The sequence below is a fragment of the Numenius arquata genome, chromosome 21 (assembly GCF_964106895.1).
Source record: "Numenius arquata chromosome 21, bNumArq3.hap1.1, whole genome shotgun sequence".
Classification (NCBI taxonomy): Eukaryota; Metazoa; Chordata; class Aves; order Charadriiformes; family Scolopacidae; genus Numenius; species Numenius arquata.
Genome location: NC_133596.1, coordinates 5,868,650 through 5,931,019, shown reverse-complemented (window position 1 = coordinate 5,931,019; position 62,370 = coordinate 5,868,650). Strand labels below are relative to the sequence as shown.

Genomic DNA, 62,370 nt, shown 5'->3' with positions numbered 1-62,370 from the left:
AATATCCCATTAGTAATTAATACGTCCTGGCCCTGCAGAGTGGTTTCTTACGAGGTTTGGCTGGACCAGGCACTTCCCTGCCCCTCAAAGCGGCTCCTGGGGTCAGAGGCGGATGCGAGCGCTCCCCCACCCACACTGCGTCGCCTCCGATTTCCTTCTCCCTGGGGCTCTCGTTAGCCTGCCCCCCACCTCCCCGTGCATTCACCCCATCGCTGTGCCCCTGTTTCTCCTGCATCAGGGATGTGCTTTAAACCCCCATCCCCGCTCAGGGTCCCCTCATCCTTGGCAGCTCCCCCCAAAATGTCAATGACCCCCTCAACCTCAAGCATCAGCCCCGGCTACGGTGAGACCGGCGCAGGGTCCCCAGCAGCACGGCATGGGCACCGGGGCAACCTGGCAGCGATGCCACGAGGGTGGCACGGGCTCTGCAAACTGCCTGGCCAGCTCTCCCCTTCCCACAAAAGCCCAGCGGGGCATAGAGTTGGTAGCCCCGGCAATGCGTCACGAGAAAACGGCAGCCCACGGCCCTGGAAAATGCTCTTCCGCAGAATACCCCAACGCCCACGCCACCAAGATTTCTCTCCACCAAAACCTGGCCCCTAAACCCTCTTTCCAGGCTCTGCCCAGCAGTTTTGGGGGGCTCTTTGGGGGCCCCGGTGTGGTTTCTGCGGGCGTCGGGTGCCAACGGCAGGGCTGGGAGCCCCGCGCCGCCGGGAGCCAGCCCAGGTGTCTCTGCCCCCAGCACCCAAAACCAGCGGCCGCTTTGGCAAACGCCGAGCGGGAGCTCTTATCTGGCAGCGAGACGGTGCAGCTGCGGGGGTCCCCGTCCCCACCGTGCCCTGCAGCGAGCCGGGTCCCCAAGGGGGCTGGCTGAGCCCCGGGAGCCACTGGCCCCATTTTCTCCTTGGTTTCCTACCCAGGAGCCATCGCAGGGCAGTATTTTCACAAGCACACACAAAAATCCACCTCTCTCCATGATGCTGGGAAGAGCACGGCAGCAGGGGCTTCATTTGAGTGGGTACCCCCATGGGCAGCTGGAAGAGACTCACAGGGGGTCCCCAGGGGGGGCGTGGGTTCCCCAGGGTGCTGCCAGCCCCCAGTGCCACCAGCCCCGGCCACCAGAAGCTGCTGCCAGCCAAACCTCCCCCCCCAGTCTGCACTGCCAGGGCTGGTTAGACCAGGAGCCCCCTCCCTTGAGGATGTCGTGGCATCCACGGCAGCAACATGGTGGCCATCCCCACAGTGCCACCTCGGGGTGCCCACAGCCACGGTGGCCGACGGAAGCAGCCAAGGGGCAAGTTTGGCGAGGAGAGCGCGGATGACCAAGCCCCCCCACGCCACAAAATGCTGCTTTGGGGACTCAAATGCTAAAAACCACCCTGATGCCTTCAGCTTCTGGTGACACCTATTTGGGAACGTTTTTTGGCACCCAAGAAGAGTGGGTCTGCCCAAGAAGGGGCTCCGTCAAGGCTCTCCGTCATTGAGAGCCGGAGAGGGACTCTTTGTCAGGAGGTGTAGTGACAGGACAAGGGGTAATGGTTTTAAATTGGAAGAGGGGAGATTTAGATTAGATATTAGGAGGAAATTCTTTCCTGTGAGGGTGGTGAGGCACTGGAACAGGTTGCCCAGGGAAGTTGTGGATGCCCCATCCCTGGAAGTGTTTAAGGCCAGGCTGGATGGGGCTTTGAGCAACCTGCTCTAGTGGAGGTGTCCCTGCCCATGGCAGGGGGGGTCAGAACTCAATGATCTTTAAGGTCCCTTCCAACTCTAAGCATTCGGTGCTTCTATGGTGCCCCAAGGCAGGCAGGAGGAGCGGGCAATGCCCCAGTGATGCCCACCCTGAGCACAACCCCAACCCCGCAGAGAAGCCCCCGCTCCCCCAGACCTGCCCGCAGCCCTTAAAAAATGCCTTTACCGAAGGCGAGCGGTGCCAGGAGGTGTTTTTTCCTCCCTGCACGAAGCCGAGGTGGGGAGGGAGGTGCTGCTATTGTGCCTTTTTTTTTTCTGTTGTTGTTGGTTTTTTTGTGTTTTTTGGTGTTTTTTTTTTTTCCTCTCTTATGTACTCAAGCCGCAGCGTAATTTCCACCCAGCAGCCGTTTCACCTGCGCGGTGTGCGAGGGCCACGCCGGTGACACAGGGGCGTTTGAAGTCAGGGTTTTTTTGCCACTGCATCTGTGCAACCGAATTTCTCATACCAAGGCTGCCTGGGAGGGAGGGAGAGAGGGAGGGATGTGTAGGCGCCCCGTGTCCCGCCGTGTCCCCACGAGGGGGTGTCTGTGTGGGTGCACGGGTGTGCACACGCACGTCCTTGCACGGCCACCTATATGCACCCCCCCGCCACGGCTCTGCTCGGGAACATGTCTGGACCCCCCCTGGCTCTTCACGGAGGATTTGCCCCAGGGCTGGTCCTTCCACACACGCTTCTTCGGCCGGGTCCGGTTGGTTTGGTCACCAGCGTGGGCGGGCGTGAGGAGGGCCGAAGGCTGGGCTGACCCCGCTCCCTGCTGCTCTTCGAGGCTTTCCGGGGTGCCCCGGATGTCCCCGAGCCAGCTGTGACCCAGCTGGACAGTCCAGCCCCACGCCGGCAGCATGAAGGACCGTGGCCCCCAAGCTGCCATCGCAGGGGAGAGGTTTTGGCGCTGAGACAGCCCCGAAACTGGGTGTATCTCAGTGTCTGAACCCCCCAAACTGGGCAGTGGACCCCGATGGACCGGCGCTAAACTGGCCTTGGGGACAAAACTCCCGCTTTGCCCTAGAAATGGGGGCTGGGGGAGAGCCCTGCGAGGCGGCCAGTGCTCCCACCCCGGGCAGGCCCCCCAGGCAGGCAGAGGGTATGAGGGAAGCACCTTTCCCCCCAACTGGGAGGCCACAGAGGAATGGGGAGCACATCCCTGCTCCCCCCATCCCTCGCCCCGGCACCAGCGCTCACGTCCCCCCGCAGCGACAAGTCCAAACCCCCATTTCCATCCCTCTGAGGGGCAACCTTGGAGAGGACAACGGGACCCCCACACCCTCTGCAGGCACCCGGGTGGTCCCCAGCTCCCATCCGGAGGGTGAGAACCCTCTCCCCCGCCAGGTCCCCATTACCTGTTGGCAGCGAGGTGAGGACCAGCGGCTCTCAGACTCCCATGGCCCCACAGCAGGAGAAGTCGCCGTCCCCTCTCACATCCTCTCCATCCCCGGCAGGAGGGTGACGACCCTCTGGGGAGCAGAGACGAGCCCCCCGCGCACGGGCGCGCGCTCCCCGCCGCCGCCGCTCGCTCTTGCTCGCCGCCTGCCCTGGCTTCCTGCCTCATGAGCAAACTCTAGAGAAACTGGTTCGCAGCTCGCGCACAACCGCAAGAGCTAGTGACAAACCCCGATGGCTTCCTGCCATCCCCGGCACTGAGGGTCCCTGCTCTGGGTGCCCCCGGCCACCAGCCCCCACGGACCAGGTGGGCAAAGGGATAGGTAAGGGGATGCTGAGCCCCTTCGCTGGTGGGGGAGTGGGGTCCCGCAGGCTGAGAGATGTGCTGCAAGTGATGGGCAGGGGTTTGTCACCCGCTGCCTGGGCAGTCCTGGCCACCTGAGCCCCCACCCCAGTCCCCTGTGCTGTCCCCTCTCTAGTGCTCGGTGTGGGCAGGATGGCGGTGCCACGCACCAGCTGCCCCTGACCCCAGCGGACCCTACACAGGTTGTGGGACCCATCCTGCTCCCCACAGCCCCCGCTTTGGCTGTCACCACCGGGTCACCCCAGATCCCAGCACCCCCAGAGCGGTGGTGACAGTGGCTGAAGCCGAGGGGACGCGTTGTGCCCTGACCAGGCCACCAGCCCTGTGTTGTTTTTTTTTTTCTTTGGAGATGGCTCCGAGCAGAGCAACCACAACACCATTGTCTTGGCTTTTGCGATCAAACATGAAGCCGCAGGTACCTGCTGGCTGCTCTGCGGAGGCACAGGCAGGAAGCCCAGCTGCGCCGGGGGGTGCTGCGGCAGCCGGGGGGGGGGCGGGGGGGTACCACAGTGGTAGCACCAGGCACAGCATCCACCCTGGCAGAGACATTTCTCTGGGGCAGCCGTGCAGCCCCCATCCCATCGTGCTCGCCAACGCCACGGGAGCCCCAGGGGTGGTGGGGAGCACTGCCAGGCCCTGGGGTGTGCTGCAGCCTCGGGGTGCACGTCGGGCTCTCCCCGTGTCCTGCTGCTACCCTGGGAAGGAGAAGCAGCCCCCCAAATTAGCCCTGGGTCACCCCACAGCTTTCCCGGATCACCCCAATTCTTCTCTGGCGTTGCTCGGAAAAAGCCTTCTGTGAAAGTCACATCCCCAAGCGGCAGCTTCTTTTGTGAAGGGTTTGGTGTTAATGGAGGAAGGGGGAAAGAAAAAAAAAAAAACCCAAAAGCAACACCCTGTGGTGAGGGCAGTTGCCAGCCCCTGCTGGCACCACCCCCGGGGTCCCTCCTGCACCCCGGCTCTGCGCCGCAGGGGGTCAGAGGATGAGCCAGGATGGGGGGCACGGGGGCTGCCGAAGCCTGAGCGTGGCCCCTGACACCTCCCGGCCTCAAGCCTCAAAAACAACCCCTCCATTCGCAGCCGCTTCGGTGACAAGCGTTTCCTGACACGGCGCAGCCTGGGCACCCACCCGCTGCCAGGGGTGCCCAGGGAGAGCCTGGCAACAAGGTCCTCGAAGCAGAGACACCATCTCCCCGGCACGGCACCATCCTGCAGCGAGATGCCACCCGCGCCACGAGCCAGAGCCCCCGGGAGCGGCCAGGGAAGGAGCGATGGCAGCACCATCTCTCCTGCCACCCCCGTGTCTCCCGCGGCAAAGGGCCAGGAACCACATCTGGAGGCGCAGGCAGGTGCCTGGGTACGCACAAGAAAAAAGGAAAAAAACATCATCTCTCACCTTCACCTCCTTTTATTCCTCCTCAAAAGGCTGCTCCCCACCTTTTCCGCTGTGGCTGACCCCACCTTCCTTAGGGACAGGGCACTGGATGCCCAAAAACACCCTGCGCCCGATGGAGATGGTGGCATTTCCCATGCCACCGTGGCAGGGGTGGCAGCACCACAGCTCAGCTCTGCTCGCCCTGAGGGACCTCAACCCCAGCGGCAGCAGCTCCGCAGTCCCGGAGGCATTTTGGGAGGAATTCTTGAGCCCTACCAGGTCCGGGTGCACCCATGGGTGCCCGCGGGGTCCCACCCCGCTCAGCAGAGGGAGAACCGTCGGGAGTTGATGTTCATGCGGGTGACGCCGATGTGCTTGAGCGGCATGGAGAGCAGGAAGGCGGCCTTGGGCGGGATGTTGCAGAGCAGGTCTGAGTCTTCCTCGCAGCCCTCCAGGCCGAAGGTAGCGTCGTCCAGCATCTCCTTGTGCTGGTGGCAGGCCTGCTCCACCTTCAGCTGGTGCAGCTGCCCCCGCAGGCGCATCAGCTGCTGCGCCAGGCGCTGGTCCGCAGCCTGCATCTCCTGCTGCGCGGGGAGACGGGCATCAGGGGGGACGGAGCAGGACCGGCCACAGGCTCAGCTGCCCGGGCAGCAGGGCTGGGGCTTGGCCAGGGCACAACCCCCCCCCGCCGGGGACCACACGTATACGTGGCCCTGGGATCAGCACAGAGCCCCCTCCTCACCCTACCCGGTCCTGGGGTGGGCACAGGGTCTGTGCCGGGGTCAGCTCAGGTGCCCCTGGGGTTGCAGCCGCGTGGCTGTTGCTGCCTCTGCCACCACATGAAAGCCACCGCAGCGGTGCCACACCGACAAAATCCCTCGCAGCCCTGCCACCAGCAGAGCAGGCAGGAGGGGGTGACAAGCGCAGACCCTGACAGAGCCATAACCCCCGTCCCTTATCTTGGTGGCCAAATGCCTCTGCAGGTGGCCTGGGATGGCCAAATCCCAGCACTGTGCAGGGGGGACACGGCCAGAGCTGTGGCAGCGCAGAGCCACACGTCTCTTCCAAAAATCCACGTACACCAGCCGTGGTGGGCAAAGGAGCAAAGCGCTGCGGTGGGAGCACCCTGGCCCCAGCACATCCCGTCGCTGCTGCGTGGGGTCGGGCTCCAAGCACCCGGAGGAGTCCCGTGCCCCCACCCCTGCCTTGGGGTTCAGCCCTTTGCCCGCCCCCCCCCAGCCTCCTGCCCCAAATCCCACCGGCACCTACTCACCAGCTCCGTCCTGAGCCATTCCAGAGCCTCCTCCACGGAGGCAAAGCCGCAGATGCTGCTGTCCTGCTCATCCTCTGGGTTCCCAGAGCTCTGCTCTGCCCCCCACGTCCCCCCGGGGGTCCGGCTGCCCCAGGGCTGTCCCCTCACCCGGGCTTCCCACTCCAGGTAGGAAGGTCTCCTCGTCTGCAGCTTCAGCTTGGCCGTCAGCGCCTTCACGCTGTCCAGGTTCTCCTCCTCCCAGCTGGGCTCCTCTTCACCCAGCTCCTTGAACTTCAGCTGGCCAAGGGGCATGGTGGCACCCCTAAAAACCCTGGGTGACCTCTCGCCCCTGGAAGACCCCCCCGTGCAAAGGGAGCCCCTGCACCCACAAGGTGAGGAGCACCCTGGCCACAGACAGACACCCCCCCCGGCTGCTCCTGAGTCCCGGCTGTTTATTCACCCCCAGAACAAGGAAGGTTGGGGATTCCAAGGACAAGTCTAACGGGCAGGAACTTTCCTTATCCTGAGGAGTGCAAAGGAGGGGTTTTTATTGGTTTTATTCGGTGCCAGTTCGGGGTTGGGTGGGTGTGTTTTTTTTAATTTTTGGTTGTTGTTGGGGTTTTTTTTGTTTGTTTTGGGGTTTTTTGGTTTTGGTTTTTTTTTTCTTCCCTTTTCTTTTTTAGCATTATTGTCTCCAGCTGGGAGGAGACTCCCTGTTCCCCGGGAGGAAGCCTTCACCGGGACGTACTGGCAAGGAGGAGCGGGGATGATTTATCCCCGGCCGCCGCCGCCCTCCCGCACCCGCCCGGGGCCGGGGGAGGGGGGGGGGGGGGACGGGGACGACGACAAAAAAAAGCCTAAGGAAGGAAAAAGAAAACGGGGGGGGGACGGACGGACACACGACACACGGGTCGAGGAGCCGGGGGGCAGCTGGGGTCCCGCATCCCGGACGGGCCTTTAAGGTGGAACCGGGGCAGGATCCGGCCGCTGCGCCCCCCCCCCCGCGCCCCGCTCCCCGCTCCCGCCCGGCGGAGCCGCCCCGGGGCCGGGCCACCTTAAACCCGACATCCGCCGGGCGCCGAACCCTGCGCCGAGTCCCCCGCCGGCATGCGGGGCTGTGCGGGGCATCGCTTGCACCCCGAGGTCCCTGCTTGCACCCCAAGATCCCTGCTTGCACGCTGAGGTCCCCTGCTTGTGTGCAACATCCCCTGCTTGCACCCCGAGATCCTTCCTTGCACCCCAGCGTCCCCTGCTTTCACCCTGAGGTCCCTGCTTGCACCCCGCAGTCTCCCACTTGCACCCCGAGATCCTTCCCTGCACCCCAACGTCCCCAGCTTGCACCCCGAGATCCTTGCTTGCACCCCAACAGTCCCCTGCTTGCACCCTGAGATCCCTGCTTGCACCCCAAAGCCCCCCACTACCACCCAGAGGTCCCCGCCTGCCGCCGAGCCCCACAGGTAAGCACAGGGGTGGCTGGGGCAGGCGGTGCTCCCACTGCCCACCCTCCTCTTCCTCACTCAGGGCGCTTGGCAGCAGCTCAGGCTCCATCCCCCGGGCCCGGGGGTGGCCGGGGGTGGCAGCAGAGTCCCTGGGAGCCGGGGTCAGGCTGGTGCCGGGGGTCTGGCAGCGGTTGACGCAGCACTGTACAGCCCCAGCGCGGGCGGGAAAGGACACGGAGCTGCTCCCTGGGAGGCAGCAGTTCCATTTTCACCAGCCACCAAAAATAATCCCCCTCCTGCAGCTCAACCAGCACTGGGCTCGGAGTCTGGGCACCCCCAGGGGTCCCGGAACCAGCTCAACCCCTCCCCCGGCCCTGTGCCTCAGTTTCCCCATTTGCAATGACAGCGTTGCCGGGGGAGGAAATAAGTCACGCTGCCCCGCGTTTTGCAGTGAGGAAGCCCCATATGCTATAGGTGACAATGTAAACATGAAGAAGGGGGGGTTGATGCCATCGGGCCCCGCGTGACGCAGAGGGAAGAGGGGGTTTCCAGGCTGGGCCCTGCTGCTGCTGCAGCAGGATTTCCCCTTTCTCCCTCCAGCCCGGAGGAAGCCGCCGGCAGCAGGTCCCTGTGCCGGGGTTCGGCAGCCGCCGGCACCGCCATGGAGTTCTCCGAGCTGATCAAGACGGCGACGGTGGAGAACGTGCTGCTGTCGTGCGCGGGGCTGCCGGCGGTGAAGGGCACCCTGTGCATCACCAGCCACCACTTGCTCCTCTCCTCCTGCCCCGGGGGGGACGCCCAGCCCGGCACTGTGGAGCTCTGGCTGCTCATCCGCAACGTGGATGCCGTGGAGAAGAGGTGGGTCTCTCCCCACGGCCGGCCCCACGCTCCCTTCCAGCGGTGTCACCCCTGCTTTTGCTGGAGGACATTCCCCGCTGCTCTCCCGGTGTCCCGCGGCAGAGCACGGCCACCCCACGGCACTGCCCGCCGAGCCTCGTCCCTCCTCTTCCTCACGCCCCATGCCAGGGATGCTCATGGCACCGGGCATTGACCTCCTCTTCTCCTCCCTGCCTCAGAGTGCAGAATTTAGGCTGGTACCAGCCCCCCCGGACTAACGACTCCCCATGGGACACCAGGTTTGGCTTTTAACGCTCTCTTGGCTCTGTTAACCCCCCCTGGCAGCGCCTGGCTTCGTGCTGACCGCTGCGGCACCCCCCTGGCCCCGGCCAGGGCAGGGAGATGGTGGAAATCCCGGCTTCAGGCAGGCCACCGGGGATCCAGCAATTCGGCACCCACACCGGCACAGCCCTCCCGCTTCGCCCCTCTGGGCTCTCCCGGGGGGAGAAGGCAGCTCTGTCTGTGTGTCTGTCTGTGCCCACGGACCTACAGCCAGCCCTGACCCCCTTCCTGCCTCCCCCAGGCTCATCGGCTCCTCCGGCACCATCACGCTCCGGTGCAAAGACCTGAAGGTGCTGCAGCTGGAGATCCCGGGCATGGAGGAGTGTCTCAACATCTCCAGCTCCATCGAGGTGAGCTCCCCGGGAGGCCGAGCCGTGCCGGGCTGCAAAGGGTGGGCAGGAGAAAGCGGCCGCCTGCAGTGTTTGCTCTCAGTCTGTCATTAACGTGGGTAAACACGCAGCTCCTGGACAGCCTTGGCACCGGGTGCCCGTGGAGCTGGTGGTGCCAGCGCTGACCTGCCCCATCCTCGCTTATGGCTGGGATGTGGCCAGGAACAGGGAACGGGGTTTGCAGAGCCCTGGGGACGCTGCTTAACCAACTTGATCTCTTTCTATGGCCATGTGACCCACCTTCTCGATGCGGGGAAGGCTGTGGACATTGTCTACCTGGACTTTGGTAAGGCTTTTGACACCGTCCCCCACAGCGTTCTCCTGGAGAAGCTGGCGAATCATGGCATAGACAAGTGTACTCTTCACTGGGTAAAAAACTGGCTGGATGGCCGTGCCCAGAGAGTTGTAATTAATGGGGTGAAATCCAGTTGGCGGCTGGTCACCAGTGGTGTCCCTCAGGGCTCAGTTTTGGGGCCAGTCTTGTTTAATATCTTTACTGATGATCTAGATAAGAGGATTGAGTGCACCCTCAGTAAGTTTGCAGATGACACCAAACTAGGTGGGAGTGTTGATCTGCTTGAGGGTCAGCAGGCTCTACAGAGGGATTTGGACAGGTTGGATCAATGGGCCAAGGTCAATGGGATGAGTTTTAATAAGGCCAAGTGCCGGGTCCTGCATTTCGGTCACAACAACCCCAGGCAACGCTGCAGGCTTGGGGAAGAGTGGCTGGAAAGCTGCCCAGCAGAAAAGGACCTGGGGGTGTTGGTGGACAGCCGGCTGAACACGAGCCAGCAGTGTGCCCAGGTGGCCAAGAAGGCCAACGGCATCCTGGCCTGTTTCAGGAACAGCGTGGCCAGCAGGAGCAGGGCAGTGATGGTGCCTCTGGACTGGGCACTGGTGAGGCCTCACCTCGAGGGCTGTGTTCAGTTCTGGGCCCCTCACTACAGGAAGGACATTGAGCTGCTGGAGCGTGTCCAGAGGAGAGCCACCAAGCTGGTGAGGGGTCTGGAGAACAAGTCATAGGAGAAGAGGCTGAGGGAACTGGGCATGTTTAGTTTGGAGAAGAGGAGGCTGAGGGGAGACCTCATTGCCCTCTACAGCTACCTGAAAGGAGGGTGTAGAGAGGTGGGTGTTGGCCTCTTCTCCCAAGGGAATAATGACAGGACCAGAGGAAATGGTCTGAAGTTGGGGCAGGGGAGGTTTAGATTAGATATTAGGAAGAATTACTTTACTGAGAAGGTGGTCAGGCACTGGAACAGCCTGCCCAGGGAGGTGGTGGAGTCGCCATCCCTGGAGGTGTTTAAGAAACGTGTAGACGTGGCTCTTCAGGGCATGCTCTAGTGCCCGAGATTGTTGGGTTGTTTTGGTTTTTGGTTTTGTTTTGTTTTTGGTGGGGTTTGGTTTGGTTTTGTGGTTGGACTCAATGATCTCAAAGGTCCCTTCCAACCAAGAAGATTCTGTGATTCTTCTGTGATTCTGTGACACGGTGGGGACATCCCCAACCCATCACCAGCTCCACCTTTGCTCCCGCTCCAGGCCCTCTCCTCGGTGGACTCCGTCATGATGATGTACCCGTTCTTCTACAGACCCCAGAGCCTGAGGCTCGAGGAAGGATGGCGCCTTTTCCCCCTCGAGCAGTACTTCCAGCAGATCGCCTCGCAGGTCAGCCTGGAAGGGAGAGACCCTGCTGGGCTGGGGGGAGAAGTGACACCCCCCCCCCCATGCCGGGCTGCCCGCTGGGGGTCCCGAGGCAGCCCCCCTGACTCTGCATCTCCCCCAGACGAGCCAGTGGCGGCTGAGCGACGTGAACCGGGATTTCACCACCTGCCCCACGTACCCTCCCGCCGTCATCGTGCCGGCGGCGGTGGACGATGAGGCCTTGCGGAAGGCGGCCCGTTTCCGGCAGGGCGGGCGATTCCCCGTCCTCAGCTATTACCACCCCCGGAACGGCACTGTGAGTCCATGTCCCCATCCTGCCCCTCGTCCCCTCTCCTGCTGCCGCCAGCCCTCGGGCAGAGGCAGCTCGAAGCCTTCCCCTCTTCCCCCCCCATCCTGTGGGGTCCCCCCCGGTGCCCCCCGGCTCTCGCTGCCCACCGTCCCCCACCCCACAGGCGATGCTCCGCAGCAGCCAGCCGCTGACGGGCCCCAACCGAAAGCGCTGCCGTGAGGACGAAATGCTGCTGGGGACGGTGCTGGACGAGGGGGAACGGGGGTTTGTCATCGACACGCGGTCAGCCCAGGCGGCGAAGCAGGCTCGGATGACTGGGGGGGGCACAGAGCCCAAGTCCTCCTACCCGCAGTGGAAGAGGCTGCACCGGCCCCTGGAACGGTGAGGAGCTGTGCTGAGGCCTGGCGCTCTCATGACATGGGTGATCACGCTGCCCTTGCCAATGGCATGGGGACTCTAACCGCCTCCCCCCCGCAAAAAAAAAGCCTCACCGAGCCCCTGATGCCGCTTTCCTCCCCTCCCAGAGGCCGCCCGCTGCAGGAGAGCTTCATTAAGCTGGTGGAAGCCTGTAACGACACCTCCATCAACATGGACCGGTGGCTGAGCCGGCTGGAGAGCAGCCGCTGGCTGAGCCACGTCAAGGCAGCCCTGAGCACGGCCTGCCTGGCCGCACAGTGCTTGGACAGGTAAGGGGGGGCTACCACCCTGTGGCCCCCATTTTTCCCCTTGCAAGGCTCTCCGTGTGGCACAAACCTTGGGCGCCACCCCAGGCTCGCTGGCATCGCCCCCACCGGCCACGCTCGCCCGCAGGGAGGAGGCCAGCGTGCTGGTGCACGGGGCGGAGGGGACGGACACCACGCTGCTGGTGACGGCGCTGGCCCAGGTCATCCTGGACCCCTCCTGCCGCACGCTGGTGGGCTTCCAGGGGCTGCTGGAGCGGGAGTGGATCCAGGTGAGACCCGTGGTCCCGAGGGGGCTGAGGACCCGAGCCCAGCTGGGCACCCCCTGCTCCCTTTCACCCGTTATTCCCCCCCTGGGGGGTCCCACAGACCGGCCACCCCTTCACCCCCGTTATTCCCCCTTGGGGGGTCCCGCAGGCCGGCCACCCCTTCCACCTCCGCTGCTCCCGCTCCGCCTACTCCCACGCCCGGCTGAAGCAGGAGGCGCCGCTTTTCCTCCTCTTCCTCGACTGCGTGTGGCAGCTGAGCCGCCAGTTCCCCTTCTCCCTGGAGTTCGGCGAGCGCCTCCTCCTCACCCTCTTCGACAACGCCTACGCCTCCGCCTACGGCACCTTCCTCTGCAACAACGAGAAAGAGAGGCGAGTGGGGGCTGAGGTTGGGGGGGGGGGGAGGTGTCACCCCAACTTCACGCTGCCGGACCGGGGGCAGAGCCAAACCCTCCAGGTCACAGCTTGGGGCAAACGTGACCCCTGGCAGGGAGTGAAACGCCCCCTCGGCTCTCCCGTAGGTGCCTGTGTAAAGTGAAGGAGAGCACGCACTCCCTCTGGGCCTGGCTGAATGAGCCCGGGGAGAAGAAAAAGTACCTGAACCCCCTCTACTCGCACAACGCCCTGGTCATCTGGCCCTCCGTGGAGCCCCAGAGCATCCAGCTCTGGCAGGGTAAGCTGGAGTCCAGGGCTCCCAAAATCCAGCTCCCAGTTGGGCCGGAGCGAGGGAAAGGGGGGAAAACTGCTTTGTGCAGGGCTACAACACAGCCCCTTCTCTCCTAGGTCTATTCTTCCGATGGATCCGTTCATCCCAGCACCTGGATGAAGCCTGGGCAGAGATCCAGCGGTTAGTGGAAGGCGACGATCCCCCCATCAAGGAGAACGCAGGGAATAGGCTGAGCCGGTCCCTCTCCGACCCCGCTGCCCGGACAGAGAACGAAAGATGAAGTGGGAGAGCGGACAAATTCCGTCCCCGCCGGTGACAAGTGACGCTGCAGCTTCCAGCGGGAAGCGCTGTGCAGGACACAGGCCCCGTGGAGCTTGGGGGACGCTGGGAAGAGTGGGGGGGACACAGACTCTATTCTGGGGGAGGAGAACGGGCAGGAGCCCCTGCTTGCGAGGGAAACCTCGCAAGCAGGGGCTCCTGCCCGTTCTCCTCCCCCAGCAGGATTTTAAGCCTCGCGTCGGCCGCTCCGAGTTGGGAGCCAGCTCGGGAAATCTACCCTTGAACCCAGTTTCGAGGAAGGAAAGAGATAGAAACCACCCCTCCAGACAGACGGGACAGCCACGGGAGCGAGGCGGAGAGGGCTGGAAGGATGAGGATTTGCAAGACGAGCGTCCTCGGGCAGGAAATAACTGTTCTGTGAGGAAAGTTGGCTCAGGGTCAGGCCAGCAAATAAACAAAAAGCGCCAGAAACGGGCGCGTGCGTGTCATGGGGGAAAAACAATGACCGGCCGCGGCGCTTCCAGCTTCTTCACGCTTCAGGGCTGGACCCGATCCAAAGCGGCGGATCCTCCCCAGGACAGCGTTAACCCGGGGTAGGCAGGGCCCCCCCCGGGAGTCAGAGCCCTGCTCTCTTGCCCACGGGAGGGGAACAAGGGATTGCCCTCGGAGCCGGGGAAAGCAAAGCGTTTGGGTTAATTTTCACTGAATTTCACTGAATTTTTAGAGTTGGAAGAGACCATAGAGATCATCTAGTCCAACTCCCCTGCTGAAGCAGGATTGCCTAGAGCATGTTAGAGCATGTTACTCAGGAACAAATTTTGGAATTTTGTTCCAAACCAAAAGGAAAAACAAAAAAACCCCACAGAGGTGCTTCTCCTCATGTTTATAAAAGATTTCTATTTATTTCCTGATGATTTTTTATTTTTTTTTTTCTCCCTTGATGTATAAATATACCCAGCAGGGCAGGAAGCAAGTAGCCCCCGGGGGCGGGCAGGCGGCCAACCTAAATCCCTCCCTCCCTCACCACCTCCTGTGAAAGCCCATCCTGCCCTTTGGAGGGGTTTCTGGTTGCCCACCTTCACCACCCCCCGCCCTCGAGTTTGCTGCTTCCCGTTGCCCCCCCTGGAGCAGACTAACGTCAGGCCTCACAAGAGCTCTGCGCAGGAGCCGATGGGTTGGAAGAGGAGAGGAAATCCTCCTTTAAGCTTCAAATTCGAACTCAAAATACTGGGGATCGAAGTAATGGATGCGGACGTAGCCATCCTCACCCCCACTGCTGTAACTGCACGGGAGGAAAGACAAGAGAAAGTCACTGATGGTGTCAGGAGCTCACAGCGTCTTAGATTTATACCCACCCCCCTCCAGAAACTACTAAAGGAGTCACAAGACCAAAAAAAAGCATCAGTGACGCAGCCAAAATGTGGGACAGGGAGTAGGTGTGAACCCCCAGCGAGCCTGGGGGGAGGCAGCAGGGCTGGAATGGGAGGATTAGGGAAGGTGCTGGCTCCATTCCCGCTGCAGAGCTCCCATAAGCCCATATCCTGAGCAAAAGGTGGGCTTGGCTTGACTTGGGGAGGCTGAGAGACCCACAGAGATCCTCACCTCTTCCCGTCGGGGTGAAAAGCAACGCTATTTATCGGACCAAAGTGACCCTTCACTCTGCCAAACTCTTCTTCAAAAGCCAAGTGGAAGAACCTGGGAGAAGGAAGATTTAAATTATCACAGGAAGTTGGGAGCCCTTGTTAGGGACACAATCAGGGTTTCCTCAAAAAAGCTCTGCCAGTTTAATGACTCCTCCAACACCACCAGGAGAAGGATGCTCTGGGAACATCACCCCCTGGGCTGTGAGGAATCCTCCAGGTGAGGACTCGACCTTGCCAGAGGAAAAGGACCAACCTGGCCTCAAATTTGCCAATCCTGGTGGAAGTCGTGGTCACATCCATGGCCTCTTGCCCACCACCAAGCACCACCTGCAAAAAAGAGAAGCCACAACACTTCAAAGTGCTGCTTACATCTTGCTCAGCCAGGAGAGGAGGGAGCCAAGCCTTGGGGAAGCCTCCTGCTGACCCAGCAGATCCCAAACACTCAGGAGCAGGCCTGACTCCAGCCCCAGAGAGGTTCCCACCTCCCAGACACACTCGCTTGGAGATCAGAGGACACAAAGCCATGTTCCCTGCACCAAACTGCAGCAAAGTTCCCCAGGCCCCATCCCACAGTCGTGTTTTTTTAGCTGGATTGGCGACACTCCGCCTTCCCAGCTACCCAGGACAAGGCAGGAGTCTCAGCAAGACCGTTACGATGAACGAGCTCATTCTTACGTGATCAAAAATGGGGGAGAGCGCGGCAGAGTTCACCGGTCGCTCTGTCCGGAACGTCTTCAAATGCTCGAGTGTCGTGCAATCAAAGAGCTAGGAGGCAAAAGGGAGAGAGTTATCCCACAAGAAGGCTGGCAGCCCAGTTAACTCACACAAATCTGGCTGCTGGCCCTCACCTGGGCTGGTGTTAGCTCTACAGTCGCACCCAAATCCCAAAAACTTTTCTCCAGAATCCCAAAATAACAGCCTAAGGTAAATCTCACCTCTATCACCTTCCGGAGGTAGCAAACTGCAGCCTCAATTTTGGCAAAATTGTTTCCAACGCCTGGCTCTTAATTTATTGTGGTGGCACCTCCCCTTTCCCACTGAACTCTCCCACCAAGCTTTGACTTTACACTTACTCAAACTCCTAAGGAGAAAACCTCTGCGACAGCCACAGCCCTGAGTGAGCAAATACCAACAGTCCACAGCATTTCCCCCGGGAAGCCTCACCTTGGCTGTGTTGTCCTTGGAGGCAGTGATGAACATGGTCATGTCCCTGGAGGTCTGGATATCGTTGATTTGCTTGGTGTGCTCCTTGATGTTTGAAAGCTGCTCCCCTGACTGAAGGGGAAAGAAGGCAGTTTCAAGGGGCTGGCGAGCGAAAGGAGCGTACACACGACTTCTCCATTAAAAACAATTTAGGAGATGTCGTTGTTAGCAGCAGAGCTGCTGGTACAAGCAGCCTTACTTATTTTTTAAACTATCCTTCCATGAAGCTGCTGGTTTGAGCCAAAAAGCCCCCCCATTCCGTCCCACGACTGCAACAGGAACACTGCGATATCCTCCCCCGGGCGCTGCTGCCCGAGGGAGATGCTGTTCCTTATCAGACTGACCTTGGCACTGAACTGGTTCAACTCTCCGCTCTCGTGTCCGGCGATGATGAACTCTCCCAGAGGGCCCCACACAGCACTAGTGATTTTAGAATCACTGCAGGGGATTTTCATGTAAGGCTCGTTGTTTTCTGCAGGAAGGAAGGAGACAGACAGACAGACACAGTGGCACCGGCTCTACCGATCAACGTTTCCCCTTATTCCCCGGTGCAGGCATTGGCCCGGATTCCTCACCGATCTGGCTGGGGTCCCGGAGGTCAAAGAAGCTCACAAAACACTGATAGCCCATCTGCTTGTCGGTGGAAAACATGATGATGTTTCCTCCAAAGTCAAAGCCACACGTCCTCACCGCCGAGCTGGTCTTCACCAGAGCGAGCTGCTTTCCTGGACACAGAGCAGAAACCGTCACTTCAGCAGGTGATTTATTGCAAGTTTAATGAAAACGAGCAGCCGAACGGCCAGGTCAGAGGGAGGATGAGAGCATCGGGCGTAGCTGACAAGCAGGTTTGGTGACCTGCAAGCTCTAACTACACGCTTTGACTACTTGGGCAGTTAAAGTGAGTAAATTCAGTAAATACTCACTAAAATATTTATATACACAAACCCTCCCCTCCCGCAGTCTGAGTTCGGATTCAGAGCTCTCTCAGAGGGGTGACCGAGCACATGTCACACTGCCACCACAAGCTCCAAGCTTAGCAGGCATCAAGTCAAACCAGAGCTGCCTCAAAGGCAGGGGGGTGGGAAGAGCAGAGTCTCACCCGTTTCACAGTCCCACAGCCGGCAGCTGTTATCCGCAGAGCCGGTGAGCACGTGTCGTGTATCCCCTAGGTCACCAGTTAAGGAATATCAGCGCCTTCTCAGCCCCAAAAAGCTACTGTCTAAATTCCCAGAGAATGTTTATACACGAGATTAAAAAGCCGTTTTACACAGAGACTGGACAAATTCCATTCCAGGACCAGCAATACTCCAGAACAGACACGGAATCCGAGTGCTCCCATTACAAACCCCACAACTTTCCTCTTAAAATAATAAAGAAAAGGTTCCAGGTCTTATATTAATACAACCTTCGCACGATTTGTCTCTGCTACCTGCTGCCCACATTGAAGATGTGAAGACCTTGTGCAACTCAAGACACCTTCCCTGAGCTTCCAGGGCCACCACAGCAAAAGCAACAGTGCACAAACGAGAGCAGATGGGGCACATGCTATTCCAAACAACAGCCCGGGAAGAAAACCCCCCAAAAAAGACGGAGTAAGGGAAAGACAGCAGAAGAGTTAGACAAACTACCCTCTTCGAGAGGAATCAGTGCAGCAGCCGGGAGTGAATCGCTATAAAGAAAACAAACTGGACAGAAAAACTGGTTTCTGCACTCAAAGGATACAGTCTGCATCCACACACCAGACAGCTCCTGTATGGCCATTGTAGGTGCCAAGCCTCTCTCCGTTCACCGAATACCACACATTGACAATCTGGGAGAATAAAAACAACCCAGCACCCGGCGCGTTAATTAATGGGACTTGATGAACCGCTGGTTTATGGCGGGGGGAGGTGGGGGGGGGGGCGGGCCGGTTTTCACCACGGGCACTCACGGGATCCTTGGCCACGGTGAAAAGCAGGTCTCCCTCCCGGTTGTACTTGATCTGCGTGATGGAACGCTCATGGCCCTGCAGCAGGATCGGCTTCTGCGACGGGGGGAGACACCATTTAATGCCTCAGGCGAGGCGCGGCCTCAGCCCCCGGGTCGGGGCTCCAGGGACACGGGGGGGGCCGGGGGGCGGCAAAATGCCGCCCCCGGTCCCCCCCCCCGTGTCCCTGGAGCCCCGACCCGGGGGCCCTGCACGGCCCGACCACCGGTTACCACCCCCAGCCCTCCCCCGGATCCGGTCCCGGCCGCGCTCTCACCATGGCGGCAACGCTGAGGCAAGAGAGCCGGCCGATCGCTTCCGGGTCAGAGGATGCTGGGAACCGGAAATACGTCACCGTCGCTATGGCGCCCGCGGGTGAGCTTCCGGGGCTGCGAGGAGAGCGTTTGCCGGGCGGGGAAAGGGTCTGCCCTGAGCGGGAGAAGAGCTTTTTTTTTCCCTCGGGAAGGGAAACAGCCCCCGGCTGCACCCCTGAGGGGGGACATGGCGACAGGCTGGGCCCCGGGGCGGGGGGGGTGTGTGTGTCTTCCCTGAGAGGCGAGCGGGGCTGCGGCCTGGCCCCTGCGGAGGGGAGATGTGTCCGTGGGTTTGGTCTGCTATGGGGCCTCCGCGGAAGGGAGAAAGCGGCCACAGGCTTCTCTGTGGGAGCAATGTGGCCGTGGACTCGGCTGGCTGATGTGTTTTCCTCCAGGGAGCGTGGCCGCAGGCTCGGTGGGCCCTGTGAGGGGCCTTCCTGAAAGGGGATGTGGCCACAGGCTGGGCTTGCTGCATGGTTTATCCCCGAGGGGAATGCGGGAGCAGGCCCAGAGCAGGGCCCTTGACGATGAAAAACAGCAGTGAGCTGGGCTAGTGAAGGTTGTCTCTGATGGGGATGTTGGTGGGCCATCTTTCCCCCACCTCTATGGGGAGATGAGGATGGGCTGAGCGGGCCCTCCGAGGGCGGTGGTGGCAGACTGGCATTCCCCTGGGGCCATCAGGCTGCTGAGCCCAGGCTGTGTCACAGGAGAGGCAGTGGCGCTGGTGCTGGTGGCCGTGCTGTGGGGCAGCACTGGGCCGTTCCTGCGGACAGGCGCAGAGGGGCTGGAGGAGGTACGGCGCCAGGGCCGCCTGCAGCAGCTGCTGGCCGAGATCCGCTTCCTGGGCCTCAACTACAAGGTGCGACCCTGTCTGGGCTCCTGGGCCAGGGAGGTGGCTGGGTGTCAAACTGCCTTTGGGATCATTCTTACCTGTTTCCTTCTGGACTCAATACTATTCTTTAAACTGCTAAATATTCCCTCCATCATCAGAATTATTTATCCTCAGTAATATTTCATTTATTTGCCTCTAGCACTGCTTTTCCCGTGCAGAACTGAGACCGCTTTTCTAGGCGGCAGGTCATTAACTCTCATATTTTGCATGACATAAGCACAGTGTGCCTTCTGCAGATTGGGGAACTAAAACATCGAGCAGCTTGTGACTGGCAGCGGAATCGCCCGCGTGCTGCATTTCCGCTGCCAAACACGGCACAAGGCAAGCGAGTCTGGGCTCCTTTGCTGCCCACTCGCTGGGGGTGCACGTTGGGTTTGTGGGCAACAACTGACAGGCCTGTGTTCTTCTCACAGTACGTGGTGCCATTTCTGCTCAATCAAGGTGGATCTCTCCTCTTCTACCTCACCTTGGCATCTGCAGGTTAGTTCTTGTTGCTTTCATGGAGTGGGTTGATTGGGATTTTGGGAGGATCAATGCTATTGATTACTCTAGTGACCCAGCTAAACATCGAACAGCTGTCTTGTAATAATCAAAAGCATCTTACGATTTGTACAAGATTGTCCATTTTAAACTGTTTGTGCTAAAACGGTTCAATTTCAGATCTGTCCCTGGCTGTACCGCTCTGTAACTCCCTGGCTTTGATAGTCACGCTGGTGACTGGGAGGATTCTGGGAGAGGACATCGGTGGTAAAAGTAAGTTACACTTAAAATGTTTCCTCACATTGTCTCCTGCATCCATGCTTCCCTCTGGTCTTCTGAAAAACAGCAAATACGCACACAAGGACCGTAACTAGTTAAGCGGTAGTTCTTCCTACAGAACCTGAAAGGGAAGTGAAACGGACTTTTAAGTGGGCAGGGCTAGTAAGTTTGAAGCAAGAATTGGCTCTTATAAGCTAACAGGGTTTATAGGCCTGAGCCTTTACCTAACTAGATGTTTAACTGTAAGAGCAGCACTAAATAATATACCCACCATGGAAAAGGAGTGCCCCATAAGCCCCCAAATGTCAACACCCATCATTTTTTCCTTCCCTAACACCCTATAATAATAAACCCTGTCAGAAAGTGGCAGGAAACTTGAAAGTTTAAAACTGCCAGCACCTGGCACGATATCTGTAGGAATATACTAAAGTTTCTTTGTTGTTCAAGCCTGGTTCTCGCTAGCCAGACACACAGCATCAGCAACGTTTTGTTAGAAACTTGCTTAGCTCAATTACACGGGCAGTCCAAACATCCAAACCCCTTCACAAGTGGCCTGGTCTGGGTCATATCCGTCCAGACATTTATGCTATCCTATTTACTGTGACATCTGAGCATCACATAGTTAGCAGTGAGAAGGTTTGACTGACTAGCATTGAATTGTGCAAGTTCCCAATCTATTCTTGTTCATGTCTGTACAGGGGCTGTGGCAGGAATGCTGCTCACTGTCCTAGGAGTCACGCTCTGTGTAGCTGGGTCATGAAGGAGACACAGTGAGAAGCACAGAAGGGAAGGAACCTGCTCAAAGGTAACCCCCGTGGCTGAAGGGGGAGCTTCTGGCTGGGCAGCTTTGGCTCAGTTGCACTTAGGAAGCTGTATTTTGACACATGGATGTTAAAAAATACGAAAGTGTGGACTGTGTTCCCTGAGCACCAGGGTGGAACAAGGCACGTTGCAAGGACATCCTGTTTAATGTCTTCGGTTAAGGAATTTTTTGTCTGTGGGTGTTTCAAGGCAAGGATGAGCGAATTGTCTTGTTCAGCGCTGGAGGGATAATAAATGGACAATAAATTGTTCAACAGGAGCTTCTGGGACCAACTGTTTTTTCTGTAGGAGGAATCTATTTAGAAACTCTCCCTTTCATGGCCAAGCAGGTGAAAGTGGCTCCCTCGCTGCGCTCAGGTACAACGTACCAGGTCACACACACAGAGCCCCTCACACTGAGGTCACCACGTGGCTTTTCTCCACTGCAGTCTGGTGGAGTGCCTCACGTCTGTAGAATACCAACAGGGCAATCTGTCCTAGGGAAGAAAGGGTGTTCTCAGTGAAATTATCAGTCCCCAATACCAGAGAGATCACAGGAGAAATCTTTGTTACCCTTGTAATTAATGAGAAGCACTAGGGAGGGAAGTACAGAAAGTTTTGCACAAAGAGGGTTAATACAAGAGCTGTTTATGGCTATGACTTTTTCTAAATCAGGCAGATGCTCCTAAAACAAGTTATCAGAAACAAGATGTATATATTTTTGGGAAGAGGTTTGATTGCTACAGACATTACTCAAGCATTCCAAATCAGAGGGACAAGGATGTGATGAAATGTCTCATAAGAAGTATCTGAAATAAAGTGTCTGCCAGGAAGTTTATTCTGTTATAAAAGCGTATATTCTGTTTGGTAGTTTGTCCTTCCCAAGTTCAGATACAAACCAGTTTAATCAGAGAAACAGCCATCTCCTCTGCCACATCGTCACACCATGGAGATAAGGAAAGGGGGAAGATCTTAATTATTTAACAACATCGTGCACCTGATCCATTGCTCACTGGTGCTCTGCTTGTCAAGCTGAGATGATGAGGATGCTTGATTTTAGAAGAGTTTGTTAATTCATCAAAAAGCGTGGCCGGTCTGTGGTGTTACAGAAGTCTGGGGTTCACGTGCTTTTGTTACCTGTGCAGACAGCCATGTACCTAACTGTCCCTCTCCCGTCACACTCTCTTTGTCAACTCTTCAGAGCTCTTTGCTGCCCAGGGAAACATCGTTGAATGCTTCTCCTCCTCAGAGTCACTGGCATCCCTTTTCCTTGCCACAGTCTTTTGTGATTTGTCTGCAGTCCACACCTTTTTGCAGCGAGAAATACAGTTATTAACATAGCGTTTCACTATTACAGAAAGATTCTGCGACTAAATTCCTGGATTCTGCTTCCAGTCTTCCCACAGCTTTGGTATGCAAACTTGGGTCTCTACATTAAATTCAAAGGTAGTTGATTTAATGCCTAATGATTCTCTCCCACTGCAGAGGAGAGCTGTGACACCCAAATAACAATAACTGTAGAGCAAGTGTGTTCTGGTGGGGAAAAGGCTGACAGAAAGCAGCGGCATCGGAGTGCCCACCCCCTTGAGAAATGCCAGCCCAGCTCCTAAAGCAAACACAGCACCAGGCTCCCATCGAGCCAAGGAGTCAGGAACCATTAGCTAATTCTTTACTAGGGCTTTCTCCAATTTAAGTTCAAAGGAGTTGTTTTCCTTTGAAGTTCTAATTAATCCAAAGAGACTACCCAGGCAGAAGCGTGAATCACCTACGATATAATGCACATCATCCCATTACATCAATTCTAAATGTCCTTATGAAAAGTTTAAAACATTAAAGCACTACAAACGATAAACATCTTGCAGACATTTTACGCAGAGAATTTTGTTTTTTAAAAAAAACTACATTTTTCCCTTTAAAAAAAAAAGGTTTTAAACTTATTACTATCTAATAAATGTCTTCGGTCATTTTATGAATTACGTGTTTATTCTGTGCCAGCCTCTAAGCTTCACCTGGCTACAGGTAAGTTCTGCTTAACTAGTTATATTTGGGGATCCTGAATTTTAGTGGAAGAAATATGAACACAGACAGGAAGGATCTTAAACATTTCACAGAGTGAAGTTTATTCCATTAAGTGGAATAAATACCTTACTGCGGTGTATTGTTTTGGCTTTTGGTTTAAGTTCTTCTGCAACTCTCTGGGACAGGAGTAAGAATAGAAATAGTACACACAAAAAAAAATCCAGGAAAGCCTTTGATATCCTTACTGAGTGGGGAGCTGTAGCTTTCACATTCCAGAAGGGAAACGTTCATTACCCAAATGACAATCTCTGGGCTCTGGAAAATGCAGAGCTCTGCAGTTACACATTGTCCTCTGCTTTCTGAAGTTCCCCCTGGTGGTTACTTTCATCTTTACACATTGCAGAGAGAGTACATGGCTTCCCAAACCTAACATGTAGGACTTAAAACAAGTGAGAAAACAGAAGGACTTCCCCAAAGAGTTGCTATAAACTATTGGCTGGTGTGTTCTCACCGGCTGTCTCTGAAGGGCTAGATTCTAGTGGGACCACGAGCGCTCCCCTGCAGCAGTGAGACTCCTAACGGGGCAGAAAATCATTTCTCCTACCTGGTCAATGGGTACACGCGCCCTTGTGTGTTCGTCCTCCTTTACCTCCTGGGCACCTCGCATCTCAGTCCTAGGATTTCTGGTTTTGTAGACAATTTCTTCTGTGAGGAGAAGAAAATTAAAAAGCTGTTCAATGGGTATTGCAGAGAGCCGTGGCCTGGTCCTCGTATGTGCCCAGACGAGGAAAGGAACGAAGCAGAAATACGGAAGTTACTGGATGCATCGTTGCTTTCTTTCAGTGCATCTGCACTTATTTTGTCCTGTAGCATCCAAGCAAAACATATTCTTTATGGCAGTGTCCTTTACCTTGATCAGGCCAGTGCTGCGCATTCCTGGTGCTCCTCCTCCTGTTTTGTCCCGCACGGACAGGTTTAACGTGGAAAACGGACTCTTCCCCTTCGAGGCGAGATTTCCTGGCGTGCCTTTGCAGTTGTGGAAAAGCAGCTGGGAGCTTGTCTTTCTCTGCAGCTCCTGTGGTCTGCACCCTGCGACCGTCCAGCTGAAAGTATTCATCACACACTTCTGACAGGCCTTCTTGATAAAACAGTTTATAAAACAAGAAGTTTTGCAGGGCAATCCCCTAAACACCTCAACGCCTGTGACCCTTGGTCCTGACTGGTATTAACAATGTAATAACACTGTAATTAACACTGGTATTAACACTGTGTTCTCTGACTGGGGTTTTAAGGTGATATTACAAGTGTTAGGGAACGCATAAAACACTTTCTGCAGCCACTACTTTCTGTTGAGGTGGTTCAGGAAGAGCAGAGTCACCAGCACTCACCTGGGAGGCGGCACAGAGCTCACCAAACTGAAAATACACAAGGAAAAGGAAAATTTAAGAGCAAATAGCACAGATGCACGTTTCAACGGACAATCCAGGACAGCCCAGCTGCTCTATCTAGTCTCTGTTGGGCGTTTTACCCACAGAGTGAGCAGGAAAGGTATCCTGGCTCCAGAATGAATCCTCCCTGCCCTTCAGCCAAAAAGGGGAAGAGGTAAGGCCACCTCGAGGAGTTTTTCCTTCAGGCAGCAAGATTTAATTCAAGCATGATTTGGCCACATGGCTGCCTGTAGCGCCTCTCCTTTGGGACTGGTGCCAAGCGAGGATGCTGTAGCCATGGGAATTGGAGAATGGAGATTAGGGTGACATCCACTGCTCACGGAGGGACGCCTACACAAAAGCAACTGCGATCACAGCACAAACAGTCCTGCGCCAGCTGAGCCACCTACCCGCCTGTGGTATGTTTTGTGCCTGCTGTTTGGGTGGTTCCTGTAAGAAAAAAGCAGCAGATTCTCAGCATCAGGCAGAAGTCAGCTGGAGGAGAACACGATCTCCCCTTTTCACATACAAGAGAGCCCCTGGAAGTGTTTTCTTTTTTTCTTCAGGGCAGGTAGAGCACACTCCACAGTGGCACATGTTGCTGTTATTCACGCTGCCCACCGCAGCCCTGTGCTCCCCAGTGCCTGATGAACACTTAGCTGAGAAACACCCAAACCTCTTGCTTTCTCTGGACCTGAACTCCGGATTTCAGGGGCCAGCCCTTGCACCGAAAGCTTTGAAAACACATTCTTTCTTCCTAAACATCGCCCACATGAAGCAAGACTCAAGGCCTCGAGGCAGAAAGCACTGAACAGGAGGGCTACAGAGAGGATGGCTGTAGCTGAAGACCACCATGGAGATAATTCTAAACCACTCAGCCACAGCTTACGTACCGCAGCGTCTCGTACACAGAATCCTGGGGCACCAGCAGCTCAAAGTAAGGCAGCTTTTTGTACTCCTCATTTCCCACTGCCACGTAGTAATTGCCATTCACCAGCTCTTCCCCACCAGACACCTGCGTTCCGTCCAGCCTGCAGAGCCTTGAGGAAGAGACGGCCGAGGCTTTAGAGCCATCTCAAGACTGTGAACAACCCCTCAGCGTGGAAGCAAACGTGCAAAGTGGTAAACAGGGCTGAGAAAAGTCAGAGGGGATCAATCATTCTTAGTGTTACTCCAAGGAAGTACGCCGAAATATTACACCCAGTGATCAGGGAGATGCAGTAGATCTCAGCTTTCTCTTTGGGTGTCAGTAAATAGATGTACGAGGAGAAGACAGGCTGTATTTGTTGTATTAACCCCCTCTCTGTAGACGTAAACCCCTTTTTATGCCATGATTTACTGTTTGCTTATTGCTTTTTCACCAGACCACCAGCAACATCAGCCCTTCTCACAAAGCATTGCCATGGTCGACACGCTGGAGGGAAGGGATGCCATCCAGAGGGACCTGGACAGGCTTGAGAGGTGGGCTTGTGCAAATCGCATGAAGTTCAACCAGGCCAAGTGCAGGGTCCTGCACCTGGGACATGGCAATCCCAGGCACAAATACAGGTTGGGTGGAGAATGGCTGGAGAGCAGCCCTGAGGAGAAGGACTTGGGGGTGTTGGTGGATGAGAAGCTCAACGTGAGCCGGCAACGTGCACTGGCAGCCCAGAAAGCCAACCGCATCCTGGGCTGCATCAAGAGAAGCGTGGCCAGCAGGTCACGGGAGGTGATTCTACCCCTCTGCTCTGGGCTCATGAGACCCCACCTGGAATACTGTGTCCAGCTTTGGAGTCCTCAACACAGGAAGGACATGGACCTGTTGGAGTGGGACCAGAGGAGGCCACGGAGATGGTCAGAGGGATGGAGCACCTCCACTATGAAGACAGGCTGAGAGAGCTGGGGTTGTTCAGCCTGGAGAAGAGAAGGCTCCGGGGAGACCTCATAGCAGCCTTCCAATATCTGAAGGGAGCTACAGGAGAGCCGGAGGGGGACTCTTTGTCAGGAGGTGTAGTGACAGGACAAGGGGTAATGGTTTTAAATTGGAAGAGGGGAGATTTAGATTAAATATTAGGAGGAAATTCTTTCCTGTGAGGGTGGTGAGGCACTGGAACAGGTTGCCCAGGGAAGTTGTGGATGCCCCATCCCTGGAAGTGTTTAAGGCCAGGCTGGATGGGGCTTTGAGCAACCTGCTCTAGTGGAGGTGTCCCTGCCCAGGGCAGGGGGGTTGGAACTTGATGATCTTTAAGGTCCCTTCCAACTCTAACCATTCTATGATTCTATGATTGGGGTTACCTCCGATTTAAAAACGGGGAAACCTGAAAAGCAAATGAGATTGCAAAAGCAGACTAGAAATGGCTGTCTGAACTCCCAGTCCTCTGCTAATCAGAGCTGCTTGTGGTCTGGACAGAAGGGAAGAGGAGCCAGCAGTGTCTTATCTGGATACTCACTTGTTCACAGCCCCGCTGCACAAGTCGGCTTTCTCTGTCAGGGTGGCCAGGAGCGCGTCCCACTGCAGTGGGGTGCTCTTGGAGAGTGGCAGCGGGAAAGGAGGGCTCAGCAGATCCCCATTCCGGAAAACACTGCAGTAGAAACAACCGAGAGCATGCAGTGAGCCAGTATTCCTGCCACTGTGGAAGGTGGGGGGAAAAAAAAAAAAGCTATCCACAACAAATACTTTGGTAGAAGCTGTGAATTGTCCCTGTGGGGCAGCATTCCCAGGATCTCACATAGAAATTCCCTCCTCCAGCCTCTAAAAACATTTCCAGAGACCCTCCAAGGAGAAAACACCGAGGCACTTACTGTATCCTGCAGGGCGGGTGGGTGCGCTTCTGCCATCGCGTTGAGACGTTCGGCTTCCAGGGAGCTACAGTGAGGAACTAGAGAGGGAGCTCAGTGCACAAGAACAGGGACAGCCCTGGCACCGAGCCTCCCGGGGCTGGTCCCTTTTCTCCAGCGGGACCTGCCTGCCCTGGGACGCTGCCTGCCCAGCTTTCGGGCTCGCTGCTGCTGGGTGAGGTTTGTTGTCAGCAACACCAAGGCTTGGAGAGGCTCTTCACATAGCTGAGCGCCTTCCAGAACTGCCAGCAAATATCTGAGCACAGATCTGTCCCCTGCACCCTTAAGGGGGACAAAGGGACACGGCAGCAGCCCCTGCGCTGTCTCACAGGTCCTATGGACTCCTGTGGCGCTTTTGCCTGATCTCCACAGGGCAGCCTTAAATCTCAACTTTAATATCATCAGTGCCAGCCCTAAAGTCTCTCACGCCTCATTCTGCGCTCCCGCCTGTCCCCACTCAGCTCGGGGACTCACCTGCAGACCCTGGCTGTTCCTCATCCCACGGAGCTCCTTCCTTCCGTGATTTAAATAGCTGTGAGAAGAAGACAACGATGTTGCCACGTACCGCCTGGGCCATGTGGATGACTAAAGAGCAGTGAGAAAAGGAGCGACTGCTCTGCCTTGGTGCATCCCCACCAGATGCCTGGGTCACTTATTTGGGTCACTTCTGAAACGATCCTCCTCACCTTGTGGTCTCCCAGAACTTCAGGCTAAATTAAAGTCTGCTACATTTAAGAAATTCCCAGCCAAATACAACCCACTTCAGATCCTCGTGCTAAAGACACCCAGAAAACGTTATTCCTTTGTGTTAATCACCGATCCATGGGCTGAGTATCTCCTCAACAAAACATAACACACACCAGGAGCCAAATTCCTCTGACACACGCACACGGATCCCCTCAGGAGTCAAGCGATGCCACAAAACCCTCTTTAACCCTCCGTATTTCAGGATGAACCAAACCAGCTCTACTTCATGCAGCATTAGAAAACAAAACAAAACAAAAAAATAGACTTCCATCAAAGCAAAGCAAAAGTATTTGTCAGTGGAGACGGCGTGACTGCCGGCTCTGCCGAGGAAACGGGCAGCGGCAGAGCCTCCCACACGCCACACAACGGGGCGCAGGGGAGGCAGAGCAGCACCCATCAACAACATCCTGCCAGAGAACGCACGATGCCTCCCCCAACGTGTTTTCTTCTGCGAGTCAAGTGACCTTATCAGGAATATTTGCATTTTCCATGCCATCTGGAATACGTCCAGTAGTTTCCAGTAGGAAAAGAAAATAATCAGTCTGTTTTTCACTGCGTTTGTACCCCTCTTACCTCTTTTTTCCATTCGCACCCCGATATGTTCCCCACAGAACGATCTAGAGGTGCTTACTGAACCCAGAGACCAAAGGGCCATCTACTCACTCGAGCCTTTTGAATTTTTCAAAGCCGGCAGCCACGTACTGGCACCCGTCCTGCAGGTCCCCCAGCTCAGCCACGCGGCGGCCGTGCCTGGGTGTGTAGAGGTTCCTCACAGCCAAGGGCGCGCGAATGCTCTTGGTCACCTCGTTCAGAAACGCCTCAAAGGTCAGGAACCGCCGCTGGTTCACTACGAACTTCCTCCCGGGGAAGAAGGGGTCACCGTTGCGATACACCACCACGTTCTTGGCTGGAGGTGCCAGAGCTAAGCCACGGGGGCTCATCCCCGGGGGTCAAGCAAGCCCCGCTGACCAGAGAGGCAAAGAGACCGAGGTGGGGAGCGGAGGAGAGCTCAACTGGCCTCCTGCCGAGCCCAAACCCTTCCGACCAGCCGCTCTCCCGTTCCGTCCCTGCACAGTCTGGTGTGACCGGCTGTCTCCATGGATGCAGACCCAGCAGGAGGAAGTTGTGGGCCCATTGAGGCCACATCAAACAACTGCAGAGCACTTTTCTGTTTGAGAAGCAGGAACCACATAGCTCTTTAATCCTCACACACCAAGTGCTGTGAGCTCCCTCACCAGCCACTGTGGCCGCCAGGCTCAGATTAACCAGCCTGGAGGTACATTAAGTGCCAGTATCTTTACGGCAGCAACTCCCATCCCATCCAGAAGCTGTCACCTCCTTGCCATCACTTGCTACCTGACTGAGAAACGCTATGAGTTTCTGTCCTGAACAAACATCCACACCCCAGCAGACACACCACCGTCTGCGCTGAACAGGTTGCCACGGGTCAAAGCCATGGACTTCCTTGGCTCTGCCCAGGAGAAGGCACCAAGCCAGACAGGAACAGACAGATACTGAGGAGAGCTTCAGGAAAGCTTTTTATTCACAAAAAAGTCAGTATCACCAGGAACAGGAAGATCCATCTGCCACATGGGAAGAGTGATGGTTCAGTCAGCAGGAACACAGAGTATTTGCACAGAAGAGTCGGGGTCACAGTCGGGAACCACAGCACCATGTGGAAAGTCTCTTTCTGAGGGACGATGAACACCCCTGAACTAGAGTAAGTCCCTCCTTGCTCCCTGAAGCACCTGGTGTTCTCTCCAGGTGGCTCTGCCACACACAGAGGTGTTACCACGGCCAGAGATGTGCAAGTCGGGAGCCAAACCTCATCTCCTGAAGGTCAGGTTTGACGTGCCAGCGCTGCCCACCAACTGCACAGGAAAGTTAGGAAACTCTGCTCCGTACTTAGTACTTCAACTAGGTGTTCCTCAAAGCCTACCATGAAGTCCCAGATATTGCAGAGCTGTGACGTGGAGACCCATCCCAAATACACAGCTCAGATACCAATATGGGTCACCCACAGTTCAGTGGGGAAGAGCTTCTTCCTGCAGGTTCAAAGCACCCACTGCCTTCAGACACTTATGTTCCACCACAAGAACCAGCTGGTCAGAAAGCACCTTCTGCAAGTGACAGTTGTCCCAGCCTCCATTTTCCCAGACCGTCCATCTCAGCTGACAGAAATAGGGTTCTCATGGAAGGAGGCCTTACTGGGACTCCCTTCAGGACACAGAACAACCTCCTTGGCTTCACGGTTTAATCCCTGCTTTGACCAAACATTCACATTTTACAAAAATAAAAGGCTTTCTTGCCACGTTCATCTGAAGTGGGAAACATCACCCCACGGAGCTGGAGTTCTCCTCAGCTGCTGCTGTCTGTGAGGTCACGTCACAACCGCGGTGCTGCAGCTCCGCTGCTTCTTCACACCAACACAAATGCCCCACGTGCTCGGGAATGCCCTCCTATGGATCGGGAGTCCCCAACCTCCGTTTCAGCATCAAGTACTGCAGGAGAAAGAAAATCAAGTGTTAACGATTAAATCTCAGAGACCAAGAAGTGGGAAAGCACCCGCCCTCACAGATTAGCCAGGAAAACCATTGCTCTCGGCCAGAAAATGCCAGTTTCACCTTCCAAGCAAAGCAAACAGCAGCTCGTTAGGCCAGCGGGGGCCGAGGCACACGCTGGTGCGTTGTAGGGACTGGGTGATTATCAAAGTAACCACATCTCTGCAGCAGGCCAGGAGCAAAGCTTGTAACCAGATCTAAACAGCTCCTGTTTTCCTTCATCGTTCCTTTTTTTCCGCCCCCCACCCCCAGAGAAGGGGAAAAAAAAAAGTGCACTGCCAACATCCCATCCGATCCTGTTCGACACCAGTCCCACCACAGAGGGCACCGCTCTGGCCGCCCACAGGCACTGGTCTGACCCACTGTTTTGGAAGAGGCAGGGTCGGGCCCTTACGTTTTTACGGCTGACAATAGCTTGTTGCAACCACATCAGCTCCATGATCAAGTGATTTCTGTAGGACTGGAGACCTGACCGAGTTCGAGGAAGCTGCTTGATTTCCTCAAGTGGAATTCCTGCAGAGAAACGGAAGAATAACGTATTATCAGAACAAAGATTCAGACTGCACCCCCTGTCTCTCTCGCACCGAGTTGTTCTAACCTCTCCAGGATATTCCCAAAGTTTTGGTTCTCCAAGGACCTCACCACCAGGTCACTCGGAGAGCACACGCAGCATCCCGGCTCCCATCTCTTACCCAGAGAGGCTTCAAGGGACTCTGCCTCCAGGACACCGCTGTCATTTTGCCACTCCTGGCTCTCTGCTGGGGCACCGCACCCCTTTTCAGTGCATTTATCAGCATCACCCCCGGGATTTGGGGGGCTCACTCCATCGCCTTCACCCGTGGAGCTCAGTTCTTTCTCGCTCTGCAGCTGGGCTGTAGGTTTCTCACCACTGCAGCCCCAGTCCCGTTCTGGTTCAGAGGTGTCCAGCTCCTTCTGCGGGTTTTCTGCGCTGGCCTCGTCGTGCGGTACAACCTCCTTGTGTGGTACAGCCTCCTCGTGCGGTACAACCTCCTTGTGTGGTACAGCCTCCTCGTGCGGTACAACCTCCTTGTGTGGTACAGCCTCCTCGCGCGGCACAACCTCCTTGTGTGGTACAGCCTCCTCGTGCGGCACAACCTCCTTGTGTAGTACAGCCTCCTCGCGCGGCACAGCCTCCTGCAGACCTGAACGCGTCCCCTGTGTTGGCTTCTAAAGAGGCAACACGCAAGAGGTTGAAAATATATTGAAAAGAAAATATAAAGATGTGAAAGGTGGCTCTGCTGCGGCCAGAGGCTCTGTCCCAGCCAGAGATGTGCCGTTAGCAGCACTCCTGCCACCATTGTGAAATTTTTAGAGGGCTTTCCTTTCAGAAGTGCTAAAAACATTAAAGAGCTGTGCTCAGGCACTGCAGGAGGGTCCGGCCTTTCAACCGGGTGAGGTGGGTGCCTGGGGACAAGACCCACAGGGGTCACCTTTGCGGGTCGAGTGTTTGACTTGAGGCTGAGCTTCACCCAGAGGAAGAAATCCCCAGCCGGGGTCTGATGGGCACAATCAGGGAGAATCTTACAGGCTGGGGCGCTGTAATTATCGTTTTTAATTTGGTTCCTGGAACTACGCTGCAGAAGTATCATCTGCCCCGTCGACCAGGCCACGCCACCCACCATGCCCCCTCCTCAGGCTCAGAAGCCCCTGCCGTCCCGACACACGGACCTCGGGGAGGAACACGGGCCGCGGCAGGATGCGTCCCCTCCACTCCAGCTGGCTCAGGTCCCCTTCGATGTCCCGCACCACCTCCTCGTACTCTGCCCGCAGGCTCCGGAACCGCTTCCGCAGCAGGTAACCCCTGACACAGGCCTGTGGGCAGGGGTGCTGCTGGAGCCGCCAGAGACACCCCCGCCTGCCACCCCTGCCCCCTGCCACCCCTTCCCCACGCACCCCCCGGGACAGGGCCCGGCACACAATGAGCAAGCACAGCCCACATCTGGAGCCAAGGCAAGTTTTAATGAGGCACCGCCGGCCTGGCCCCCGCCGGACCCCCACGGGACAACCCCCCCCCATCCAGTTGTGCACCCCAAAGGCCTCTCCCAGCTGTGCAGCCCCCTCCCTTCTCCCGGATGTCCCCGTCCAGCCGTGTCCACCCCACAGGGACTCCCCCCAAAGGTGTGCCTCCCCACGGGGAACCCCCCTCTGCCACGTTCCCCCACAGGCCTCCCCCGGATATGTTTCTCCACGGGAGGATCCCCGAAACCCCAAGGCCTCCTCCCACAGGCCCCCACCCACCCCGGCCCTCTCAAGACCCCCGTCCCGGGCGGGCCCCCACCTGCAGGCGGGTCACAGCGCGGAGCAGCCGCCGCCACCCCTCCGCCTCCGCCTGCGGCCCCAGCGCCGCCGCCATGGCAGCCGCCTCGGCAACGGGGGGCGCCGCCTGATGACGTCATCCGTTCGCGCCTCCAGGCCCCGCCCCCCGTCACCGCCCCTTGTCACGGAGGGTCCCACCAAAATGGCGGCGGGGGGGGGGGGGGGGGGCGGGCAGGAGTTGGGCGAGTGCTGTCGCCTCCCTCGGCCCGTCCGCGGGGAGGGTGGCCCCGCTGTGGGGCTCCCGGGGGTTGTCCTGGTGGCGGCCCCCCTTCCTTCCCCCCAGCCGGGCCGGGCGCAGGGTCAGGGTGCGGCTGCCGCATCCTCGGGGTCAGGGCTCTCGGCCAGGTGCAGCTTCTGTCTGAGCGCGGGTCAAGGGAAAGTGCTGTCCCCCTGGCACCGCCATCAGTGCCACCTCCACCACCACCAACCGCCATCGGCGCCACCTCCACTGCCACCACCATCACCGCCAGCCACCACCATCACCGCTACCTCCATCACCGTTGCCACCTCCATCACCACCACCACCTCCCTCACCGCCATCGCCACCATCACCGCCACCTCCATCAGCATTGACACCTCCATCACCACCACCTCTACCACCACCACCACCTCCCTCACCGCCATCGCCACCATCACCGCCACCTCCATCAGCATTGACACCTCCATCACCACCACCTCTACCACCACCACCACCTCCCTCACCGCCATCGCCACCATCACTGCCACCTCCATCAGCATTGCCACCTCCATCGCCATCACCTCTACCACCACCACCACCTCCCTCACCACCATCACCACCACCACCGCCATCGCCTTCCATCACTACTGCCACCGTCACTGCCGCCACCATCAAGCCCCGTCTCAGGATACATGGAGCTGCTGAGCTCCTCCAGCTGCGGGAGGCAAATGACAAGGTTGAGGCACCAGCATGGAGGCCAGGGCCGGCGGGGATGCTGGCCGTGACAGCGGGGCCGGGCAGGGGACGAGGGAGGTGACACTCACATGTGCCAGCAGCTGGTCCAGGTTCCGGTCAGCCGCCACTTTCTTCTGCTCTTCAGGGAGCTCCTCCACGCAGACGTCAAGGCCGAAGTGCAGCCGCGCCAGCTTCTCCTGCATCTCCCGCACGTGCTCCAGCTGCTCGAAGGAGCACTCCTTCCCTGCGCCCGGGGCCAGGAGCCGTCACAGCCCGCCAGCCCCGGCCGCCCCAGGTCCCCTGAGACCCTGGAGACACCCCCCAGCCCCTCACCAAAGGCCTGCAGCTTTCCCGAGTGGAAATCGCTGAGGAGGCTGAGCAGCCCTCCCTCCATCTCGCAGACGTCCGACACATCGGTGAGGAAGCTGTGCTGCAGCGGAGCCCCCCGCGCCGCCCCCACGCCGCCTGCCCGCACCCGCTCCTTGCTCGTCCTGCACGGGGTGGGGACACAGAGGGGTTGATATCACCCACACCCCGCACCGGGGAGGCCATCAGTCCCCCCCAGCGCTGGCACTGACCGCCTGAGCCGGGCGCGCTGCCTGGGCGAGGGCAGGGTGGGCAGCGGCAGCGCGAAGGATGTGCTCTTGCTGGGGGGCAGCGGCCGCGGGGCCCCGGGGGGCACCGGCTGGGCCAGGCAGGCTTTGGGGCTCCGTTTCTTCCTCCGGTCCTCCATCCCGGCGGGGGCACTGGACGGACACAGCTCTCAGTGGCCCCTTCCCCGTACGGGGCCTCTCGTCCCCAGGGAGGATAGGGGTACCCCCACGGGGAGGCGGAGGCGGCGGGAGGGCCGAGGTTGGAGCTCGGACCCCCTGTTCCCGGGCGGCGGGGGCTCAGGCTGCGGCGTTATCCCGGTGTCTGCGCTGGAGCATGGCGGCGCGGAGCAAAGCCGGGGCCCGACGCGCGGCTGGGAGCTGCCGGCCTGGCCTCAGCCTCTTCCCCAGCGCTGCAGAAAAGAGGATTTCGGCCACGCGTGTCCCGGCGCCCAGCAACCCCAGCTGCCCTCAGGGGCACGGACCGCGGGGGGGACCGTCACCCCGGGGGCACCGGCCGAGCTCCCCCAGGGACCTTCATGGCGGCGAGAGCCCCTTTGTCCGCAGCCTCCAGCCGCAGCGGGGGGGGGGGACGACACTGACCTGTGCCAGGCCCCCGGCCGGCCGGTGGTGCCAACCCAGCTGTGTCCCCAAGCCCGCCGGACACCCCCAAGCCTGCCGGACACCCCGAGCCCTCCGGACACCCGTCCTAGCCCCAGGGCTGGGATTTGCATTTAAAGGGAAAGGGAACTTCCTCCGGCCTGTCCCCAGGGCGGTGGCACTGCCGGACACCGGCTGCCCGAGCGGCAGGATGGCGGGGCCTGGCCCCACCACCGGCATCAGCTTCGTGCGGGTGTGGGGAAAGGGCAGGATCCGACCCCAGGTCCCCACCTGCCACCCCTTCCAGCCCCCCCCCATCCCGCCGGGATTTACCCCACGTCCCCCCGGCGTCACCGGACTCGTGTGACCACAGGATCCATCTCTGCAGGAACGAGCCTCCCGCCCTCCCGCGGGGGCGAGATTAAGGACAGGTCCCGTCCCCCAGCCTACGCGGAGCTGAAGGCGGCTGCTTATTTACATCCTTGCGGGACTTTAAGCCGATCTCAGACATTTTGGAGGCCGGGGACTGGCCAGGGGGGGAGTCGACACCCCCTTTCCTGACCTCACGGGGCAGGGGGGCACTGACGCAGCCCACGGCCGAATTAATAAGGAACAAGAGAGGCGGCGGCAGCGAGGTTGGGTGCATTTCTATTGGATATGAAGATACAATAATAGTCCCTGCAGGGGTTCTCTCTACCGTAACAGGGAAAAGAAATTAAAAAAAAAAAAGGGGGTTTGGTGACTTCTAAGAGGTTTTTCTTTTCCTGACAGAGCGGGAAGAGACGTGCAGAGCCCAGCTGCAGCCCTCGCCCAACGGGGTGCTCCCACCAGGCTAGGGCCACATTCGCCTCCTCGGGGGCTGCTGCTAGAGGCAAACGCATTCCTGCGTGGGAGCAAGCAACGCTGACAGCGAGGGGACGCACGACAAAGCCACGCTCAGCGCCAGGGAACACATCCCAGTGGATTTTCAAGACTTGTGGCTCTGCGGAGACTCTTTAGACCCCGTCTCTGCTGCAGACAGACACCTTCGTTAGACCTGGAGTCCCTGGGGAGGGAAGGGGGGACGCGGAGGCAGCTCCCCCGGCAGCGAGGCAGGTCCTTCGCGATGGCACCGTACAAGGGCGGAGAGAAGAGGCAGGAGCAGCTGCGTTGCTGGAAAAGAAGCCAAAGCTGTTGCGCTGAACACATCACTGCGAGGAAGGGCTCGGGCCGGCTCGCTTCTGCTACAAGCCAAAGGAAGGCAACGCTGAAAATAGCATCTGTTGTAAAGAGAAGCTGCAGCAAGGAGTTTCCAACCAAGTAGAGATCTCCCAAAAGAAGAGCAAAAAGAGTCTTGAGAAACTAAAAGAAATGGCCCAAGCCCTGTGCCCGCAGGCCCCACGTCTGTCCATGAACAACCCCCCCCAGCACAACAGGGTCCTTCGGGCAAGCGCTTCACCCCGTGGGCAGCGGCCACAGGGACCTCCCAGACACAGCTGCCCTTGGGATGCTCTTCTGAGAAAGCAGAGAGGGAAAGGAGAAAGGGGGGGCTGCGACAGCACCAGCAGAGCCGGACCGAGGGGCCTGGGGGGGGGGGGGGGTCAGAAGGGACCAGCCCACAGCACGGTCCTTGCGGCCATTCGCCACAAGCAGCAGGTTGTGGGGCAGACACAGGTTTTACCCTCCTGGAGCCCAAACTCTGTGGATGCCTCCGAGACCACCCGCTCCGCCCCCAGGGATGGGCCACGGAGGTCCCAATATGGGGGCAGAGGGGCTGAGGTGGAGCCTCCCCATCCCCTCGCACGACTGATCACACACGCTTGTGCAAAACACTTGGGAATTAGAGCTTTGGATTAACTGTTTAATACACTTGTGCACATGTGCGTATAGCAAAGAGGCAACTGTGAATCATAAGGCTATTGAGACATTGGCAGGTTCTGGGAAGAGCAAAGGCCCCACGGGAGGGACTGGGTGAACTGGGCACCCCCCGTTTCTCTGCTTCTTTTTGTCCCCATTCAACAAATGAAGCCCCCACAGCAGAGGGGTTGTCGCCCCTATTTTCTCAGCTCCCACTCGAGAGAGCTGCCACCGGGGCACGAGGAGCCACGAGCGAGTCCGGGAGCTCCCTCCTGCCTGAGGCAGAGGAGGGAGGGAGAATCCAGCGCTGGGAAACGCTTCGTTTCTCGGCTGCTCGGCTCCGTTTGCTTTCGCTCGATGCCAGAGTCAGTGTGAAGGTGGAGGCGGCGACGCACCCAGCCGTCCCCGCGTCAGGGCAGAGCCACGCACCCTCTTTCCTCAGCTGCGCTCGGATTTTGGGGAGGCGCATCCTGCCAACGGCAAGGTCTTCTAGTGAAAGGGACGATCGCTTGAGTCTCCATATATTAGTTATTCACGCACACGCAGGGAGGTGGGTCATTCTAGTTTTCATGTATATCCATATATAAAGTGTACGTTGCCCTGCACATATCATATATATATCATATATATATTTATAAAAACTTTAAAAACCCTCCAAAAACCTAAGCTAGGAAATCTCAAATCCGCAGGAGGGCTGTCCTCTCGCGCCTGTCCAAGGACCAGGAGAGGGGCATCAGCTCGAGTCTACGGAAACATTCACGTTACCCTCCCTCGCCCTACCTCTGCCTACGCCCCGGGGGGCTCACTCACAGCCCCGGGGGCCTTCCTCAGTCCCGCTCTGCCCCAAGGCTCCTATGCTCAGTTCTCCCAGGCTCTCGGCGGGATCCGTGCTGTGCGTCGGCTTTCCCGAGTGAAGACAATCCTCAGCTGGGCGCTGCTCCGCTGAAGAACCTCCCGCCGCCGCCTCCGAGCCGTCCCGAGATGGGTCCTTCAAAGGCTCCAACAGGTCCGTGTCTGCCCGGGGCGCGTGGGCACACAGGTCCTGCACCTTCTTATTGAGGTCGTTGCGCTCCGTCTGAAGGGCTCGGCACAGTTTCTCCAAGCGCTGGATTTTCACCTGAAGCCCCTCTAGCTCTTTGTCCCGAAGGGTTTTCTGTAAATAGAGAGGCAGTTCAGACTCTACCACACCGGAGACAGAAAGGGGGAAGAGATGAAACCTCAAAGGGAACTTCAAGGGGAAAATACTTGTGACCAAGCAAACGTTTGGCATTCAAAGGACCCGGTGCTATTGTCACTGCTTCTTCCTCTGCCCCCACAGAGGCCAAATGCTGCTGAGACTGACTCCTTCCACGCAACTCTGCACTAATTAACCACCTTCTGCCACACCACAGAGGGCTCCCGCCACCACGTACAGGGAAGGAAATCAAGCTGAAGGGAAAACCATCACCCCATACCCAGGCTGGCTGAAGACAGACAGGAGTTGGCCCCCTACCCCTCAGCACATCCCCAGCCTCGCACAGCGCAGCCGGAGCCTCCTCACCTCCTCAGCCATTTCCAGGAGAGCCTTGTTGCTGCTCTCCCAGCGGGAGCGGTACATAGTGGTCTCTTTCTCCAGCTTCTTGATTTTCTTAGTCATCTACAGAATCAAAGGGACAAAAAGGGAACAAATAAGCCACAGGCAGAGGCGCTGCAGTCAGTTACACCTCGCGTGTCCTCAGATGAGCAAGGTCCTGCTGTCCCGGGAAAGGTCCCCTTGTGTCACTGCCGTCAGCGTCACCCAAGGGAAACACTGACCAGGCACCGACAAAGCAGGAGACAGGGGTGGTGCTGCTCGTTCTGACACAGAGGGGACACAGAAGTCACCGTGCAAGGACAGTATCAAATCTTCTACGAGCAGCCAGCTCGTGCCTGATTTTAATACCAGCAAAACTAAATAAAACTACAGAGCTGAGGCTTTTCCAGCTCGTGGAAGCATCGAGGAGAGACCGACAGGCAGGGCCTCCAGCCCGCGCAAGCGCTGCTGAGCAGCCGAAGTGTTACCCACCTTCTCCATCTCCTGTTTAAACGTGGTGAACACTTCACTGCTTTTGGAAAGGGTGTTCTGGAATTCTTCAAACTTCTCCGTGTAGAGAGCCAGCTGCGGGGAGAGACAAGGTTACAGCTCCTCACCACGGCACCTCCTGACAGTCTTCCCCAGGAGAGGCGAGAGGTCCGCCAAGAGCTGAGCGAGTTCTCTCGTGACTGGACTTTATGACAAACAAACGGGCAGGACGGAGCTGCTCTGCCAAACTTGGGTACCAGGGAATGTGGAAAAATTCTTTGTCATGGAAACATCCTCAGAGACTGATGTGTTCCGCAAACATCTCCTGCCCTTGGCAGGAGGAACTTGCTGGGTCCGATTCAGCAAGGTATGACCACACAATTCTCCCAGCACTGGGAAAAGCGCTGGGAAAAACCATGGCCCCTTCCTCCCAAACAGCGGAATTGCTGGAGGAAGTCTCAGCTCCCACTGTGCTGACAGGGGCTCACCGATACCAAACCCAGCAGCGATCCTGCCCCTGTGGTTTTCCACATTAAGGAACTCCAGGTTGTTCCTCGCTGAGGGAGGAAGGAAACCAAATAACCAGGCCGAGCACACAGACTGGGTAACTCACCTGCTGCTTGAGATGGGTCTCCTGCTGCTTCATCAGCTCACACATCCTCTGCGATTCCACAGCTTCCTTCAGCAACTAGAGAAGAGAGAAACAGTCACCTGGCTGCCACCAGGGAAAGCTCTCAACATGCCCCTGCAGGGCTGGTACTTGGCCTGGAGACAGGAGAGGGCTGGGAGAAACACAAAGAGGGCTCTGGCCTTGCTCCTGAAGGAATGGTCACTGCTGGGCACGCAGCAGAGCTGGGATGGGTGGGTCTGATTTGGGCTCTGCTGTTGGGATCCAACAGCAACCAACCTCCACAGAGGGACAAGGCAAAAAGCAAAGTGCTCGCAACCGTCAGAGAACCGCTGTAAGACTTACAAAGTCCTTCTCCCGCTGGTGTTTCTCCTCTGCCTCCTTCAGCATTTCCTGCGCCTGCTGGAGCTTGGCGTCCACCAGCTGCTGCTGCAGGTCCTTGTGTTTGAAGACCTTGTCGATGTGCTGCCGAGGGAACACCACCAGTCACTGACAGGCTCAGCCCAGTCCTTGCTGCCCGGGAAGTGACCCCAAGGGAAGAGCCCAGGGGTCCCTTCTCCCCTCCAGCAGCAGAAACAGGCTTCACTGGGCGGAAGGGATGTACCAGAGCAGCCCTACACCAGGTCTCCCGCCCTGACCCACCTCCTCCCGCAGCTCGTACTGCTCGATGAGCTTCTTGAGCCGCTCTGCCAGCTCCATGTTCTCCTGGCGCAGCTTGGAGTTCCTCTCGTTGTGCTGCTCCATCTGGAGCTGGATGTCGTTCAGCGTCACCTGGAAGTGGGATGTCACCTCCCTCCGCTTCTCCTCTTCCTCCCGCGTACGCTGGACACCCTCCTCCTGCGTGAGGAGGGCAGAGACAGCAGGGACACGTCAGGCTCTGGGCTGAGCAGGGAGGTGAGCAAACTGCCCAAACTGCGATGCTTTGAACCCACCCAACCTCCCACTATCCCTTAGATCAATCAGGAAGGGACTCTGGGCCTTTCCCCTCCCTTTCTCCAGTGAATACTCCCCAAAATAACACTCAGGTACCGTGGATAATGATGGCTTAACAGCAAAATTAAAGAGTGCCCTGGATGGCAGACTGTGGGCAATCATTGGTAAAGGTAAGTTTGCCAAAATGGCTCACGGCAAGTGATCCAAGTGCTTGGGATGAAGCAGCTCCTGAAACAGTGCCCAGGAGGCACTTGCCTTGAGGGTGCGGTTGTGTCTCTGGAGCTCACGGCACAGGCTCTCTAGCTTGCTGCGGGCCAGGATGGCTTTGCTGTGCTCGCTCTGCAGGTGGTCCTTCTCCTGCACCAGCTGCGTCTGCTTCTTCTGCAAGATCTTCATCTGTTTCTGGGAGTTACGGTGCTCTTCCAGCTGGGACAGGGGAGCAAAGGGCACAGATGTAGCAAAACTGACCGGGACAATATGCTGTGCCCCTACGAGGGGATGTGGGGGTCAAAGAAGTGCTCTCTGTGCTCTGAGGAGGAGGACGAGAGCTTTATAACGCAAAAGAAGCCACTTTTGGGCAGAGCAGGACAGACACAACCCAAGGTCCCCTGGACAGGGACTTTCTCCTTCCTGAATTATATCCTGCTGGAATGTGAAACACTTGCACGTTCACCCAGCACCTCCACACACATGAAGCTCAAATGGAGCAGAGCTCTGAGCGCAGGGAGAACCTCAACACATCCCCTTGGACACGCGCAGACAGTCCCACACCTCTCCTTTGTACCAGATCCACGCACAGAACTAGATCCAGGCCTAGCTCTGGTTAAATGCACCACCAGGCTTTGTGTGGCTGAATGTAGCCACACGTAGCGACACAAGGACTCCGCCAAACACTTATTTCTTGTTCAGAAATTATCAAGAGAAACGCAGCCACTGAATGGCACAGAGAGGAGACATATCCGTGTGGTCTCCTGTCCCAGCTGGGCCTGCAGAGAGATGGGGACACACGGGCTCAGCACAACAGACCTGGCCACACGACGCTCCTGGGGCGTTCAAGGAGCAGAGAGAAAACAGCTCTGAACTCCTCTTACACACAGATTTGCCAAAAATACTCCTGTCCACTCTTACACTTCTGCAAATGGCAACGCCTGGCTGGACCAAGCAACATCTGTCCTCTGATACCTGGATATCCAGCGCTGCAGAGATTCCAGGACACACGCGGCAAAGCCACATATGTGTTCCTGGCCTGTCCCTCTTGATATCAAGAAAAAAAAAAAAATATCTCGAGCCACCTCCTGCCTCCTCAGGCAGCTCCCGCGCTCGCTGCTGCAGTGTCCTCCCCCAGCCCGGATCGAAGGAAGGAGCGCTCACCAGCTCAGCGTATTTCTTGCACAGCGCTGCTAGTTTCTCCTCTGGCGTGCTCAGGGTGTTCAGCGTCTGCATCAGCAAAGTGATTTCTTTGCCTGGAATGAGACACAGAATTAAAACCAACCAAATAAATAAATAAATAAAAGAAATAAAATCCCTTACGCAGAGTTCTGGCTCATAAGGGTAAGGACAGGAGAGACAGAGCAGGTCTCGCAGCCGTGCCTGCTCCGGGCCAGAGTCACCAACTCTGGTGCCTTCTCGGGGCTCTGCCCCACAGATTTCCCCACGTACAGCGGGTGAACGATTGAAGCAGCTGGGGAGAGACCTGGTTTTCAGAGCGGGAAACCACCACTGGCTGAGAGAAGGGAAATCCACAGGATTCGGAAGATTCCTGCACCCAGGAGCAGTCAGTGCCTTTGCAGCACTCGGTGCGTTTCCTCACAAACCACAAAACAAGATGCCGTATCGTTTCCAAATACTGCTGCACATCACCCACCCGAGGACCTCAGACCAGGACAAGTGCTTATTTCACTGAGGGTAATTAGTGCAGTGTGAAATCAGTGTCTGCACCGAAGTTCTCGGGCCAGTGGCACAACCAGAGCAGGGAACCTCTTACCTAGGCCCTTGGCTTTCTTCTTTTCCTGAGCCTTCTTCTGATCCCGCTCCCCACACTCCTCGCCGGGTCGAAACTCTTCAGTCCCCTTCATACTTTCCTTCTCCCCGTTCATCTCGGGGCCCCCTGTCTCCTGGTCACCGTTCCTGGGGGACTCGCTACGACACTTCTCGGCTTCTTCGGGCTCAGCGGGCTCGCTCTGCCCGCCGTCCTCTCCAGGCCCCTCCTGGCTGGCATCCACACAGTATGTGTTCAAGATGTCCTCAAGCTGTCTGCTGAGCTCTTCAGAGACGTCACGCACGGCAGGCCGGGAGGACTTGGTGTCCTCCTGGGCAAGAGGAGCTGTGGGAGACAAAAGCATGAGACGTTCCCCCCGACACCGTCTATTCTCTGGGCTCTCTCAGCACACGGCAAAGGGGAGGGTTCCCGAGCACCCCACCGCACCAGGGCCGCCTGAACTTCCAGCAACACAAGCTGCTTTGTTCTGGCCGCGTCTCCAGGCAGCTGCCCCGACAATGGAGGTGAATTCCTAACAGCCTTTCCTTTGATCACGAGAGCATGACCAAGCCCCTGACATCTGTCAAGAGCAAAAATTGCCCCCCCCCCTCCCCACCATCCTTTAAGGAAAGCAGGTTGTGCCTGAGCTTTCCCTCACAGGAACTGCCTGCTGATATCCCCAGAGCCAGACTTTTTTACATTACAATGGATTGTTAAACCTGGGTTAAACCTCTCTCCTCACATCCAAGAGCAGCTCTGCCCTCTCAGATCAAAGGTGTCTCCTCCCCAACAGCAGACACTCGGGGAAAGAGCAGGCACCACGTCCTGCAGGACACTCTCCTTCCAAAGTTCCTCCAAATGAGAGACTTATAGCAGCTGGTCATTAAACTAACCCTACTGGCTGTGCGTTTCCTACATCCCACATTTATTAGGCATCAGAATACAAGGCAGGGTTAATTTTAATCAAACACCTACTCGCTTAGACCTGGGTTTTGTCTTCCAGAGTTATTTTATGAGGCGCAAGTAACGGGGCAGGTGACTCAACGTAACGCTGCCCCAGGGAAAGAACTGTCTGACATTTTCCAAATGCAACCCTCAAGGTCTAAGAAACAATAAACAACCCATCGTTTTCAGGTGAGAACTGACTCCAGGCTTTAGTCAGGAAGCGGTAACTACAACTGTACACACATACAAATAGGAAGAAACCAGGGGTTTCTACCCAGAAATCACAATATATATATATTATACAAGCCAAAAGAGCTGGATCCAAGAGCCCACCCTCACACACAGAAAGCACCAGCCTGACTCTTCCCAGGCTCAAAACTCGCCCTCACGCGTTTCCTGCCCCGGGGACCCCCCACCTTCCAGGGGTGCCGCGGCCTCCGGCGAGTCGCCCTCCTCCAGCACCAGACCGCTGCTCATTTTGGAAGAGCCACCAGACCGCGGGGCTGCTTTGATTTCCCCGCCTTGGTTCTTCATGGCGACTGTTCTCCCCGCTCAGTCTCCACAAACCCTAGAGAAAGAGAAACAACGACTACGCTTAATTCTACGTCCTAACAGCCTGGAGGATTTTAGGACTCATCAACCTGGACCAGGAAGGAACTTGCTCTCAGCAGAGGCTGCCACCCACAGCTCCGCGCTGAGTGAAGCATCGTTTTGTGTTTGATTTGTGCCTCGCCGCGAAGGTCTCCATGGCAGGATAACTCCTCTTCCAGGCGAGGAGAGCTGGAAGCGGCCCCTCCTCGGGCAAGGCAGCATCTCCCGGCTCACAGACAGCACCGCAGCTTTCCCAACCCTCTGCCCATGGCCTTCCCAGCCCTGCCTGTCCTCCCCCCTCGCCCCTCCTCCCCCCCCTCGTGTTTTACTTTTGGATTTCAAAACTCAGAGCGGTCTGTGCACTCGGACAGAGAAACCCCCTCCCTGGGGGGGAGGATCCAGAGACCAGAACCTCAACAGAAAGGTCAACACCCAGTGGAACTGCGTGCCCGGCTGAGGAAAGCCCACAGCTCCCCAGCAGAGCCGGTGCTCAGCGTCAAAATGATTAAACCGGCACCGCCATGAGCCAACCCGAACACACCGAGCCCAAATCCCGGCTCCTCGCTCCTCGTCCTCTCTCCCTCCTGCAGGGTACGAACGTCCTCACCCTTCCCACCCGCACCCTCCGCTCTACTTCTGAGGCTAATTAATTAGGGAGCGGAGGCAGCCCACGGCTCCTAGTCTAGAGGCAAGGAGACTGTCGCAGGAGAAGCGCAGCAGGACGGCTTTTCTCGCCCTTTCGTGGCGGTTACAGGGAGACCTCGGCTTTTCCCCGGAGAACAGCCCAGGACAGGGCTCGGGAAAGGTGTTGGGGGGGGAAAGGCAAGAGAAAATGAGCGGCGGCGGCGGCCAAGCCCATGTGTCACCCACCCACGTGCGGGCTGGCGGCCGTGCCCGCTCCCAGCGGGGCTGCCAGCCCCGACGCACGCCCCGCACTCGCCCCGCACTCGCCCCGCAGCCTCGGGCGCTCTTTTTTTTTTTTTCCGCCTCCGCTGCCGTAAATAGCGCAACTCCCGCGCAACTTCCCGAGGCTCCGCCGCCACCTAACCCCCCCGCCACCCCCCGACCCTGGGAGGGAGGGAGAGAGGGAGGCGGCCGGTCCCGACCCCCCCCTCGGCCCTCGACCCCCCCTCTACCCCCCCCCCCCCCAGGCCTCCCTCGGCCTCCACACACCCCCCCCTCCCCCCCCGGCTCCCTCTGCCCTTGACGCTGACACCCCCCCCATGCCCCCGTTCCTGCCCCCCCCCCCCTTAATGTTTTCCCTAATTAGCACCGACCTCCCTGCCGTATCCCCATGTTCCCCCCCCCCCTTTTCCCGTTCCCGGTACCCCCCGGACCAGCGCCCCCCCCCCCCCCCCAGCACCGCAGTGACGTCATGCACGCACCCCCGTGGCGTCAGCTCCAGCCGTCTGACGCAGGTCTCCCCTCTCTCCTCAACCAATCAGCGCGCAGAAGCCGGCGGCCCCCCGGTACATGGGAGGGCAGGGCCGGAGAAATTGGGGGGGGGGGGAAGGAGGAGGCAGCGGCCCCCTCGCCGGTGCCGGTGCCGCCGCCGCCCGCCGCGCTGAGGGAAGCGGCTCCGGCCCGGGCCTCCCCACGGCCGCGCGCTGCGCATGCGCCGGGCCGAGCCGCCGACCAATCAGCGCCGGGGAAGCGCGGGGGCTGCCGGGAAACACCGGGGAGAAGCGGGAGGCCGCTACGGACTACAGCTCCCGGCGTGCCCCGCGCGGGGGGCCCCGCAGGTTGGGGGGAGCACACTACAACTCCCGGCGTACCCCGCGCCGCCTCCCCCCCCCGCCCCAGCCAGGCCTGCCCCGCCGGTAGCGGCCCGGGGAGCTCCGCCGCCATCCCTGAGGGAAGGGGGAGCCTCCCCCCCGCCCCGAGAGGGGATGTTGGCCCAGCCGCCCCCTTCACCCACCCCGGGGAGGGAAGGGCAGCCCAGCCAAAGGCCATACTCCGCTGAGAGCCCCCTGCAAGTGCTGACTCCAGCTCTAGGGGCCAGAGGAGGCCACGGAGATGGTGGGAGGGCTGGAGCCCCTCTGCTGTGAGGACAGGCTGAGAGAGTTGGGGGGGTTCAGCCTGGAGAAGAGAAGGCTCCGGGGAGACCTTAGAGCCCCTTCCAGTCCCTAAAGGGGCTCCAGGAAGGCTGTGGAGGGACTCTTGATCAGGGAAGGGAGGCACAGGATGAGGGGTGATAGCTTCAAACTAAAAGAGTGAAGATTTAGACTAGATACAGGTTAGAAAGTTTTTATGTTGCAGGTGGTGAGAGCCTGGCCCAGGTTGCCCAGAGAAGCTGGGGCTGCCCCATCCCTGGAGGGGTTCAAGGCCAGGTTGGACGGGGCTTGGAGCAACCTGGTCTGGTGGGAGGTGTCCCTGCCCAGGGCAGGGGGTGGCACTGGATGGGCTTTAAGGTCCCTTCCAACCCAAACCATTCTGTAATCCTATGATGCACAGATCCAGCCACAGGACACGGATCCAGCCGTACCACACAGATCCACCCAGACATACTGCACAGATGTCATTTATTTCATTTGACAAGAAAGAACTCATCGAGTCGGAGCCACACCAGGCCTCGCTTCTCACCCTCGTCCACCCCGGGGCTCCCCCTCCCCAGCCCAGAAGTGGGTTTTGTTCTCCACAGCCCAGCGAGTTCCACCCAAGGGAATCCTGGCTACGGGAACTCCGCTCCCAGCTCCGAGTTAAGACAGCTCTACGGTCGCTTATACAGTACGTGAGTAAACAGAGGAAAAGAAGCAGGACAACCAGTGAGTGAGTTGGGGCCATTGTTTCCAGGTGTGCCTGCCTCACAGTGCTCTATTTACATAAATTACAGAAATTTCATATATATTTTTCTCTGAAGCCCAATTAGACAAATATCTAGCTATATATAATATAAAAAATACAGAGATTTGACTTTTTTTTTTTTTTTGGAAGTAAAATGTACATGATCCAACTGTGAGCAGGAGGTAAACCTGAAAACTCAGGCCCGTTGCTACTGAAGTTAACACCGCACACAACACCGCTGCCAGGCGGAGCTACGGCCTCTTCCTCCACCCCATACAGTGACCCACCCCAAGCCAAGGCAGAAAAAAAACCAACCCTCAGAAGTCAAAACGTGTTCTCATGGAAAAAAAAAAAAAAATATTTCAAGTAAAGATGAAGATGGGTTTTCACCATTTTTTTTTTTTCCCCAACAGTTCCGTGCTTTCAGTCAGTAGCGATGCAAACGAAGCCTGTGCAAGGGCAGCTCTGCTTCCTCTTCCAAACACCACCCAAGCATCCCGCCCTCTTCAGTTACCATCTTTGGGGTCTTGTTGCTTTTTTTTTTTGTGTTTTTTTTTTTCTCCTTGTAAATACCACTAGCAGTTCTTCAAAGAACAACAACAACAACAACAAAAAAAAAACTCTAGGCAGAGGGAAGAAGCCTTTTCCCCCCCCCCCGAAAAAAAATCTTCCCAGGAGCGGGAGAACTTCCCATTTCTCTGTCCATTTACAGTATATTTCAGGGGAACGTGGCCCAGGTTCAACAGGACTGTCCACTGAAGGAGGGTCGCAGAAAGGCCAGGGCTAAACTTCGCTCTTGGCAAATTAGAGTCTTTAATAAAGAGTAACATGTGCAAAAAAAAAAAAATTTAAATAGATCAACCCAGGTTTCCAGAATTATTGTTGTCAGAACGCTTACTTTCTATGTGTTCTTACCCAACGCAATGCTGAAATCTCAATTAAGTACCCGAGGTAAGAAGTGACAGTTGGGAGAGATCACCACAAAGGAAAAAAAAAAAAACAAAACACCACCAACAAAAAAAAAAAAAAAAAAAAAAACCAACCAAACCCAAGAGGTGCAATCTGTTACCTCGGTGTCCTTCCTCCACCCAGATGCCTGCTTTAAAGACATGTACGCAGCAGCAAAAAGGAAATTAAAGTGTAAGGACATCCCCTTCTCTCCGCGAGGACAAAGCACTGTTTTCTAGTTGTTTGAAGGAAGAATCGTTTCCTAACAGGCGGAGTGGATGTTCAGCCTTCCATTCGCGAGGAGGGGATGGGACCATCAAGCTGCTCCCAGTTGCTTTCCGGCAAGTTTGTGGTGGGTTTGTTTTTTTTTTTTTTCCTCCACACACAGCCCCCCCCAGGCACATTATAGCTGGAAACCTTCCATGGGGGCTTCGGGTTGCTGGAAGATGAATTGCTGCTGGTTCTCATCTACCTGGGGAGCGAGAGCGGAGTCATCCTCTACTCCAAAGTAGTGCTCGATCAGGTCAAAGGCTTTCTGGTAGATCTCTTGGTTCTCGTGGCTCTGTAGGAACTCTATTTTATCCAAACCTTGGAGGAAAAAAAGTGGAATGTGATGAAATCCTGATATTTACACTGTCCTACATCCATCCTCCACCCTTGCCCCTAATCACCACAAGACCTGCGTTAGATTTGCATTTTGGGAGCAGCACCGACATCGAAAACTAACAATTCCAGAGCTGCTTGTGGATTTCATCTGTATCAGGCAGCATTAACCGCTTTTCAACGGCAGCTTTAGCTGACACAGCTAAAACAGACGCGCTCCCAGCTCCCTGCTGGGGACTACACCAGATTTCAGTGAAATTAAAACAACTGGCTGTGAGGAGTTTGGTCTTTGCAGGGGGTAGGGAGGGGAAGGAAGCGGGGCCCGTCCCAGTAGCCTCCAGCAAAAGGGCAGCAGCAGCTTTAGCCGCCCTAATTAAATCCCCTGCTGAACAGAAAGCATCCAAGCACAATATACTCTCAAGAATTTCAAGAATTACTCTTACTGGGAGAATCAGGACACACAGTATAACAGTGAGAGGGCAAATCAGACACTGGCAGCACACGGGGAGTTTCAGACCAAAATAGAAACTGCTCCTCAAAGCATTAAGAGCAGGACAAAAAAAAAAAAAAAACCACACCACCAAATTAAGTCACTCCAGGGAAAAGCTAAGTCTCTCTGGATTTCCACTGTACATCTACAGCGTACAACTGGGTACAGTTAGAGCAGTCTCAGACCCAGAAGTGTCACTTTTTACTTGGCTCAGCTTATTTCTGATTACTCCTCCCAACTGGTACAAGCCACAATTATCAGCTTGGCCTCCAGACCTGGGAAGCTCAAATCAGAAACATCATAGTTTTTACTTCCAAGGATTTTATCCTATGCCCAGTGATAAAAGTCTAAAGAGACAGATTATTGGAATAATAAATACTGCCTAGCTTGCAATATACTACATCCCTTAACACAGCAGAAAAGCAACCAAACCAGCAGACGCCTTTCGATACATCCCATGGAATTAAAGTCAACGGCACCAAGGCCACCAGCCACCACCTACCATAGGCCTCCTCGATCAGGCTACAGTAGGGGTTGATGCCCGTCCCGCTCTGGTTGGCTTCCTGCTCCCCGAGCCTCAGGATGTTCTCCAGGCCGTTCAACGCCACCTGGACAATCTTGGAGTCCATGACGGTCAGCAGGTCACAGAGAGGCTTGATACAACCCAAGTTCACCAAGTACCTGAAGCGAGAGAGCACCGACAACATACACTTGTGTGAGGGATCCAGCAAGCATCACCTCTGCTCAGTTTGAAAAGAGCATGGGAAATGAGTCAAACTAAAATACAAAAAGTTACCTTAGAAAATATTTTTACTGGTCTGCAAGGTTAATTTTTATGCACTTATTTGTACACACATGCCCTCTTATAAGAAGCCTGTTAACTCCCCTCTGAAACCCAGGTGCTACTCAAATTAAGTCTACACTGGAATTTAACTCGTCATCAAGTTTGGACATTTAGCCTGGTCTGAGCTCTCTAAAGGGGGAGGCGGAAGTAGCATGGGCCAGTTTCATAGAATCATAGAATTGTCTGGGTTGGAAGGGACTTTCAAGATCATCTAGTCCAACCATCAACCTAACTCTGATAAAACCCATCACTAAGCACTATGTCAACCCGTCTCTTAAGTACCTCCAGGGATGGTGCCTCAACCCCTTCCCTGGGCAGCCCATTCCAAGGCTTGATAACCCTTTCTGTGTAAAAATTCTTCCCAATATCCAACCTGAACCTCCCCTGGCACAACTTGAGGCCATTTCCTCTTGTCCTATCACCTGTGACTTGGGAGCAGAGACCGACCCCCCCCGGCTACACCCTCCTTTCAGGGAGTTGTAGAGAGCAATAAGGTCTCCCCTCAGCCTCCTTTTCTCCAGGCTGAACACCCCCAGCTCCCTCAGCCTCTCCTCATAAGACTTATTCTCCAGACCCCTCACCAGCTCTGTTGCCTTTCTCTGGACCCGCTCCATCACCGTTTGTCCATATTCAGAGAGAAGCTACAATTCACAGCAGAGTAACAGGATCCAGCTATAGCTCTGCCTGTGCTTCAGGTGCCCTCTCGGATGTTCTCCAAATCTCTCCCCTGGTACTCCTCTTGCAGTTCCCACCAAGACAAAGCCACCACGCACGCAGATAGATTTCCCCTCAGAGGAGCCGCAGGACGTACCTGATCTGTTCGGGAGTTCCTCCTGACGTTGCATTCGTAATAGCCCACGCTGCCTCTTTCCTCGTGCGGAACTCCGCTTTCTGCAAGATTTCTATCAGTACCGGGAAAATGTTTGCATCTATGACTGCCTGGGGAGAGAGAGCAGTGAGAGGCGGTTCAATTGGCAACGCCGTTTCTAAAGGGCCATAAAGCACTCGAAGGAAACCTCTGCCTCCATTTTCCACTGCAAAAAGAACCTTCCAAGCTACACCCTTCAGAGATTCCTCCGTTTTATTACTCAGCCAAATCTTATTAGCACAAGAGATTCAATTTCATAACCAGCACAGCAGAAAATCCCTCTTATTGCATCAATTCTGTAAGAATCTGTCTTTCTATGTAGGTCACTAAAAGGATAATTAAAACTCAACAAGCTCCGACTTTTCAAAGGGGCATCTCTAACTGAGCATGGAGAACTAAGGGCTGTATGTCCCCTTATTCCAATGATCCAACCTGTGGGACTCATTCCAGCCTCATCTTTGTTGGGACAATTAACAAGCTCTTTTGAGCTCTCCTTTGGCAGATTGCTGGGAGCAGCAGATTTGCAAATTACTGTGGAATAAGAAGAGGCTGGTTTTGTTCACATCCAAGTGTCAGGTAAGAAAAAAAGCTGCAAATCCTTAATGCTGAGCTCGGAACCCAGGATTATCACAGCCTGGAGAAGAGCGTACCTGTATTTGTGCTCTGTTTCCTGCCGTGATGTTAGATATGGTCCAACAGGCTTCTTTCCTGATCGACTCCTTGGGACTACTTAATAAATGAAGGAGACATGGCAAGGCTGAACAGTTCAGAATCACCTGTTGGGAAAGAAAGCGGAAGTGAGAGCAGCAGTATCAGGTACAGAGCTAAATACTTTCACTTTTCCCGCAATTAACACGCTGTACGGGCAACTGCCTTCCCCCTCACCTGGGTCTGGATGTCATCCCCCGTCACGATGTTGCCGACCGCTCGCAAAGCTGGGGAGGCCACTTTGTAGTCGTTGTGCCTGCAGGAAAAATGGTGCAAGGACAAACCCAAATCCATCAGATCACAGGCACCTGGATACTCAGAAGATTCTCTCCCCAGTATCTCATCTGCTTCTCATTCTATTTACTTAGAATTCCATCCCCTCGCATATAGAAACGTACGATAATTTGACCAGATTGCAACTGGACAAGCAGAGACTGAAGACAAATTTGCAGTGCAGAATGTTAAGGGTGAAAATGTGTCTAACTCCATCACCTTCAGCTTAATTACAGATCTCTTACATCACCCTCCTGAACAAGGATGTTGTTAACCCAATGAGAACACCCAGAATATTTCAGGATAATCTTTGGAAGCAAGTATCTTGCAGTTCCACCAATTCTGAAGATGTTAAAGAGAAGAGGCCCCATCGAATTGCAAACAGGAAACATTTTTGTCCAATATAGATACTAAAGAAACAACGCCAAGCTGACTTTTTCTAGACACTGTTCTTGCTATCTTTGATTTGCCGAGTAACTAGGCTTCCACAAGCGTATGGTATTAGCTATGGTTCCAGAACTAGAAAATACTCAGCTTCTCTCAGAAAGAAAAGCCAGCAAACCGCAGCTCTCAACCTCCTTCAGACCCTCCTCCGTAACTGCTCCCAAGTCAGCTCAGGTGCCCACCACCTCATCCCACACTCATGAGGGGTGGAAGGAGGGCTCCGATGGGTTCCAATATGAACTCATGCTCGGTCACACACCTCCCAGTCTCACTGGGCCTGAAGCAGCAAGACGAGATACTTACATTAACAGCTCCACCAGTCGCCGACACACTCCCGAGTCAATAACTGCTTGAATTTTCTCATTGGGGCCATCTGATAAGTAGGAAAGAGCCCAGCACGCGTCTGCCAGCAAGTCAGAGTCACTGTTGAATAATAATCGGGACAAGACGGGCAGGCAGGGAGATACCTACAACAACAGCCACCACCCCAGGTTAGTCACGGTCTCTCAGGGACCACCACGTTTGCATCCCAACATCGCGTGGCTGTGCTGACTGGCAAGGTAGCCAGTCTTGAAGTGTCCCCAGTTTCCTTCCCTAAAGTCAGCAGCTTCCTTGTTGGTTCACATACCTCGTAATCACAGCGTCTGAAGTTACCTCAACAGCTTTATTGCTAAACTAAAATTACATCCCTTCCTCTTGGACCAGGTGTAGACTCCTGGGACAAGCGCTACTGCACATGCTGCCTTTTGGAAGCTCCTCAGATGTCTCATGTAAGAACATTGCTCCATTTCTTACTCCTAATAACCCTAAATAGCTCAGGATTCAGAGCAGCAACCACCAACAGTTACACCTCTGGGTACTTCAATCATTTATAAGTGGGTTTACATTCACACTCAATTCAGATTTCACCCCTCAAAGTCTTCCCCAGCTTCGACACACATCGATCTTAAAACATTTCTGTTCTACCCAAGAAGGCTGACACCCAAGTGCCAGCAGCACAGCAGGAAAGGGAAAGAGGAAAACTACCACAGCTCCCAGGTAGCTACAGGAGTCCTGTTTTGTAGCATTTAGAGGTTTTTAGTCACAATTTGAGTTGTCTCCAACTTCCAGAGTTGATTACAGGGTTCAGAGGAGCCCACAGTGTGTGCTCCCTTGCAGGGAAGCCTGGGCTTGCCCCCATATTTGAGGGGTCCAGCAGATGGGCTGCCAATGGAGACGGGCAGAAAATTAAACAGGCTCTCAAACACCTGCTGAACAGTAAAATCAACCTCAGCAGGAAGAGCCTCACCCTGTTCCCTCCCGGAATGACTTACAGAAGTCCAACAGCCAAAACCAATGCAGACAAACATCTTAACTGGGTGTCTCCCCATCACCTGTCTGCCAACAAGACACTTATTCTCACCTTATCGAATTCCGGTGGTGGACTCTTTCCTCTGCATAAGTTTGACAAGGCCCAGACAGCATTTCGTGTCATTGTCAACCTGGTGGACTTTGTAAGGAGCCTGAAAAGACAGTTACCATGAATTACAATCCTTAACGTGGAAGCCAGGAAGGGGATCAAAAGAAGGAAAACAAGTATGATTTCAAAGAAGCCAAACCACTATTCCACTTGCTGTAGCTCAAGCCATGCTGCTTATCACTTGACCCTCTCAATAATTAAGAGAAGTGACATGCAACTAATTCTTAGGATAAATAGTTTTTATTCCTAACAACATCAAGTGACAGGGGTCAGGAAGGCAAGTGCCACATTAGACAAGCTGCAGAAGGAAGGGTAAGTTAGACAAATGCAGTTCCAAGTCCAAATTCAGCCTGAGCAGACACTCACACCCCTCTCTTCAGGTCAGATGGTCCTCACTAGAGACCAAACTGCTGCCTCTCAACTCTAACAAGGACAGGGAGTCTGTGGGCTGAGGACTCAGTCAGCAATCACTGCTGACAAGCAGCAGCAAAACAACCCAAGTCACTTGTGACAAAGCATCGCTTTGCCAAGGACAGGATAAAATAAAGATTAATTCCTTCCAGAGCAGTGAACGGCCCTTGAGAGCACCGTCCTGACAGACAGATCCTCTGACTGTGGTGGCTCTGCCCCACGCTCCAGAGCTGCGGAGGGACAGAGGGGTCAGAGATCTGCTCCCCTTCCTCAGTCCTAGAGGAGCCTGCTCAGACAAGCCCCTGAAATCCACAGCACAAGCACAAAGAGCAGGCACCTGGAGGGACACACAGTGAAACAGCAAGCCCTGGGCCTTCAGAGAGACAAGCAACAGCACCCACTTCAGCCTCAGAGCAGCGCCAAGGTTTGTGAGAAGGCATGTTATCTACCAAGTCCCACTCTATATCAGATACTTGTCGGAACTGCCAAGTTTATCTGGTACCAATGGTTTGATTCCCAGTGAACATCACCGCACATCGCGAGGGAATCTGTTCGCTCAGCTCAAATATTGCTCTGCTGCAGTACAATGGGACTTTGAGAACTGTATTGGCAAGTATTCATGGCTACTCACATTAATAAGGGAGGAAGAATAGCGCAGTTAAGGACATAATCTCTACACACAGAGCTGTCTCCAGCAATGTTCCCCAATGCCCAGACAGCCTGAAAGGAAACAGCAACAGTTTTAGCATTCACGCAGTTTCTGAACAGAGGAAGAAAAAGGGTAGTGTGCTAAGAAAGCATTTTCCCTGTAATTCCAGGCAAACGATACTTCAATTTGCGGTCTGAAGCCAGTTTTTAGAACCTGGTCACTCATTTTAAATATGGCATTTTAATCATCAGTCTACTGTGGTTCTCTCCCTAACCCCAAAGAAATGAACCTTACCTGTTCTTGAACATCCTCAAAGTCAGAGTTTAACAGCTCTATAAATATAGGAACTGCCCCAGCCTCAATTACTATTTTTGTTTGTTGGGAAGTTCCTGATGCAATATTCGTCAGTGCCCATGCTGCTTCAAACTGAAACAAACAAACAAACAACAAAAGTATGAGTAAAACTACCTTGATGTAGCAAGATATTTGCCATTAAATTTTGGCTATAACTCTTCCAACTTCTACTAAGAAGGTTGTGAGAGAAATAAAGCCTACCACCACAGAACACCTCAATACTCAAAGGAAAGGATTTTGTTTTCTTGGGCAATAAAAAAAGCCACATGTCCTAAATGCTTTCTCAGAGGCTACAGCTTCGCAAAGGATTAGCAAGTGAAGACATCATTGTCAAACCACATAATTTCACCTATACAACAGTTTTCCAGCAAGAAAAGTGAAGACATATAGTCCCTAAATACAGGTGGAGTATTTGTGGAGGACTAGCCAGTTCTAGCCCACCCTCTCGTCTGGCTAATGCCACAAAGATGCCGTGAGCTCAAGAGAAGCTGAGCAGCAAGTTCCCCGCCTTTGCCACTCATTCTTTGGTTTAAAAACTGATTTCCACTCAGTTCTTCTTGAAAGCAAGCCCCTTCAATACACGGCCTTGGGCCAGAGGGCAGGAAGAAAGATGAAGGCAGTCATCAAGTCGGATCCAATTCCATGTATGGAAGCATCTTTAACCCCTGCAAAGTAACTCTAGTTATTACCAAGCTGAAAGGAATCTCAAGAAGCCACCTAAGTCCATCCCTCTGCCCCATGGCAGGATCACCACCACCTAACCCATTTCTAACAGACTCTTAGCCTGTACTTCAAAGCCTCCAATAATGGAGGTCTTTTCCTCACACAATTTCTTTCTATGCATTTATTCTGTGGCTCCACTACTTCCCAGCAGAACTGTCAGCCACAGGAAGGCCAAACTCTCTTCTGCTGCAGCTCAACTGTGTTATTTTTGCCAGTATTCTTCCAAGAATTTGATTTAGAGCAATTTATAATTTCCTCTTTTTTGACCTAAGCATTACAGGCTACCTTTGTCTTCTCTTACACACCACACAACCTGCGTCTTTTGGGTTCAAGACATCACTTTTCCCTGATAGCACCCGTGGGTTCACGTTGCCAAGCTGTGATGGCTGAACAGCTACATGCCAAGAAGAATTCACAACACAATCTCTTTTACCTGTAGTGTGCAATTTTCACTTCTTTTCAGGAATTCAACAAATCTGTCCACCACTCCCTGAGTGTTTATCACTTCATCTATTGGAGGATTTGGCTCTGAAACAGCAAGGCAGAGTCAAAACAGTACATAGGTAATGCAGGGGAATAATGAGCAGGAACTATTATTGAATTGAATGACCTCAAGCTGTACTGAACTCAGCAGGACAACTGTCCACAAATCACTTTCTGTACAATTCAGACAACTGTTAATCATTAGCAACACACTAGATCATCAAATTTCTGAATTATAACTTTCTTTTGCCAAGCTCAAAGCTGCTACGCTTCTCTACAGCAATACACATACACAAATGCTTGCAAAAGAAAAGCTACGTCAGATCCTATAGCAGGGATAAGGTGAATCCTTTTTTACCTTTGGAGAGTAGCTTCCTGAATTTCTGAGTGGTTGCTAGCTGGAGATCAGGGTCATCGGAGAAAAGCATCTCTACCATCTCTCTTGTGATCACTCCCTCCTGCGAAGGAGACAGAACAACGATTCCATTTCACACTAAGATTATTTCTTTAGGGCACCACAGGCATGACAGCTTGATTTTGTGCTTAGCTAGTAACCCAAAGATTCACAATTTGAGATTACAGCACACTACTTAATCCCTGGCAGACTTTTCCAGTTCACTGTAGTGACATTCGCAATGTTCTCAGAAGTGAGAAAACAAAACCTATTGAGGTTTGTGAGTTTTATGCAGTCCATGGCATGAAATCTATCTGAAGGCATAAGAAGGAAAGGCATCTTACCCCACATGTTGTGGAACTGACATAGGAATCCACAAGGAGACTATCGAACATGGAGGCATCTTCATTGATCAGCTCCACATTTCTTCTTTTAAAGAGCTAAGAGGGAACGAACGCAGGAGTTGTTATTAGAAAGCAATGATGAACAGTCTTCGTAACTAGATATTCTCGTTCCTCAAACAAGATACCATCAGCCAGACTAAACGCAACCTGAATAGAAGAGCAGTCATTAATAACAGCCCTGCACTCTGAAGACTCGTTTGGCTCCCAGATCCCAATAATGAAACATGCTAAGTCTTGCCCTCGGATATGCAAATGCCCGACTCACTGAGACACTGGTACAGGCAAGTGCAGAATTTGACCTAACAAGCTGGGGAAACTGGGGAGAAGGCAGGTTGTAGATGATGCAGTAATGAAGCGTTTAGTCTGAGCCACATACATCACCCGGGAATCACCTCTTACTTTCCTAGACCTCCAAGCCAAAAAAAACCCAGCTCAGAGTTAAGAAATACACACAGCTCATACTTTCACTCATTCTTCCTGCTTCTCGAGGAAATAATCCCATTTACTAATTAATAAAAGAACTAAAAAAAATCCCTTAAAACCAAGGATCTGTGAACAAAAACCTCTAGTACCCCAAGAAAAAAAGTGCTTGGAGAGCTCTTGATGCGAGCTCTGCTCTGTACTAGGTACAAAGAAAAAGAGAAAAGCAAGATCTCAGAACAGGAGAAAAATAAGAGGACTGCTAACAAACCTTAATGCACAGATCCTTGAAGATTCCAGTTTGGCAGCAGCACAATCCTGGCTGTGTTAAAGCTGTACACAAGCTAGTCAAGGTGACAGTTACCTGTTGCTCTCTTTTCTGTTTGCGCAGCTGAATTCCTTCCTCTTCTCTCCTCCGACGCATTTCCTCGGGATTTAGGGCTTTGTTCTTGTAACTCTTCATTCGATAGTTATCCTTCGCAGGACTCGCCATGGTTTCTGCGAAGAGAAAAAGATACCTGCCTTAGATTTCTTGTCACTCTCCTTTCCCACGTGTCCTTTCTGACACGGAAGTCCACGCATACAGAACAGCCAGATCAAACAGACTTATTTGCAAGAGCTGGTCTCAGACACTAAAGTAGAAGCTTCAAGTTTGAATGTGATCCCAACCTTAGTTCATGTGATACGCTGAGAGCGTTACCAAATTTCTAGGAAGCATAAGGGTAGATTTACTGTTCTGAAAGGAGCTTGGACACAACTTGATGGTATCGAGCACCCTACCCAGATGAAAGGCTTCTACTCAAGCAGCTTTGCTGTCCTCAGGAGGTGCAGAACGAAATTCTGCTTTGCTTTTCAGCAGGAATTATTTCCCTTGTGTCACCCATCATGGATGACATCCATAAATCCATCCATCCATCAATCACACCTTGACATGTTTTTCCCCTCAGATTGGGATGTTCACTGGGTACACGTGGCAAAAATCCAACAGAACTCACAGAGAACCCAGGCCTTGATGTTGTAACAACAATAAATAAACCTTGCAAAAAGCAGAGGCCACGTTTGTCCCATCAGGTTACTGCAAGTGTTCAGTCCCTGACCTACTTATTTTGCTGCTTCATATCTGACTAATGCACTGCTTCAAACTGGATTACTCGTGTATTTGCCTCCTGGTCAGGGAAGTGACACTCCACTATTTGGCACAGTTAAAAGGCAATCAGGGCCAAGCAGTAACCTGAGTACGGAAGGGTATCAATTCCTCAGCTGCACCCAGCTGTAATCCTCTGCTTTGACCACATCGACTCCTTTTTGCATCTTTTCAAACTCCTCCTTTCTTCCATTTATGATACAGATTATTTGCTCAACATTCATGCCTTTCTCAGAACAGGAAGGAAGCAATCATCATACAGAGCATCAGAATCCAAATTAACCCAGTTTACTCCTCTCCAGAAGTCTGCTAGACACCAGTATCTTTGTTTTCTTCCAAGTGCTGAGGGCAGGTGGAAGAAGCGTCCTGTGAAAGTTTGCAGCACTATCTCCTTATCCCTCTCCTTTCAAGCTTTAAGGGCTCCTCACCACATGGCTTACAGAAAGTTTCAGTCCCACTTATCAACTGCCTCCAGCCAGTCTGGAGCCCTTCCAGGAGCAGCTGGAGAAGTTTCAGACCTTCCTGCCCTCCTCCTAGGAAAGACACAGCCAAGAAGAGACATACACAATGTACAAATATCCAACACTTCATATCTATGGAAAGAAGAAACAACTAGAAGAATTCAGATTTTAACAGGAGAGGAAACAAAATACTTCCAGTTCTACGATTTCCCAAAAATAGCTAAAAAGACACCGAGCATTGTGAAAAAGTCAGACTCCATCTCGCAGCATCTGCTCTCTAAGACTGCGTTCTCCTCCCTACCCAAAGCACCAAGAGGACTTTCTTCTGGAAAGCAACAGATAAAGAAAAAAAGCCACCAAAGCCCAAGTTCCTCTGGTCATTTACACCATAAGAGATGCCCGTCCCTGGCAAACAGCCTGTCCCCAGGCCGTCTGCAGTTGTGAAAGAGTTTGGAAGCTCTGGAACCAGAGCACCCAGAGACACCCCCAGGCTTGAGGAAGTGCAGCATGATGGGTTATGGGTTTATTGGCACCTCTGAAGCTCAAGAAGAAGCCACCAAGCACAATTCCTCATCACTAACAGCAGTATCCCAGTGCCAGGTTAGAAAGTCTTTCCCAGTAACTTGTTCTGGCCACAGTATGTGGCCAGAAGTTACAAGAAAAAGAGACATCACACTGAGCACCACCGAGGAAAAGGCCTCAAAACTGACTCTAGGGTTCAAGCCATCAAATTACAGCAGGTCTTGCAAAATCTTGAGCCTTACAGAAGTTTACCTTTAGTCCCTTTTCCAAATACCCCATATTATAAGATCTGTCCTCAATAAAACGAAGGCAAACAACCTATTTACGCCACACTACCGATGGCAGTTGGACCGTACCTTGCTGACAGCCTGTATTAAACCATTAATTTTTTTTCCTGAGTTTATTTCTCCTGAGTCAGAGGTTCAGAGGAATAGTTGGTCTGTTTCTAAAGGTCTTTGACAGCACTTTCCTCATTCTAAAAGACCGTTTACATGGCAAAGAAAAGCAGAGATTGAAGATCACAGGAACTATGCAACCACTCTCACTTCTCTGTCCCTCTTCCCAGCAGCCAAGAATGGAGGGATGAATTTTATTATGTTTAACTGAAAAGCAGCTAATTCGGGAGATAGAAGGCTTTAGAGGGTTGTATCAGACCAAGGTGTGTCATCTACTTATAGATTTTAATTCAGAAAACGTACTTAACTACCTCTCATGTCAGTGTGTTCATCTTACTGCCCCAACGCTAACGGCTGATACAGCCACACAAAAGAGCACGAGCTGCTCGCTTAATTCTGAGGATTACAACAGAATCCCTAACAAAGACAAATTTATTACCTCCCTTTGGAAAGCAGAGTCTCCAATTAAAAGGCAGTTTTTAAGAAAAGGAAGAAGAAAAAGTGATGAAATGACTTGACGCTACAGGCAGGATTACCAGGCGGTTACTCACATAAATAGCCAAGTGACACATGACAGTTCAGCTGCCTCCAGACTTGCACAACCCCTCACAGCCAGGCACACCCCAGACCCTGCTCCGGGTGTCCAAAAAACAGCCAGAGACAGCGAGGGCCCAGAGCACCCTCCGGAGCATGAAGAACACCCCAAAAGATATAACCAGCCCCTGAGGAGTGATTTTTCACGTTGTCTGTGTAACAGCACAGCACCGTGCAACCGTCTCCGTGGCACTTAATTCTCCATTTTCGCTCACACACATTTACCTCTTCAGAGGATTTCCATTGACATCATCTGTGTCAATACTTTAATGACATCAGAATGCTAATTTCTTACATTACACCCCATTTCCACGGCAATGGCTGAACATCACAAACACAGGATTCTGACTTCATGGGGGGCTCAGGAGATGCTGGAGGCGGCACAAACTGCAGCGACCCCAAAGACACCAAAGAAACAGCCAGCGCCACGCCAGGCACATCCCAATTCCTCACTCATAGGCTTTTTGGTACAAAACATCCAGCTCATCCAGTGTATTGGCCAGCCAGGCTTCACCGTTAACGGTTAACTCAAATTTTATCGGTGTGAACACCCGTAAAACAATCCCACTAAATCAGAGCGGACTGTCAGGTTCGGGAGAGCCATCACCTGCTCATCCGTGAGTGAGGAACAGGAGATACTCAAGCCACAGATTTTCACTTTGCATCTAAACACTGTTGCTCTGAGAAGTTTCGCTTGTACAGAAAAGCTCGACTGTAAAGTAACAATGGAAAAACTTAAACACAGCAAGTTTAACTGCTCTGGAGTTTTAGCTACTGCATCCAGGCAGCCACCTTAACCTCTACAAAATGCTGTCCTACTAGGGCTGCACCTTGCACTGCACCCCTCCTAAGAAAGGTTTTTCTTCTCCAAGAACCAGCTAAGCCCTGCCTTAAATGAAGATAGTATCAGCTCACACCCTAGAATTACAAAATTGTTCCAATGTGGCTCCAGCCAGAACTGCAGGGCTCCCAGTTGACCCCCAGCATCCTGCAGAAGACAGGCAATAAGGCTTTTTCCTTCTATACCCGAATTTGCACAGCCTGAAGCTGCTCTGGATACCCCTTTTTTTTCCCTGAGACCACACCAAACAGACTGCACGGCAGATAAACTGTCCTGGCAGCGCCTGTAGCCTTGCTCACTGCTTATCTCTCCCCAGAAGCCACCCCCCGGCACGACGGGTCCGGGTACCACTCACGGGATGGGGAAATGCTACAGGCACCCACGCTGGTACCGGTGCCCGGGGCGCGGTGCTGTCAACCCATCCAACAACCTGCTGAAGAAAGAGGACAGGATCATCTTCCAAATATCCCAGTACATGGCAACACAAGAAGGACACACAGACATTCAGGCAGAACAGCCAGACACCACAATCCCAGGATTGTCCCTTCACAACAGACATAAAAACCTTATTTTCTCCCCTAAAAGGTGCTCGGGCAACAAGCCAAGCGCAACCCTGCCCGCCCAGGTGCAGGCCCGTGTGGGAACAGGACCCAGGCAAGGGCCAGAGCTTGCCCTGCTCTACTAGAATATCAGCACAGCGTGAGTATGTTGTTAGAAAAGAAAGGAAAACAACAAGAATTAGGACAGAATTAGAATGAGGCACCTCCTCCCCCAGTGGAAACAGCAACGGAGCTTTTCCAAAAACAGCAAAAGCCAGTCCAGCTACTTATGGTTCAGGCCCTTCTTTATATTTCATTCCTGCCATCTGAGCCTCCTGCCGCAAGAGACAGCCCTGTTTTCTAGGAACCTGGTTTCCTCCAAGTCCAGCATCCCTTGGATTATTCCAGAACAGTAAAATCCCCACCTTTTCTTTTTTCACCGGTCAATTAGAACTGAGCATTGGAAGTCCCCTGGAAGTACCCATTTCCTCAGCCATTCCTGGCCACTGGTTACGGAGGGGCTCAGTCCTCCCTTACCCTCTTCAGTCCAATTCACCTTCCCTGGGACAGAATTAAAAACTGCAAAGGTAAAAGCTTGTACTGAGTTAGAAAAGTGAGTGTGCCGAGCTATCAACCCACCTCTTCCCAACACCTCTGCAGACCAAACAGTTCCACACATCTACAAGTTTTAACACTGGTTCCAAATATGAAGAACACTTGAGAATCTGCTGTTTCCACCAAAACCTCAGAGTTCACTCAACAAAACAGTAAACTTCAACTCGCAAGATTGACCCCATTTAAAACCGAGTTGTGACCGAGTTTGGACAAAATATTACTTCTGCTCTAGGAATTCCCTGACCTCACACAGTTCCCAAAGTCAGTGCCTTTTCTAGCCAAGTACCTCCCTGCGTTAGTGAACTTTATTCACAGCAGCTCCACAGAAAAAAAGAAGTGACAGCATTTGCATTTCAATAGTTCTCTTATTGAGCATCCAAGCTCTGCACCTCCAATCAGATCCGCCAACTATCAACCCCAAGATGCCAAATCAGATATTAAACTCAGTGCTAACATGACACATTAAGTAGATCTAAGGATTAACAGCCTGCATATAT

At 54.8% G+C, this 62,370-nt stretch overlaps 9 protein-coding genes across 12 annotated transcripts; 2 read left to right on the top strand and 7 right to left on the bottom strand.

Annotated features, from left to right (window-relative positions):
* Positions 1–4,881: 4,881 nt before the first annotated feature.
* On the bottom strand, positions 4,882–6,584 carry FAM167B (family with sequence similarity 167 member B). Of its 2 annotated transcripts, none has more exons than XM_074162119.1 (2): positions 6,137–6,584; positions 4,882–5,447 (listed from the first exon to the last, which is right to left on the bottom strand). In XM_074162119.1, exons 1-2 carry the CDS (start codon positions 6,425–6,427, stop codon positions 5,184–5,186), a joined length of 555 nt encoding a protein of 184 aa, XP_074018220.1. In that variant the 5' UTR covers positions 6,428–6,584; the 3' UTR covers positions 4,882–5,183. The 2 variants fall into 2 exon arrangements, with proteins under 2 accessions (XP_074018220.1, XP_074018221.1); XM_074162120.1 differs by having other exon boundaries at positions 4,882–5,444.
* Positions 6,585–8,215: 1,631 nt separating this feature from the next.
* Positions 8,216–12,963, top strand: LOC141474373 (myotubularin-related protein 9-like). Its single transcript, XM_074162248.1, has 11 exons — positions 8,216–8,412; positions 8,631–8,690; positions 8,975–9,083; positions 10,659–10,784; positions 10,903–11,076; positions 11,234–11,451; positions 11,595–11,756; positions 11,881–12,022; positions 12,168–12,388; positions 12,538–12,689; positions 12,800–12,963. Exons 1-11 carry the CDS (start codon positions 8,216–8,218, stop codon positions 12,961–12,963), a joined length of 1,725 nt encoding a protein of 574 aa, XP_074018349.1.
* Positions 12,964–13,831: 868 nt separating this feature from the next.
* On the bottom strand, positions 13,832–18,093 carry EIF3I (eukaryotic translation initiation factor 3 subunit I). Its single transcript, XM_074162250.1, has 11 exons — positions 18,052–18,093; positions 17,739–17,831; positions 17,531–17,618; positions 16,908–16,973; positions 16,384–16,533; positions 16,153–16,280; positions 15,770–15,880; positions 15,281–15,370; positions 14,859–14,932; positions 14,565–14,657; positions 13,832–14,244 (listed from the first exon to the last, which is right to left on the bottom strand). The coding sequence occupies exons 1-11, from the start codon at positions 18,052–18,054 to the stop codon at positions 14,163–14,165; spliced, it is 978 nt and encodes a 325-aa protein (XP_074018351.1). The 5' UTR covers positions 18,055–18,093; the 3' UTR covers positions 13,832–14,162.
* Positions 18,053–20,499, top strand: TMEM234 (transmembrane protein 234). The gene is made up of 5 exons (XM_074162251.1): positions 18,053–18,149; positions 18,796–18,947; positions 19,394–19,460; positions 19,641–19,733; positions 20,438–20,499. Exons 1-5 carry the CDS (start codon positions 18,053–18,055, stop codon positions 20,497–20,499), a joined length of 471 nt encoding a protein of 156 aa, XP_074018352.1.
* A 1,230-nt stretch (positions 20,500–21,729) lies between these two features.
* On the bottom strand, positions 21,730–28,491 carry DCDC2B (doublecortin domain containing 2B). The gene is made up of 10 exons (XM_074161844.1): positions 28,214–28,491; positions 27,278–27,335; positions 26,768–26,844; positions 26,416–26,547; positions 24,880–25,026; positions 24,397–24,436; positions 23,903–23,974; positions 23,470–23,662; positions 23,165–23,264; positions 21,730–21,844 (listed from the first exon to the last, which is right to left on the bottom strand). Exons 1-10 carry the CDS (start codon positions 28,489–28,491, stop codon positions 21,730–21,732), a joined length of 1,212 nt encoding a protein of 403 aa, XP_074017945.1.
* A 575-nt stretch (positions 28,492–29,066) lies between these two features.
* On the bottom strand, positions 29,067–32,485 carry IQCC (IQ motif containing C). The gene is made up of 5 exons (XM_074162142.1): positions 32,411–32,485; positions 31,801–31,944; positions 30,804–31,299; positions 30,506–30,624; positions 29,067–30,051 (listed from the first exon to the last, which is right to left on the bottom strand). The coding sequence occupies exons 1-5, from the start codon at positions 32,483–32,485 to the stop codon at positions 30,010–30,012; spliced, it is 876 nt and encodes a 291-aa protein (XP_074018243.1). The 3' UTR covers positions 29,067–30,009.
* A 263-nt stretch (positions 32,486–32,748) lies between these two features.
* Positions 32,749–34,094, bottom strand: CCDC28B (coiled-coil domain containing 28B). The gene is made up of 5 exons (XM_074161843.1): positions 33,940–34,094; positions 33,695–33,852; positions 33,451–33,605; positions 33,319–33,341; positions 32,749–32,806 (listed from the first exon to the last, which is right to left on the bottom strand). The coding sequence occupies exons 1-5, from the start codon at positions 34,092–34,094 to the stop codon at positions 32,749–32,751; spliced, it is 549 nt and encodes a 182-aa protein (XP_074017944.1).
* Positions 34,095–36,366: 2,272 nt separating this feature from the next.
* Positions 36,367–45,112, bottom strand: TXLNA (taxilin alpha). Of its 2 annotated transcripts, XM_074162059.1 has the most exons (12): positions 44,889–45,109; positions 43,329–43,480; positions 41,974–42,312; positions 41,361–41,452; positions 40,245–40,415; positions 39,699–39,893; positions 39,402–39,521; positions 39,042–39,116; positions 38,432–38,524; positions 37,928–38,023; positions 37,168–37,540; positions 36,381–36,857 (listed from the first exon to the last, which is right to left on the bottom strand). In XM_074162059.1, exons 2-11 carry the CDS (start codon positions 43,444–43,446, stop codon positions 37,190–37,192), a joined length of 1,650 nt encoding a protein of 549 aa, XP_074018160.1. In that variant the 5' UTR covers positions 43,447–43,480; positions 44,889–45,109; the 3' UTR covers positions 36,381–36,857; positions 37,168–37,189. The 2 variants fall into 2 exon arrangements, with proteins under 2 accessions (XP_074018159.1, XP_074018160.1); XM_074162058.1 differs by having other exon boundaries at positions 36,367–37,540; positions 44,889–45,112.
* An 897-nt stretch (positions 45,113–46,009) lies between these two features.
* On the bottom strand, positions 46,010–61,046 carry KPNA6 (karyopherin subunit alpha 6). 2 transcript variants are annotated; one of them, XM_074162061.1, is made up of 14 exons: positions 60,857–61,046; positions 57,034–57,260; positions 56,283–56,378; positions 55,903–56,002; positions 55,495–55,589; positions 54,279–54,410; positions 53,967–54,055; positions 52,868–52,967; positions 51,769–51,932; positions 50,926–51,004; positions 50,691–50,816; positions 49,984–50,111; positions 48,831–49,009; positions 46,010–47,823 (listed from the first exon to the last, which is right to left on the bottom strand). In XM_074162061.1, exons 2-14 carry the CDS (start codon positions 57,253–57,255, stop codon positions 47,639–47,641), a joined length of 1,695 nt encoding a protein of 564 aa, XP_074018162.1. In that variant the 5' UTR covers positions 57,256–57,260; positions 60,857–61,046; the 3' UTR covers positions 46,010–47,638. The 2 variants fall into 2 exon arrangements, with proteins under 2 accessions (XP_074018162.1, XP_074018161.1); XM_074162060.1 differs by lacking the exon at positions 60,857–61,046 and adding an exon at positions 57,643–57,658 and having other exon boundaries at positions 57,127–57,260.
* Between the last annotated feature and the right edge of the window lie 1,324 nt (positions 61,047–62,370).

Coding starts and splice junctions, on each gene's coding strand:
- TMEM234 (XM_074162251.1), top strand. CDS start 18,053: ATGGCGGCAACGCTGAGGCAAGAGAGCCGGCCGATCGCTTCCGGGTCA. Junction 18,150..18,795: donor CGTCGCTATGGCGCCCGCGG/GTGAGCTTCCGG, acceptor GCTGTGTCACAG/GAGAGGCAGTGGCGCTGGTG. Junction 18,948..19,393: donor TCCTGGGCCTCAACTACAAG/GTGCGACCCTGT, acceptor TTCTTCTCACAG/TACGTGGTGCCATTTCTGCT.
- IQCC (XM_074162142.1), bottom strand. CDS start 32,485: ATGGCGGCGGCGCTGGGGCCGCAGGCGGAGGCGGAGGGGTGGCGGCGG. Junction 31,300..31,800: donor GGCCCGTGTTCCTCCCCGAG/GTCCGTGTGTCG, acceptor TTGCCTCTTTAG/AAGCCAACACAGGGGACGCG. Junction 30,625..30,803: donor GTCCCTTGAAGCCTCTCTGG/GTAAGAGATGGG, acceptor GTTTCTCTGCAG/GAATTCCACTTGAGGAAATC.
- EIF3I (XM_074162250.1), bottom strand. Junction 16,534..16,907: donor GCTGTGGGACTGTGAAACGG/GTGAGACTCTGC, acceptor CTCTGTGTCCAG/GAAAGCAGCTCGCTCTGGTG. Junction 16,281..16,383: donor CCGGGACCCCAGCCAGATCG/GTGAGGAATCCG, acceptor TCCTTCCTGCAG/AAAACAACGAGCCTTACATG.
- KPNA6 (XM_074162061.1), bottom strand. CDS start 57,255: ATGGCGAGTCCTGCGAAGGATAACTATCGAATGAAGAGTTACAAGAAC. Junction 54,411..55,494: donor GTGAAAATTGCACACTACAG/GTAAAAGAGATT, acceptor TGTTTGTTTCAG/TTTGAAGCAGCATGGGCACT. Junction 52,968..53,966: donor ATTCTTCCTCCCTTATTAAT/GTGAGTAGCCAT, acceptor CTGTCTTTTCAG/GCTCCTTACAAAGTCCACCA.
- LOC141474373 (XM_074162248.1), top strand. CDS start 8,216: ATGGAGTTCTCCGAGCTGATCAAGACGGCGACGGTGGAGAACGTGCTG. Junction 8,413..8,630: donor GTGGATGCCGTGGAGAAGAG/GTGGGTCTCTCC, acceptor TCCCTGCCTCAG/AGTGCAGAATTTAGGCTGGT. Junction 12,389..12,537: donor TGCAACAACGAGAAAGAGAG/GCGAGTGGGGGC, acceptor GCTCTCCCGTAG/GTGCCTGTGTAAAGTGAAGG.
- CCDC28B (XM_074161843.1), bottom strand. CDS start 34,094: ATGGAGGACCGGAGGAAGAAACGGAGCCCCAAAGCCTGCCTGGCCCAG. Junction 33,853..33,939: donor CAGCGCGCCCGGCTCAGGCG/GTCAGTGCCAGC, acceptor CACCCCGTGCAG/GACGAGCAAGGAGCGGGTGC. Junction 33,342..33,450: donor TGGACCAGCTGCTGGCACAT/GTGAGTGTCACC, acceptor TGCCTCCCGCAG/CTGGAGGAGCTCAGCAGCTC.
- DCDC2B (XM_074161844.1), bottom strand. CDS start 28,491: ATGAGCCCCCGTGGCTTAGCTCTGGCACCTCCAGCCAAGAACGTGGTG. Junction 23,265..23,469: donor GCAGCACTGGCCTGATCAAG/GTAAAGGACACT, acceptor TTCTCCTCACAG/AAGAAATTGTCTACAAAACC. Junction 21,845..23,164: donor GCGCGTGTACCCATTGACCA/GGTAGGAGAAAT, acceptor TGCAAAAAGGTG/TGGACTGCAGACAAATCACA.
- FAM167B (XM_074162119.1), bottom strand. CDS start 6,427: ATGCCCCTTGGCCAGCTGAAGTTCAAGGAGCTGGGTGAAGAGGAGCCC. Junction 5,448..6,136: donor AATGGCTCAGGACGGAGCTG/GTGAGTAGGTGC, acceptor CTCCCCGCGCAG/CAGGAGATGCAGGCTGCGGA.
- TXLNA (XM_074162058.1), bottom strand. CDS start 43,446: ATGAAGAACCAAGGCGGGGAAATCAAAGCAGCCCCGCGGTCTGGTGGC. Junction 41,453..41,973: donor GAAGAAAGCCAAGGGCCTAG/GTAAGAGGTTCC, acceptor GTCTCATTCCAG/GCAAAGAAATCACTTTGCTG. Junction 39,117..39,401: donor ACCAGCGGGAGAAGGACTTT/GTAAGTCTTACA, acceptor TCTCTTCTCTAG/TTGCTGAAGGAAGCTGTGGA.